This window comes from Physella acuta, unplaced genomic scaffold (genome assembly GCF_028476545.2).
Source record: "Physella acuta isolate Inbredline_101_S28 unplaced genomic scaffold, ASM2847654v3 ptg002283l, whole genome shotgun sequence".
In the NCBI taxonomy this organism is placed as follows: Eukaryota; Metazoa; Mollusca; class Gastropoda; family Physidae; genus Physella; species Physella acuta.
The window spans coordinates 1-57,500 of NW_026733781.1; the positions used below are offsets into that span (position 1 = coordinate 1).

At 38.9% G+C, this 57,500-nt stretch overlaps 4 protein-coding genes across 8 annotated transcripts in view; 2 read left to right on the forward strand and 2 right to left on the reverse strand.

Moving 5' to 3' along the window:
* Positions 1-252: 252 nt before the first annotated feature.
* Positions 253-2,271, forward strand: LOC131932794 (uncharacterized; the record flags this gene model as incomplete). Its single annotated transcript, XM_059289707.1, has 3 exons — positions 253-318; positions 1,314-1,415; positions 2,107-2,271. Coding segments are annotated over 3 exons (333 nt in total), but the record flags the coding sequence as incomplete, so codon positions are not given.
* Positions 2,272-2,854: 583 nt separating this feature from the next.
* LOC131932796 (uncharacterized) lies at positions 2,855-9,614 on the forward strand. The gene is made up of 5 exons (XM_059289709.1): positions 2,855-2,995; positions 4,519-4,664; positions 5,320-5,426; positions 8,387-8,546; positions 9,314-9,614. Exons 2-5 carry the CDS (start codon positions 4,531-4,533, stop codon positions 9,360-9,362), a joined length of 450 nt encoding a protein of 149 aa, XP_059145692.1. The 5' UTR covers positions 2,855-2,995; positions 4,519-4,530; the 3' UTR covers positions 9,363-9,614.
* An 8,178-nt stretch (positions 9,615-17,792) lies between these two features.
* LOC131932795 (uncharacterized) lies at positions 17,793-27,524 on the reverse strand. The gene is made up of 10 exons (XM_059289708.1): positions 27,482-27,524; positions 27,087-27,225; positions 26,169-26,311; positions 24,810-24,909; positions 22,879-23,003; positions 22,277-22,367; positions 20,966-21,117; positions 20,425-20,527; positions 18,506-18,651; positions 17,793-17,863 (listed from the first exon to the last, which is right to left on the reverse strand). The coding sequence occupies exons 1-10, from the start codon at positions 27,522-27,524 to the stop codon at positions 17,793-17,795; spliced, it is 1,113 nt and encodes a 370-aa protein (XP_059145691.1).
* An 8,911-nt stretch (positions 27,525-36,435) lies between these two features.
* LOC131932792 (E3 ubiquitin-protein ligase TRIM56) overlaps positions 36,436-57,500 on the reverse strand; it is a 54,425-nt gene continuing 33,360 nt past the window's right edge. For 3 of the 5 annotated variants that reach the window (XM_059289701.1, XM_059289700.1, XM_059289702.1), the window contains 6 exons: positions 46,827-46,918; positions 45,941-46,198; positions 45,137-45,277; positions 44,628-44,768; positions 43,271-44,160; positions 36,436-38,930 (listed from right to left, as the gene is read on the reverse strand). In XM_059289701.1, coding sequence (XP_059145684.1) covers positions 38,843-38,930; positions 43,271-44,160; positions 44,628-44,768; positions 45,137-45,277; positions 45,941-46,198; positions 46,827-46,918 — 1,610 coding nt within the window. In that variant the 3' untranslated portion in view covers positions 36,436-38,842. Of the gene's footprint in view, positions 38,931-40,244; positions 40,258-40,710; positions 40,756-43,270; positions 44,161-44,627; positions 44,769-45,136; positions 45,278-45,940; positions 46,199-46,826; positions 46,919-57,500 lie in introns of all 5 variants that reach the window. The other 2 variants (XM_059289703.1, XM_059289704.1) reach the window with 2 other exon arrangements.

Here is a 57,500-nt window from a genome sequence, read left to right on the forward strand (position 1 = left end):
AAAAATAAAATATATTTTTTTTTGTTTTGGTTGGATATATAGGTTATATTGTTTGTTTTATGTTGTTGTTTTTTTTTTGTTGCATAGGGTGGAATATGACGTTGGGAAGGGTGGAATTGTTTTTTTTAAGGTGGTGATATGGGTTGTCTTGTGCATATATTTGCTAAACCATTCTTACCAATATGTATGGACGACCTCTGACACATTATTGGCCTTGACCTTTTGACATGTTTAACCCTTTTGTTTCCCTAGCAACGCGCCGACGATTACATGACGGAGAAAGAAATCCAGTCCAACATGGCAGAGTACGAGCAGAAGGTGAGCTCAAGAAATCTGGCCATGTGTAGACCAGCGTTGTTTAGTGATGTGTGTTATACTCAGAGGCGTAACGACGCTTCCCGGCGCCCGGTGACAAACTTTCAATTTGGCGCCCCCCCCCCCCCCCCTCGGGAACAAATTTTCTATTTGCACACCCCCCCTCCACCCCTCAACTTTTCGATTTGCACCACCCCCCCTCAAACTGCAAAAATGCAGCTAAAATGACATTTTAATTTGTTTTTTCAACCCATTTTGACGCCTCTAAGGTCGGCGCCCGGGGACATATGTCCCCACCTGCCCCCCCCCCCCCCCCCCATGCCCCCCATCGCTACGTCTCTGGTTATAATACCACACTGACCGCATACCACCGGGTGCCCACATTAAGGGCCCTATTTGATCGTTACAAATAAAGTAGTATAGAAATACAAGTTGCTTTCAATGGAACTCGTAAGTACGTCACAACATCTCGTTCTCGTACTTGCCAGCTAGTATTTTTCAAACCAAATGTTAATATTTCTATTGAATAGGTACAATTTTTTTAAAAAAAAGTCACTTCCGCTGTTGTTATTTAGAACCGTAAACAAGGATAATGATAGACTACAATATGTAGGCTAGCTTAAAGAAAAATATAGCTTACATTTAATTGTGATTTTTTTAAAAAGAAGCTTACAGTTTGACATTATTTTTTTCGAATCCGTAACAAGTGTCATAAACGTAGCTACAATATTAAAATAATATTATTAATAGCATAGGCACTTAATTTGATTATATTATTAGTAAAAAAAAATATTATTGTTGCATTTTGGGTTCTCATGTTAACATATTATTTTAAAAATCTTGAAACGAGGCCTAGAAACAAATAGCCGGCATGAATGAGAGAATATTATTCAAATAAATTAATTGGTTCGAACATGTTTATATATCCCTGTCTAACGAGATTTACAATTTGAAGCGAGAGAGCCCGAGACTTACACGCCGTATTTTTGTGGTCTCAGATCAAACAGATGACGGCCGAACTGAACGTGAAAAACGACATCATCCGTTCCCTCTCTCTAGACATCAACTGTATGAATCAGGAGGTGAGGCCACGAGATTATGTAAGGGTTCGTGGTTTGTGGCTAGGGTTGGGTTTGGTAGGGTTTGTGGTTTTGTGGCTAGGGTTGGGTTTGTGGCTAGGGTTGGGTTTGGTAGGGTTTGAGGTTGTGGCCAGGGTTGGGTTTGTTAGGCTTTGCGGTTAGGGTTGGGTTTGTGTCTAGGGTTGGGTTTGATAGGGTTTGTGTCTAGGGTTGGGTTTGTGGCTAGGATTGGGTTTGTGGCTAGGGTTGGGTTTGGTAGGGTTTGTGGTTTGTGGCTAGGGTTGGCTTTGGTAGGGTTTGTGTCTAGGGTTGGGTTTGTGGTTAGGGTTGTGTTTGGTAGGGTTTGTGGTTTGTGGCTAGGGTTAGGTTGGGTAGGGTTTGTGGATTGTGGCTAGGGTTGGGTTTGTTAGGGTTTGTGGCTAGGGTTGGGTTTGTGGCTAGGGTTGGGTTTGTGGCTAGGGTTGGGTTTGTGGCTAGGGTATGGGTTTGTGGCTAGGGTTGGGTTTGTGGCTAGGGTTGGGTTTGGTAGGGCTTGTATCGACGTTTTGGTTTATGACAACCCTCAATTACAAACAATTGTGACAACCCACTATGACAACCCACTGTGACAACCCATTATGACACCCACTGTGACAACCCATTATGACACCCCCTGTGACAACCCACCATGCCAACCACCTGTTGTAAAGACACCTCTCGTGTGGATACCCAGGTGATCAGCTTCACCAAGCGTCACCAGTCTAAAAGTGGGCGGTGCCTCAGTCCAACACAGGTCAACGACAACTCCAACATGCAGCACAAACTGCCCCAGCAGGTTGGTCGCTTGTTGGTCCGATGTTGGTCCAACAAAGGTCGTACGATGTTGGGTCCAACATAGACCGTCCAACATAGAAGTCCATCCGATGTTGGACCAACTATCGTACGATGTTGGTCCCAACATAGATCGTATGATGTTGGTCTAACATAGACCGTCCGATGATGGTCCAGCATAGGTCGTACGAGGTTGGTCCAGCATAGGTCGTACGATGTTGGTCCAACATAGGTCTTACGATGTTGGTCCAACATAGGTTCTACGTTGTTGGTCCAACATAGATCTTCGATGTTGGTTCAAACAAAGACTGTACGATGATGGTCCAGCATAGGGTCGTGCGAGGTTGGTCCAACATAGGTCTTTCTTTAATTTAGCATTGGTCCAACGTTGGTCTTGAAGTGACCTTTTTTTCCTATTATGTCCTTGTTTTGCCCTTTATCAATCCCTTGTTTTTCGGTGTCTTGTTATTACACACACATACACTAACAATCACACAAACACACACACACTCTCACACAATCACAATCAAACACACACAATCACACTCACACACTTGCACATTCCCATAAACATACACACACACATACGCACACCACCACACCACAGGCTGCCATGACTGAAGCCTTACCCCCCCCCCCCCCCCCCCCCCAGATTTAGCTTCTTCGAGAACTCCCTGTGGACCATCAACCAGAAGCTCTCCAACATCCTGGGCGAGAGCTTCAGTGAACGGGAGCCGGAGCAGCAGCCGTCCATTGGGAGTGTAGAGTCAAAGGTCGTCCGGGTTCAACAGGTCAGCTTTTTTTTTTTGGGGGGCGGGGACTTTCAATGGGGAGACAGGCATTCATTTTCCTATGGAGAAGAGAGAGGTAATTTTCTTGGGGAAAGAGACACGTCGTTTTGTTTTTGTAAAATGCAAAGTCATTTTCCCTAGTGGTCATTTTTTTTGGAGAGAAAAACATGCCATTTCCTAGGGAAAAAGAGGTGTGTTTTTTCTTTTTATGAAAGATGCGTGTCATTTTAGTTTTGAACAAAGATGCAGTATTTTCATTGTGGAAATAGACAGCCGTTTTCCTTGAAAAAAAGGGGATAGATCTAGTAGCCACACCCATTGAGGGAAAGGGATACGAAATAAGATGTTGTTAGTGACAATAATGACAAGTTTTGAATAGAAATTAAATAAAATAGTGTCAAATTTGTGAACATTTGGACGAGTGAAAACATCTTGACTAAGATCAAGAAACTAAAAGGATGCACAGAAATGGAATGATTTAACAATGTATTTATCCGCAGGGGGGGGGGGAGTAAGATAAGGGTTATGTGTTTTTTTTTTACCTTCGTGTGCTTGAGTAAATGTGTGTTTATGATAGTTAATGAATAGTTTGTTTTGATTATCTGTGTAAAGACGTGTTTAACCCCACTGTGTAACAGAGTGTCTGTGTCTAGACGTGTGTAACAGTACTGTGTAGATGGGTTTGTTTAAGACGTGTTTGACGCTACTGCGTAGTTGATTGTGTAAAGAAGTGTTTGTTGTTGAGTTCGTCTGTGTAAAGACGTGTGTAACACTGCTCTATAGTAGATTGTGTGTAACGATGTGTGTACTGACAACCCTGTGTGCCTAAGGTTGTCTGTGTAAAACCATGATTACTGACAACCCTAGTGGTTGGGGTTGTCTGTGTAAAGCCATGTTTGCCGACAACCCTGTGTGGTTGGGGTTGTCTGTGTAAAGCCATGTTTTCCGACAACCCTGTGTGGTTGGAGTTGTCTGTGTAAAGCCATGTTTACTGACAACCCTGTGTAGTTGAGATTTTCTGTGTAAAGACGTGTGTAACACTACTGTGTAGTAGACTGTCTATGTGTAACAACGTGTGTAATGACATTGACCAATGACAACCCTGTGTAGCTGAGGCTGTCTGTGTAACGATGTGTAACGATGTGTAACGATGTGTAACGATGTGTAACGATGTGTAACGATGTGTAACGACGTGTGTAATGAAATTGACCACTGACAACCCCTGAAATTGACCACTGACAACCCCTGAAATTGACCACTGACAACCCCTGAAATTGACCACTGACAACCCCTGAAATTGACCACTGACAACCCCTGAAATTGACCACTGACAACCACTGAAATTGACCACTGACAACCCCTGAAATTGACCACTGACAACCCCTGAAATTGACCACTTACAACTACTGAAATTGACCACTGACAACCCCTGAAATTGACCACTGACAACTACTGAAATTGACCACTGACAACCCCTGAAATTGACCACTGACAACCCCTGAAATTGACCGCTGACAACCCAGGCGTTCCGTGAGATGGAAAGCAAGCTGGCCCACATGCAGAGCGACAAGGAGAAGGCCTTGACCTTGCTGTTCCACGACAAGAAGACGATGAACTTCACCCTGCTGCACGGCGTGCAGAAGTTCGTCATGCAGGAGCAGAGATACAAGTAGGTGGCGGGTGTTGGTGCAAATGGTACAGGCAGGGATGGCGTGGTTCGGTGGTAGAGCCATCAACTGCCAGCCCGAGATCCAGACTTCGTATCTCTGAAGGATGTCCCTTAGTCCACCCAGCTCTTATGAGCATTTGACTAAAGCTAGGGAAAAGTAAAGGCGGTTGAGCTTAGTGATGAGATCCAGAAACATGAACTCTACTTTATATGGATTGTTGGGTCTGTAAGCGAGACCTTACATAATAAAGTGCAGTTGTCAAGTGGTGCAAAAAGATTCATTGTGTAGCACACACCACAAACGTATGTTACTTACCTGTTACCGCAGGTATTAGGTAATAAAACGGATAACGTATGGTACCTGTCACCGCAGGTTATTCTCTGCTTTCACTTCTAACGTATGTTACCTGTTCCCGCAGGTATTCCCTGCTTATACTACTAACGTATGTTACCTGTATGTTACCTGTATGTTACCTGTATGTTACTTGTATGTTACCTGTATTTTACCTGTATGTTACCTGTATGTTACCTGTATGTTACTTGTATGTTACCTGTATGTTACCTGTATGTTACCTGTATGTTACCTGTATGTTACTTGTATGTTACCTGTATTTTACCTGTATGTTACCTGTATGTTACCTTATGTTACCTGCAGGTATTCCCTGCTCAAAGACATCGATCGCTTGTCGAGGAAGCTCAGAGGTATCAGCAGCAGGTGTCCGACGTCAGGTCTCTTCGCTCTCAGACAGTCTGCCGTCACAGGTAACTTGGTCTCAGACAGTCTGCCGTCACAGGTAACCTGGTCTTAGACAATCTGCCGTCACAGGTAACCTGGTCTTAGACAATCTGCCGTCACAGGTAACCTGGTCTTAGACAGTCTGCCGTCACAGGTAACTTGGTCTTAGACAGTCTGCCGTCACAGGTAACCTGGTCTTAGACAGTCTGCCGTCACAGGTAACCTGGTCTTAGACAATCTGCCGTCACAGGTAACCTGGTCTTAGACAGTCTCACAGGTAACTTGGTCTTAGACAGTCTGCCGTCACAGGTAACCTGGTCTTAGACAATCTGCCGTCACAGGTAGCCTGGTCTTAGACAATCTGCCGTCACAGGTAACTTGGTCTTAGACAGTCTGCCGTCACAGGTAACTTGGTCTTAGACAGTCTGCCGTCACAGGTAACTTGGTCTTAGACAGTCTGCCGTCACAGGTAACTTGGTCTTAGACAGTCTGCCGTCACAGGTAACCTGGTCTTAGACAATCTGCCGTCACAGGTAACCTGGTCTTAGACAGTCTGCCGTCACAGGTAACCTGGTCTTAGACAATCTGCCGTCACAGGTAACCTGGTCTTAGACAGTCTGCCGTCACAGGTAACCTGGTCTTAGACAATCTGCCGTCACAGGTAACCTGGTCTTAGACAGTCTGCCGTCACAGGTAACCTGGTCTTAGACAATCTGCCGTCACAGGTAACCTGGTCTTAGACAATCTGCCGTCACAGGTAACCTGGTCTTAGACAGTCTGCCGTCACAGGTAACCTGGTCTTAGACAGTCTGCCGTCACAGGTAACCTGGTCTTAGACAGTCTGCCGTCACAGGTAACCTGGTCTTAGACAGTCTCACAGGTAACTTGGTCTCAGACAGTCTGCCGTCACAGGTAACCTGGTCTTAGACAGTCTCATACGTAACTTGGTCTTAGACAGTCTGCCGTCACAGGTAACCTGGGCTTAGACAGTCTGCCGTCACAGGTAACCTGGTCTTAGAGTCTCACAGGTAACTTGGTCTCAGACAGTCTGCCGTTACAGGTAACCTGGTCTCAGACAGTCTGCCGTCACAGGTAACTTGGTCTTAGACAGTATGCCGTCACAGGTAACTTGGTCTTAGACATTCTCACAGGTAACCTGGTCTTAGACAGTCTCACAGGTAACCTGGTCTTAGACAGTCTGCCGTCACAGGTAACTTGGTCTTAGACAGTCTGCCGTTACAGGTAACCTGGTCTCAGACAGTCTGCCGTCACAGGTAACTTGGTCTTAGACAGTCTGCCGTCACAGGTAACCTGGTCATAGGCAGTCTGCCGTAACAGGTAACCTGGTCTTAGACAGTCTGCCGTCACAGGTAACTTGGTCTAAGACAGTCTGCCGTCACAGGTAACTTGGTCTTAGACAGTCTGCCATCACAGGTAACCTGGTCTTAGACAATCTGCCGTCACAGGTAACCTGGTCTTAGACAGTCTGCCGTCACAGGTAACCTGGTTTTAGACAGTCTGCCGTCACAGGTAACTTGGTCTAAGACAGTCTGCCGTCACAGGTAACTTGGTCTCAGACAGTCTCACAGGTAACTTGGTCTCTGACAGTCTGCCGTCACAGGTAACCTGGGCTTAGACAGTCTGCCGTCACAGGTAACCTGGTCTTATTGTCTCACAGGTAACTTGGTCTCAGACAGTCTGCCGTTACAGGTAACCTGGTCTCAGACAGTCTGCCGTCACAGGTAACTTGGTCTTAGACATTCTCACAGGTAACCTGGTCTTAGACAGTCTCACAGGTAACCTGGTCTTAGACAGTCTGCCGTCACAGGTAACTTGGTCTTAGACAGTCTGCCGTTACAGGTAACCTGGGCTTAGACAGTCTGCCGTCACAGGTAACCTGGTCTTAGACAGTCTGTCGTCACAGGTAACCTGGTCTCAGACAGTCTGCCGTCACAGGTAACTTAGTCTTAGACAGTCTGTCGTCACAGGTAACCTGGTCTCAGACAGTCTGCCCTCACAGGTAACCTGGTCTTAGACAGTCTGCCGTCACAGGTAACTTGGTCTCAGACAGTCTGCCGTCACAAGTAACCTGGTCATAGACAGTCTCAAAGGTAACCTGGGCTTAGACAGTCTCACAGGTAACCTGGTCTTAGTGTCTCACCGGTAACCTGGTCATAGACAGTCTCAAAGATAACCTTGTCATAGACAGTCTCACAGGTAACCTGGTCTTAGACAGTCGGACAGGTAACCTTGTCATAGACAGTCTCACAGGTAACCTGGTCATAGACAGTCTCACAGGTAACTTGGTCTTAGACAGTCTCACAGGTAACTTGGTCTTAGACAGTCTCACAGGTAACCGGGTCTTAGACAGTCTCACAGGTAACCGGGTCTTAGACAGTCTCACAGGTAACCGGGTCTTAGACACAGAGGTAAACCTGAGCCAGTGTTTCGGCGGAGGTCAAGACACACACCCGACTCAAACGATTTAAGATCCGGTTTTGTCAGTGAGAACGATAGAACTATTAAGAACGGTTAGCTGAATACGCTTATGAAAGAGACAGTCGTTTTCCCGGGGACAAACTTTCAATTTTCGATTTGCATCCCCCCTCAAACTTTCGATTTGCACCCCCCCCCCCTCAAACTTTCGATGTGCACCTCTTAAAATACTCGAATTGATTACTTAATTAAGTGCCTTGGTGTCACCCCCCTAAATGGTGTCAACCGGTGCGGTCCGCCCCTCCGCCCCCCCCCTCGCTACGCCTCTGCGTTAAGGAATACTTCCGTAGACAGTTACACAGTTTAATCCCCCCCCCCACTTCCCTCACATAGAGAGGGTGAGGTAGAAGGTAAGGTTATATAACAGGGTAACACACCGACCATAACTACGATACCGCCTGACGCCATCACCAAATGCTGAAAGCGTACAACAACAACACCAACAACAACAACAACAACAACAACAACAACTCACGTTTCCTGTGCTCAGGTAAACCCAAGCCGGAGACCATTGACTACCGTTTCCTTAGCAACCACATCTCCCTGCTGGAGGCGGATGCCGAGCACATGCAGAAGAAGATAGGATGGAAGGACGCCGAGATCAAATCTTTACAGGGGGAGGTCGTCGCCCTCAGGAAACGTTTTAATTGGTGGGTAGATACAGGCGTCATTGTACACACACGCACCTACACACATACATACACACACAGACACACATGCACAGTATATACACACACACACATACACACACATATATATATATATATATATATATATATATATATATATATATATATATATATATATATATATATATATATATATATATATTTATATTTATATTTATATATATATATATACATATATATATATATATATATATATATATATATATATATATATATATATATATATATATATATATATATATATATATATGTATATATATATATATATATATAAATATATATATATATATATATATATATGTATATATATATATATATAAATATATATATATATGTATATATATATATATATATATATATATATATATATATATATATATATATATATATATATATATATATATATATAATATATAAATTATTTTCATTTTTATTACTGATATTACTGATATTTTTATTAATGATAATGATAAATATTATTATTATTATTTATTATTATTATTATTATATTTATTATTATTATTTTTTATTTTTATTATTTATTATAATAATAATAATATTATTAATTATGATTATTATGCTGATTATTATTATTATTTTAAAAATATTATTATAAGTAGTAGTTTTATAATTTTTCGTCTTATTATTTTATTTTATTTTTTTTCTTACTTTTAGCCTTGACCTTAACCCTAGCCTCATTATTCTCATTATTTTCCTCATATAATCAGTCCACGTGATGAGGATGCGAATCAACAATTCGAAGCGCAATGCGATTAACCTGATGAATGAACCCTTCCCCGTCCTTCTCTTCAACCACCGAGAATTGGCGAGAATGTTCGAGATTTTACTTTTGAAGTCAACGACCTACACATTACAGCACATTAAACACTTATGGTCGTTCTTCAGCCATTTTATTTTTTTTAAAGCTTTATTTTATACACTTTTTTTTACAAATTTAAAATGAGCCTTTTGATAAATATTTACCAAATATTAACCAAAGTGTACTACATTTTAATTATTAAAGAAATTGTTATACAAAAAAATGACCGTTGTTTTAGTAAATGAACACATTTAAAAGTGCATTTTTTATTCCAATCCGTGTTTATTATTTTTATTATGAAAGTAACATCAAATTGGTTGCCTAAGTGTAACTTAGTCTAACTTAGCACGGTCGTTAAACATGGAAAACCACATAGAATTATGCACTGATATTTACATACTACATACACACATTGAAAACAACACACAATGACACCTCAACACTACACACCAAGACGTTCACACAGCAAACACACACGCCAAGATGCCCACATACCACACACATCATGATACCCACGCACCACACACGTAAAGACATCCACACACTACACACATTCAAAGAGACCCACACAACACATGACACCCACAAACCACACACCACAACACCAACGCCGACTCACACCCACAATCCTCCCCAACCAACACCACCATTTACCTGACGCCTTAGCCGAAAGAGTCATTTGAAGCACAAACCTAACCGGAAGTGGTCATTACACCGTAATATGTAATCTAGACTTACGCTTTACCGACGAAAAGCAATAATTCGCCCAACTACCATCATCACAGCTATTGAATTAATCTGCCCACTAATGTCCATTCCACTCATGAGTACACTTAATGCTAAGTGCCTGTGACCTAATTAGCATGTTTCGTCAATTTAGCGAATCTGAATTCCGCTTCATAAATTCCGACCAGTCGGTTTTGTTTTGTAATGCCCGCGATGTAATAATTTGATAGGTAATAGCTTTATAGACTTGAGAGAAAGTTTTCTAATATTGTACTGTTTTAAAACATGATGGTCGAGTGTCTGTACATTGTAGGGTTATACAAGCTAAATGTCATGCTAGTATATATATATATATATATATATATATATATATATATATATATATATATATATATATATATATATATATATATATGTATGTATATATATATATATATATATATATATATATATAAATGTATATATATATATATATATATATATATATATATATATATATATATATATATATATATATATATATGCTGGCTAAAAATGTCAGATTGCTGTTGTGCTGTGATGGTTAAATGACAAGTTACTTTAGGACTATAATGTTGCTGTAAAAACATAAGGCTCAAATCACATCCCTTTAAGACAGTGGTGCTATGTCAAATGTCACATCCCTTTAAGACCGTGGTGCTATGTCAAATGTCACATCACTTTAAGACCGCGATGCTATGTCAAATGTCACATCCCTTTAAGACCGTGGTGCTATGTCAAATGTCACATCACTTTAAGACCGTGATGCTATGTCAAATGTCACATCCCTTTAAGACCGTGATGCTATGTCAAATGTCACATCCCTTTAAGACCATAATGCTATGTCAAATGTCACATCCATTTAAGACCGTGGTGCTATGTCAAATGTCACATCCCTTTAAGACCGTGGTGCTATGTCAAATGTCACATCCCTTTAATACCGTGGTGCTATGTCAAATGTCACATCCCTTTAAGACCGTGGTGCTATGTCAAATGTCATATCCCTTTAAGACCGTGGTGCTATGTCAAATGTCACATCCCTTAAGACCGTGGTGCTATGTCAAATGTCACATCCCTTTAAGACCGTGGTGCTGTGTCAAATGTCACATCACTTTAAGACCGTGATGCTATGTCAAATGTCACATCCCTTTAAGACCGTGATGCTATGTCAAATGTCACATCCCTTTAAGACCGTGATGCTATGTCAAATGTCACATCCCTTTAAGACCGTGGTGCTATGTCAAATGTCACATCCCTTTAAGACCGTGGTGCTATGTCAAATGTCACATCCCTTTAAGACCGTGATGCTATGTTAAATGTCACATACCTTTAAGACCGTGATGCTATGTCAAATGTCATATCCCTTTAAGACCGTGATGCTATGTCCAATGTCACATCACTGGGGGAATGACATGTTGTGTTAAATGTCACATTACTTTGGGACGATGACATTGTTTTACTCAGAACTTTTATCAAGAATTATGTCACCACCCGTCAATCACACACCACCCTCCCCCCTCCGCCATACACAAAATACCCTCACCCGCACAACCACAAAATATCCGGACTCACACATTAACAAAATACCCACCTTACACACACAAATTCCCCCTCCCCCACACACACATAAATATGCCCTACACATATCTATTCCCAGACAAAATATAGAAAATATAGAAAATATACCTATACACACAAATACCCACACACACATAAATATGCCTCCACACACAATACCCACACACAGAAAAATTCCCACAGAACAGTTTGTCTAAAGCAGCCAGTGAACTACTACACTTGCTCAACAAGTTGTGTTCTGCTTGCACGTGGGAGGTCACGTGGTTTCTACTGGACCCCCATCAGCCTCTGGGCAGCAGTTTGCCGTACAACGCATCATTTGCTTGCTGTCGTTGTAAGAAGAAAAAAAACATTTTCTCTATAAAAGGTATGGTCATCTCGATATGCTTCATTTTATGATTTATTTTCATCAATTTTAAATGTCTTTAATTTGTTGGAACTAATAGAACAAAAATATATTTTATTAAATTCTTTCAGTTATAGAGTATATTTTTTGTTTAGTTATGCTGTTCTTTTGTTTATGTTGATGTTGTTGTTTTTGTTGTTGTTTTTGATATTGTTGTTGTTGATGTTGATGTTGTTGTTGTTTGAAGTGTTGAAAATCTGTAACAATATCGTCAATATCATCTCTATTACATGACCAGCACAGCCGTGTAAAACTCGCACGGCTGTAGCTGGTATAGATGGACAGTATGGCCTACCAGCTGTGGGGTTTGTTTCTCACCTCGGTGGTTCTGCTCGTGGTCACTAGCGTACCAGTGGTCACCAATGTCACCAGTGTACTCGGGGTCACCAATGTCACCAGTGTACGCGGGGTGACCAATATCACCAGTATACCGGTGGTCACAAATACCGGCAGCGACCAGTTTCACAAACCTACCACGATACATATGCAAATGAATGACAGCCATCTTAGTGACGTCATATCAGAGGATCACAAACTGAAAGAGCCGATGAAAGTCACACAACCACCTATAGGAGGTAACAGCACCTTTCTCTACATTGTGATCCAACCATATTAATGAAATACCACCTTATTTATAAGGTAACCATAGCATATTAAAAAATTCGCACCAATAGCTGAACATAACGAGCCTTTAGAGTTCTCTAAAGGTTTGATTCGGAGCTGTTCCAAAAGTTAATTTTTAATGCGTGACGTTTTTCATTGAAAATGGACATTATCGGGTTGACGAGAATCCTTCCATCATTATTTTTGACTTGGATAATTTTTTTTTAAATAGATTTTGCAATCTTAGCAGCCTTAAAAATAAAATTTAAAAAAAAATCAAAAACTTAAGCCTGAAAATAATTCAGAAATGTTTTTTGGATCAATGTTGTAAAAGCTGCAAATCGAGAAAACTTGAAAATATTTTTTTTTAGTTTAATGCTACATTTCTATTTAAAATTTTAAAAACAAGTTTGTAAACTGAAGTTCACTTTCGCAAAACATACATTGATTGGCTATACAGGAATTCTGTGATCGATATTCTGAAAACCCCACTTCATAGTAATTTGTTTTCAAAACTTTGCCAATAAAATTTTTAAATGAAACTATTTCTTTATATTTTCTGTAATAACAATATAGACAAACAATTGATTTTGGCCTTTTTAAATTAACCAATTACATAAAATTTTGTGTAATCTCCAACAAAAATCAGTCAGATTTTTATAACCATATTTTAATAATAACTTTGTGTATCATTTTTAAAATATTTAATGGGACTATCGAATAATTTTGAGACTGTTCTCGGTTAGTATTAGTATTTTCCGTGAGTTTCACTACACTGTTGCGACAACGGAATAAAGAAACTTTGGGGGGGGGGGGGGGGGGGGGTGGCTAGTAACAATAAATGCATCGAGTCTGTACAAAAGTGATACCAAAAACAGTCTCGTTTTTAAATCTGCTGCTATTTCATTATTAAGTAATGAATCGTGTCACTTTGAGTTCGAACTTCAACACGAGTTTCGTTCAGATATTTTTTTAGTGGGAGTGGAGGGTGGGCACTGGTTAAAGTATATATTTTCTTTATACCTTTTTTTTTTTTCGTTCCCGGAGAAACACTGATGTTAACTGGTTCTCAAGTATCCGCCTTTGTTAATAGAATAGTATTTGACTTCTGCAGCAAGTTATACGTCCAAATATCGATAATAATTCGTACCTTAATAATGGTGTTACTCATGCCCAATTAGTGTTAGAAAGATTATCGACAACTCGTCTATAACATAGCGACCACACACTCAGACCGTAAATAACACAGCGGCGGCGACTAAACGCTCTCAGAGCGTTAAAACACTTGACACCTATCGTTTTATCTCGCGAGATCAGACGAGATCTGAGGAACAACCTCGAAACATTGCTATGCCCATATAGATAGATATAGATATACAGATATATACATTCATATATATATATATATATATATATATATATATATATATATATATATATATATATATATATATATATATATATATGTTGTAAATACTCCTATGGAATTTGTGCACGCCATGTGCGGTGCGTAATCTAGAATTTCAGAAATGAAGTAGTTTATACTTTGGCGTCTATAGATTCCTGAAACATTGATGTCTGAAATATTCTAAACTTCTATATTTGCCAGATGACGTCACCTCTGTAAACCCGGCGATTAGCGCGATGACGTCAAACATACAGACTCTACAGCAGCAGTTAAAAATTTGTGAGGAGCAGGTAGTGAGTTTTTTTTGTTTTGTCTGGGTAGTTAGGAGCAGGTAGTGAGTTTCTTTTTTTGTTTTCTCTGGGTAGTTAGGAGCAGGTAGTGAGTTTTTAGTTTTATCTGGGTAGTTAGGAGCAGGTAGTGAGTTTTTTGTTTTTTCTGGGTAGTTAAGAGCAGGTAGTGGGTTTTTTGTTTTTTCTGGGTAGTTAGGAGCAGGTAGTGGTTTTTTTTGTTTTTTTCTGGGTAGTTAAGAGCAGGTAGTGGGTTTTTTGTTTTTTCTGGGTAGTTAGGAGCAGGTAGTGAGTTTTTTGTTTTGTCTGGGTAGTTAGGAGCAGGTAGTGAGTTTTTAGTTTTCTCTGGGCAGTTAGGAGCAGGTAGTGAGTTTTTAGTTTTGTCTAGGTAGTTAGGAGCAGGTAGTGAGTTTTTTGTTTTGTCTAGGTAGTTAGGATTAGGTAGTGAGTTTTTTTTGTTTTGTCTAGGTAGTTAGGATCAGGTAGTGAGTTTTTTTTTGTCTGGGTAGTTAGGAGCAGGTAGTGAGTTTTTAGTCTGGGTAGTTAGGAGCAGGTAGTGAGTTTTTTGTTTTCTCTGGGCAGTTAGGAGCAGGTAGTGAGTTTTTAGTTTTGTCTAGGTAGTTAGGAGCAGGTAGTGAGTTATTTGTTTTCTCTGGGCAGTTAGGAGCAGGTAGTGAGTTTTTAGTTTTGTCTAGGTAGTTAGGAGCAGGTAGTGAGTTTTTTGTTTTCTCTCGGTAGTAAACGTAGCATTGACATCGAGGTTTTTACCGCCTCAAGAAACAGACACCAAAACAGACTTACACCAAAACATACTTACACCAAAACAGGTTTACACCAAAACAGGTTTACACCAAAACAGGTTTACACCAAAACAGACTTACACCAAAACAGGTTTACACCAAAACAGGTTTACACCAAAACAGACTTACACCAAAACAGTTTTACACCAAAACAGTTTTGCACCAAAACAGTTTTGCACCAAAACAGAACTAGACCAAGCCAGACCTACACCAAGACAGACCTACATCGAAACAGACATACACAAAACATACTTACAACAGGACAGACCTTCGCCACAACAGACTTACACCAAACTACCGACAGACTGCCCACAACTTCCCATACCTGACCTAAATATATCTAAAAATGAAATCACTTAACACTTTTACTCAGCTAAGGATAAAGATTGGAGATAAACATCCGGGTCTTCACAGAGGCCCGGCTGTGAACGACACGGTAGACGAAGGTAACGAAAACGAGGACTACGACAAGGACGAGGAAGATGAGAAAGAGGATGATGACGTCAACGACACGACAACAACCCCGGAGAGGAACAACTTAGCAGAGGAGGACGAAGCAGACGACGACACGTCACGTTTTACACCGGAAGTTGAACACGACCACACCCCAGTGGCCGTGACTAAGGCGGCTGATGACGTCACCTCAACGCAGGTGAAAACAGGAAGTACGACAGCAGCGGCGCAGGTGTCAGAAATTAACCGGCTGTCCGCCATCTTGGCTGGGTTAAATCATTCCTTGACGGAGTGTTACAAGATCCACACAAACTGGAACAATTCGCACCTGGTGTAAATTCTTAAAATCACACCTGCTGTAAATACTAACAATTATACTTGGTGTAAATACCAAGTCATATATGGTGCTAACGAAAAAATTTAACACAAAAAGGCCTAATTGCAAGTGTAAAAAACACATTAATTTATTTCTTATTGGCTTATGGTATGGAGTGGCCTAGCGGTAGAGCGCTAGACTAACCCGACAGCCTCGAGTTCGAATCTGGGTTCAAGTAAGTAAAACGTCACTGAGTCCACCCAGCTCTGATGGGTACCCAAGTTCAGGGAGAGTAAAGGCGGCTGGGCATAATGCTCGACCACACCATTCTTTCATATGCCGAGGTTAAGAAACGTATGAACTCATCTGCCCAACGAACCGCTATTAAATACAAATATTTCATCGTTAAAATGTAAATTACAATAAACTTTTATAAATTTGTGCCAGTTTTGTTTAAGTGCTACTAAGATTAAATATCACCCCTTCTAGAATTTTAAACCATGTTAAATGACATTCGTAACCTTCCCTAGACAATGTCTAAACTCAAAACCTCTTCATTGTAACATTTTGTTTTGTCTAGGTAGTTAGGATCAGGTAGTGAGTTTTTTTTTGTCTGGGTAGTTAGGAGCAGGTAGTGAGTTTTTAGTTTTCTCTGGGCAGTTAGGAGCAGGTAGTGAGTTTTTAGTTTTGTCTAGGTAGTTAGGAGCAGGTAGTGAGTAAAAATGTTAAAGGGAAACGCTAAACACTCGGAGATACATTTGTATGCAAAACGACGAACTGTAAAAAAATTATTACGAGGTACAACAAGTAATAATTTTAGACCAAAAAACAGAGCATTTAGTGGTTCAATGATACAAAATTTATTATGGAAATGTGTCACAAAAATCATGTCAAATTATAGTGTGTCAGTCTCGTTCAGTGACGTCATCCACTTGCATTTGTCACTGACATCTTATGATGTTGTCAGGTATCTACTCCCACATAAAACATCACACACGGTGAAAAGCTGCTCACCAGTCACAACAAACAAACAGTCAGTATGATAAGTATTGAATCCATTTACATTTACATTTGTCAGTAAAAAAAACAAGATTTCACATTTCACTAATCTAACGCTAGCCAACATTGGTTGAATTCGTTGTTTATTGGTGGGTCGGCGAGAGGGTTTCTATCAGACATTTTTATCTATGGGGGGAGGGGTGCATTTATATTTCCGGGGGGGGGGGGGGGGTTTCTTTTACGTCCGGGAGGGGAGGGGGGGTGGCACTTCCTCCATCCATCCAAAATAGATGCCTGAAAGAAACTCAGCGAGCTTTCATGTGGTACAATGTAAAACCTAGACGAGGTCACGTGATACGATGTAAAAATCCATACCAAGTCACGTGATATGATGTAAGCCCTACATATCTTTAAAATCATGTCTACAAGCATTTTAGGTTAGCATATCTTTTTTTTAAAATCGTGTGTTTACATAGAAATGGTATTAATTTACAAAATAGCTGCGGCTATTGGCTGTATACATGTTATATAACAATACATTAAAATCATATATAGCATTATTAATTGTATGTATTTTCAATCTTCCAATCATACAAATTTCCAGCCATACTCATAAACAGCTCCAATCATACATAACCAAATCACAAAACAATTATCATCTAATCAAACCAACTCGCGCGCAGCATGCTAAAATTAGAAAGTGAACTCTTCAGGTGAACTCTTCCATGACGTCATCCTCCACGTTTACCAACCAATCAACAACGACGTTACATCCACGCATGATTCAGTTGCCCTAGTGTGAAATATATTGTAACACAGCTACTAAAAAGGCTAGCACCGTTACTGTAGAAGGGACCACAATATCTGGGGAAATAATTAAGATTGAAATTAAAATGAATAAAGTATATTAAACTTTAAAACAAAATATAAGGAAATAATTTTGATAGCCGGTTGAAAAATTATTTAGAATTAAAGGGGGTTCAGATTTGATGGATACCTGACTCACTGAGTCCACCCAGCTCAAATGGGTACCTGACTCACTGAGTCCACCCAGCTCAAATGGGTACCTGACTCAGTGAGTCCACCCAGCTCAAATGGGTACCTGACTCACTGAGTCCACCCAGCTCAAATGGGTACCTGACTCAGTGAGTCCACCCAGCTCAAATGGGTACCTGACTCACTGAGTCCACCCAGCTCAAATGGGTACCTGACTCACTGAGTCCACCCAGCTCAAATGGTTACCTGACTCAGGTGCGGTAAAGTAAAGGCGACTGTGCATACTATTTTTTCCTATGTCGAGGTCACTGAAACTTGTAAACTCTACTTCATCCGCCTTATTCACCACTTGGTAACCAACCTTTACGTTGTGTTTTAAACCACGTTTTAAAAATGTTATTTTAAGTAAGGGAAGTAATTATGACTAAAAGATAAAAACTAATAATTTAGAATTTCTTGGGTTGACAAACGCCAGTAAAAAAAATCCCGGGGACAATTTTGGGGACTTACTGCTGGCCGAGGCGCCGGGACATTTTTCTTGCATCACCTTCTTGACCTCCTCCTTGCCCACTGTCTTTGACCGGAAGTAATCTCTCAGGGTGGCGCATTCTCCAAAGCCGGCTCTCTCCAGACATTTCATGCCGGTCACGTAGTCTCTGGTGAGTTATATGGCAGATGTTTACATACAAATAGACACAGGACAGATGTTACATGCCGGTCACGTAGTCTCTGGTGAGTTATATGGCAGATGTTTACATACAAATAGACACAGGACAGATGTTTACATACAAATAGACACAGGACAGATGTTACATGCCGGTCACGTAGTCTCTGGTGAGTTATATGGCAGATGTTTACATACAAATAGACACAGGACAGATGTTTACATACAAATAGACACAGGACAGATGTTACATGCCGGTCACGTAGTCTCTGGTGAGTTATATGGCAGATGTTTACATACAAATAGACGCAGGACAGACATTTCATGCCGGTCACGTAGTCTCTGGTGAGTTATATGGCAGATGTTTACATACAAATAGACGCAGGACAGACATTTCATGCCGGTCACGTAGTCTCTGGTGAGTTATATGGCAGATGTTTACATACAAATAGACACAGGACAGACATTTCATGCCGGTCACGTAGTCTCTGGTGAGTTATATGGCAGATGTTTACATACAAATAGACACAGGACAGACATTTCATGCCGGTCACGTAGTCTCTGGTGAGTTATATGGCAGATGTTTACATACAAATAGACACAGGACAGATGTTTACATACCATAGACACAGGACAGATGTTTACATACAAATAGACACAGGACAGACATTTCATGCCGGTCACGTAGTCTCTGGTGAGTTATATGGCAGATGTTTACATACAAATAGACACAGGACAGACATTTCATGCCGGTCACGTAGTCTCTGGTGAGTTATATGGCAGATGTTTACATACAAATAGACACAGGACAGATGTTTACATACCATAGACACAGGACAGATGTTTACATACAAATAGACACAGGACAGACATTTCATGCCGGTCACGTAGTCTCTGGTGAGTTATATGGCAGATGTTTACATACAAATAGACACAGGACAGATGTTTACATACCATAGACACAGGACAGATGTTTACATACAAATAGACACAGGACAGATGTTTACATACAAATAGACACAAAGGCATATGTTTACATAAAAATAGACACATGGCAGATGGTTACATACCAAAAGACACAGGACGGATGTTTACATACAAATAGACACAGGACAGACGTTTACATACAAATAGACACAAAGGCATATTTTTACATAAAAATAGACACAGGACAGACGTTTACATACCAATAGACACAGGACAGATGTTTACCAACAAATAGACACAGGACATAAGTTTACATACAAATAGACACAGGACAGATGTTTATATACAAATAGACACAGGACATATGTTTACATACAAATAGACACAGGGCAGATGTTTACATACAAATAGACACAGGACAGATGTTTATATACAAATAGACACAGGACATATGTTTACATAAAAATAGACACAGGACATATGTTTACATACAAATAGACACAGGGGGCAGAAGTTTACATACCAATAGACACAGTGCATATCTTAAAGCAGATGTTTACATGCCTTATTGCGTTTAACAATACTATACGTTTATTGATCCTACTTCATATACCGCGTTTACACTTGCGACATGTATACTATACATGTATCAGGGGGAAAAACTCCCAGCAAATTAATGATTGTACGAAAACAAAAACATTTTTCCCATGGAACATGTATACTAACTTGATGAGATATTTTATTCTCATTACGTGTATAGTATACATGTCGCAAGTGTAAACGCGGTATTAGATACACCTCACTGCAGGTACAGTTTTACTTTAAGCTGGTGTCTTACTTGCATTGTTGATCAGAAGGTGTCTTAGGTTTGGCAGGCCAGGCTAGGGCGAATATCCTAAGACAGTGGTCAACCCTTGCCTCACCTATGGCGCCACATTTGTCTGGAACATTAAACAACAGATTTATTTAAGTCTTGTTATCAATCATCGGGAAGGGGGGGGGGTGTATACGGGGCTAGTTTTTTTTAAAAACTATTGCTACTCTAATCCGAACACTGTTCTTCATCATATCCATGACACTACCCATAAATTTAATCCTATCCTTGAGGTTAGTGCAAACTTGCATATCCATGACTCTAACTCTAACCCTGTCCCAGAGCTTAAGTTCAAACTTTCATCATATACCTGAGCTTAAAAAACTGTGAGTTTTATTTGCCATTTCACGATATAAAAAAACTTCCCCCGCTACCTTTACACGAGTTGTATATAAAATTATCCATTTGATTAATCTGGAAAATTTCAAATGTGTCAATTGAAACGGCTAAAAATATTTCATGACTCCTCGACTCTTGACTTTAAATAGTGACGCTAAGATCTTACCAACAGTGGCGTCATCAAGACTCCTGTTACAGTTCTGCTCATACAGGCCGAAGATATGCTGGGGATAGAGGACTTCCATCAGGGATCCGAACATAGGGCAGGCGACTGGGGCCTCGGACATTCGTATACACGTCTTGAAGTTCTCGTAGGAGCTGGGCAATAAAATAGGATCAGTTTGTTAGAGTAGGACATGGGAGATAGGCCTACTCACTATTCGTTATAAAAAAAATCTAAGGCTGACTACTCTGTTTTGGGAAATTTCTAAAAAACAATATTTGGTAGCCTCCCTTGTTTAACTGTTATAAAATTATACACAATCATCGATAATGCCTAACATTTTTTTTTAATAAGGCTTTGACTTCTCCAAAATATCGAGTAGTGAAACTTTTAAAAAAAAGTATAAATCACTAAATTCACTAAGTGGTTGAAAAGGGATTGGAATAAATAGTGACACATTTTTTAAATGGAATTTGTTTTGTTAAGAGGTTTCAGGTAGAGATCAGTGAGAGATCTTACAGGCACTTTTCTTCAGGGGGCACTGCTATTCACCCTCACCTCTCGAAGCACGTCTAGCCCCCCCCCCCCCCCCCCGAACAAAAAAGAACAGTGTCCGCACCCCCCCCCCCCCCTTAAGGAAAAATTTACACAGTCCGAACATTTACACAACCTAGAAACAATAGAACCCTTCGCCCCCCCCCCCCCCCCCCCACACACACAAACACAACACCACTAACTTACACACTCATACACACACACCAAAAACTCACACACAAAAAAACACACACAGACCAGACACTTACATACACAAACACACACATAGACCAGACACTTACACACACAAACACACACACACACAGACCAGAAACTTACACACACACACACACATACCAGAAACTTACACACACAAACACACACACACCAGAAACTTACACACACACACACACACACCAGAAACTTACACACACATACCTGAAACTTACATACACAAACACACACACACCATAAACTTACACATACAAACACACACACATACCTGAAACTTACACACACAAACACACACACACACAGACCAGAAACTTACACACACAAACACACACATACCAGAAACTTACACACACAAACACACACACACCAGAAACTTACACACACACACACACACACCAGAAACTTACAAACACATACCTGAAACTTACATACACAAACACACACACACCATAAACTTACACATACAAACACACACACATACCAGACACTTACACACACACACCAGAAGCTTACACACGCAAACACACACAGATACCAAAAACTTACACACACGCCTCCTTCAAGTCGTCAGGCAGGTCGATGACGTATTTCTTGCACGTGTCCAGCATCTCCAGGGCCTGGTCGAAATTATCACAACCTGCTCACCAGAAGGGTAACTACGTCATCACAGGGTAATGACGTCATGATGGGGGTAGTTACGTCATGATGGGGTAATTACGTCATGATTAGGTAATTACGACACTGATGGGATAGTTAAGTCATGATTTGGTAATTACGCCATGATTGGCTAATTACGTCATCGGCTATGAATAACCCCGCGAGCAGTAAGCTGCGTCAGGAGAAACTAACTACGTCATTTTCTGTTAAATACATAAACATCAATCGCGAAGTTATATGATCTGTGTCATTATAGCTAAATCTACAAAATTAAAGTTAACTACGTCATTAAAGGTAAACTACGTCATTATGGGTTAACCGTTATTAAAATTTACCATCGTCATTATAGGTTAACTACTTTATTATTATAACGTAGTTATAGTTTAACTGCGGTGTGATCTGTTAACTACTTCATTAGAGGTTAACTACGACAATGTAGGTAAACGACGTCATCGGCCGTCAACTACGTCAACAATGACGTCACCCGTTACCTCCCGTGCAGATGGTGGAGGCCGTCTTGTCCATGCCCTCGGGCAGCAGGTCGTAGAACAAGTTGCTGAACTGTGGGCACAGCTCTGACGTCTCGCTCACACACTGCAGGCTGGCGTTCAGGGAACTGCAACACGGAACATTGATGTGAGTGCTTGCTGGTTAGCCGTACCCACTGCTTTGGGTATTTGGTGGTTAGCCGTACCCACTGCTTTGGGTATTTGGTGGTTAGCCGTACCCACAGCTTGGGTATTTGGTGATTAGCCGCACCCACTGCTTTGGGTATTTGGTGGTTAGCCGTACTAACAGCTTGGGTATTTGGTGGTTAGCCGTACCCACTGCTCTGGGTACTTGGTGGTTAGCCGTACCCACAGCTTTGGAAACTAACACGGAGTATTGATGTGAGTACGTGTTAGTTAGCTGTACCAACAACTTTGTAAACTAACACGGAACTTTGTCCTGGGTACTTGTAGGTTAACCGTACCCAAATTGTTGTAAACTAACACGGAACTTTGTCCTGGGTACTTGTAGGTTAACCGTACCCAAATTGTTGTAAACTAACACGGAACTTTGTCCTGGGTACTTGTAGGTTAACCGTACCCAAATTGTTGTAAACTAACACGGAACTTTGTCCTGGGTACTTGTAGGTTAACCGTACCCAAATTGTTGTAAACTAACACGGAACTTTGTCCTGGGTACTTGTAGGTTAACCGTACCCAAATTGTTGTAAACTAACACGGAACTTTGTCCTGGGTACTTGTAGGTTAACCGTACCCAAATTGTTGTAAACTAACACGGAACTTTGTCCTGGGTACTTGTAGGTTAACCGTACCCAAATTGTTGTAAACTAACACGGAACTTTGTCCTGGGTACTTGTAGGTTAACCGTACCCAAATTGTTGTAAACTAACACGGAACTTTGTCCTGGGTACTTGTAGGTTAACCGTACCCAAATTGTTGTAAACTAACACGGAACTTTGTCCTGGGTACTTGTAGGTTAACCGTACCCAAATTGTTGTAAACTAACACGGAACTTTGTCCTGGGTACTTGTAGGTTAACCGTACCCAAATTGTTGTAAACTAACACGGAACTTTGTCCTGGGTACTTGTAGGTTAACCGTACCCAAATTGTTGTAAACTAACACGGAACTTTGTCCTGGGTACTTGTAGGTTAACCGTACCCAAATTGTTGTAAACTAACACGGAACTTTGTCCTGGGTACTTGTAGGTTAACCGTACCCAAATTGTTGTAAACTAACACGGAACTTTGTCCTGGGTACTTGTAGGTTAACCGTACCCAAATTGTTGTAAACTAACACGGAACTTTGTCCTGGGTACTTGTAGGTTAACCGTACCCAAATTGTTGTAAACTAACACGGAACTTTGTCCTGGGTACTTGTAGGTTAACCGTACCCAAATTGTTGTAAACTAACACGGAACTTTGTCCTGGGTACTTGTAGGTTAACCGTACCCAAATTGTTGTAAACTAACACGGAACTTTGTCCTGGGTACTTGTAGGTTAACCGTACCCAAATTGTTGTAAACTAACACCGGAACTTTGTCCTGGGTACTTGTAGGTTAACCGTACCCAAATTGTTGTAAACTAACACGGAACTTTGTCCTGGGTACTTGTAGGTTAACCGTACCCAAATTGTTGTAAACTAACACAAAACACTGCCCTGGGTACGTGTTGGTTAGCCGTACCCCCATCTTTGTAAACTAGTACGGACCAGACTACAGAATAGCATTGGTTTATAAAATGGGGGACAGTTAAATTGTTATATATAATGTCCTAATTTTGCAAGATATAGTATTCTCAAGATCACTAATAACAATAACATTTTACATTTATTGGGTAATTTTAAAATATCATATTTTGTGTTGTACAATACGTGTACGTTCACTGAAAGTAGACATGAAAGTGGAGCACTCACCTACAGAAGACGTTGTAGGAAGAATCATAGAGGGCGTCAAATCGGATTATGCCAGTACACTGTGTGATGTTCACAGTACGTTCTAGAAAGTTCGGGCAGGCTGTAAGGTTGACAAGGAATAGATAGAAACTATTGTATTGTTACATTATGTCATGAACACGTACACACTCACACACACACACACACATATATATATATATATGTTTAGTGACGACTATTAGGGGCAGATAATTTAGTTTGAAACGATTTTAAACGTAGGGGGGGGGTAACTAACGGGAGTTTACTTTAACGAAGGGGGGGGGGGGAGGGGGGGGTATCATCCTTAACGAGCTACTTATAGTGTTTTAAAGAAATATTTTCAGTGGCATCGTTGGTACTGTCGAATTCACAAATTATGAATTACTGAAAAGTAGAAAATAAAACAACTAAATAGCGGCGTATGATATGCCGCGGGTCGGCTCGTATATTTTAATGTTATACTTGTTTGAGAAAAATATTTTAGAAAATATTTTGGTCTAAACGCTTTTTGCTTTACTACATGTTGCACAATATTAGTGACAAAGCAAAGAAATAACTCAATAGCTAAAAAAAATCCGACACATTTAAAATAACATAGACTACCAATACCTATTAGAAAAATTAAAACTAATTTATACACATTAGTCAACACAACACCATATTAAATGCACACGCGATTAAGAGACTTAAAATTAAGAGACTTACATGATTTCGTTAAAAACCCGGCTGTTCAAACCACGACCTGAAGTAACCCTGTCCTGCCCTAATTTAACCCCAACCTCATAACTGATGCAATCGGACTAAAACTTAATAAGATTCTGCCTAGACTCCCTTTACGAGTAGCCCACACATTTTAAACACAGAATTTACAACGTGCGATGCATCACTGATGTTTGATGCCTAGTCACATAGGTGCATTGTTTCAGGTATCTCTTCGGTGTGCCCTTTCTTCCCCCCCCCCTCCCTCCGTAGCACAACCAGTGTTTCTTCCAGACCTTTTTCTCCGGGGGGGCACTTGAAATTTTTTTTTGGGGGGGGGGGGGGCGGTAGACTTTCTTCGGGGGGGCGGACACTGTTAAAAGTATATATGTTCTATATAAATTATATAAATTTCATTTCGTTCGCGGGGGGGGGCGGTAAAAAAAATTCGGGGGGGGGGGGGAAACCCCCCCCCCCCCCCCGAAGAGATGCCTGGAAGAAACTCTGAGCACAACTGCTGCGCCCTGAACCAAATAGAATGTATGTAGAAAATATATACTTTTACCCATGTCCGCCGCCCCCGCCCCCCCCCTTTCCCCGAAAGTTTCAACCCCCCCCCCCCCCCCCGGACCATGCCGTTACCTCCATCACACAGCCCGTACAAGTCCTGCATCACTTTCTCCCACCGCTGTATTATGTCGTTTGGTGCCACTTTCGGGGTTTCTGCGCAACCGGAAGTGGACTCGATGAAACACTGCGTCAAGTTATTTCCCTTGATTACATTTCTGTAACAAAATGGCAAATAATCTTTAAATAGTGAAAATTTGTCTCCGATTTTCATTTAATAAAATCATTTCTAGCTTTTCTTGTGATTGTAACGATCTTTTATTTTTAAAATGATTTGTAAAAGTAATGAAATAATTTGAATGTATCATTAATAAAATAAGTTTTATTATAATTAAAATTAATTTTATGAACAATACATCAGCTTTTTTGTGTTTAAAATGTAAAGAGTATCCCGTTCATTTAAAAAGATTTACAACTTTTCATCTACAATCAATAAAAAAATTACAGCATGCAATGCAAAACAAATCTACAGCTATCAGTAAACTTAGAGCTATTTCTACAGCTCACAACAAACAACACTCTAGATACAAAATTTACAGTTCCAAGCTACAGCTACCAACGATACAGCTCTAACCATACCAACAATTACAGCTTTTAATTAAAAAAACCCAATCTACGGCTCCCAGTATAGCCTACTTCAAATTTCACAGCTCCCCACCATACAACTTTTAAAACCTCTACTCTGCAGCTACCAACCTTACAGCTACCAACCTTACAGCTCCCTACTCTACAGCTCCCAACTCTACAGCTCCCAATATTCTCTCACGTCTATAGCTTCCAACACTAAAGTTCCCCTCTACACTCCCAACTCTACAGCTCCGAACTCTACTTCTCCCAACTCTACAGCTCCCAACACTACAGCTCCCATCTCGACAGCTCCCAGCTCTACAGCTCCCAACTCTACAGCTCCCAACTCTACAGCTCCCAACTTACAAACACAGCTGCTGCAGCTTTTCTGTCCGAGAAACTCCTGTCGTTGTCTCCAGTACACCTGTGATGACGTCCTCCATTTGAGCCACACACAGCTCGGCTTTCTTCTTCTCACATTTGGGCTGGGCTGTGACACTGTGACCTGGGGGATGACACAAACATTTAGGGGGTCAGTCTTAGGGTATCTGGAGGGGGGACTGGGGGGGGGGGGTCCTCCATCTGAGCCGAACACAGCTCCGCTCTCTTCTTGTCACATTAGGGTCAGTCTTATGTTATCTGGGGGGGGTCAGTCTTAGGGTATCTGGGGGGGGGGGGGGGACAAGGGGAGTGGGTAGTCTTATGTTAACTGGGTGGGGGAGGGACAAGAGGTGGGGGGGTCATTCATTTGAGCCACACACAGCTCGGCTCTCTTCTTGTCACATTTGGTCTGGGCTGTGCCATGGGGGAGGGGGGGGGCACGAATATGTGGGGGTCAATCTTACGTTATCTGGGGAACCAGGGGGTCGATTAATATGTGGGGTTTAGTTATGTTATCTGAGGGTTAATCTCGTGTTATTTGGGGAAATTGAGTTGGAACTTTGGGTTTTATTGGACAATCATTTTAGTTGGTCATTTTAATTGGTCGTTTTTGTTGGTCTTGTAACTATTCTTACTTTATGTTCGTTTATTTAGTTTTAGATTGGCTTAAATTTAGTTCTTTTATTTTATTATCTTACAACATATTAAATAAAGCGACTCTCTGTTTGACTAATTGGTGTAAAGACTACGCGGCTAAACATAAATGTGAAACAACAAACAATCCAAACACAGGGCAACAAACAGAAATATGTGAACAAACAATGTTAACACGGCCAGACAAATTGTTACTAAACGTAAGATGGCGAATTCAATTGTTAATCAACAAAAATGTGATTCAACGTAAGACTGAGCAAACAATATGTTAATCCCAATAAAACGTAATATGCAATAAAAAGCGTGGGGATTTATAGATATCTAAATAGTAGTTTCGCCATTCTTTTTCATGTTAAAAGCTGCAGTGGCGGAACTAGAAAAAAATTGAGCTTTTCTCTCGCTTATGTTCACAGTAAGTCTCCGGTCGGCGTGGCTTAGAGGTAGAGCGCTAGACTGCTACCCGAAAATATCGAGTTTGAATCCGGGTCTAAGTCAGTAGCACGTCCCCTTGAATGCCGAGGTCATTGTAACAGATGAACTCTACTTCATCAAACGGGAAAAGCAGCGCAATGCACGCTATACTCACGCCATTCACAAATATCAAAAAGTTGAATACTATAGTCTCTCACTCAACCTAATACCAGTCTTTTGGTTGAAAACAATTTTTTCTGTCTCATTTTTATAGTTAAAAGTATTTTTTTACAATAGAACTTATGCTTTAACTTTCAATTTTCACAGCAATACAATCCTGACAGACTTTGACAGTCTTTTCTATGATTTCCAGATTTTCCCGCAGTTTCTAGCAGTAATAATAGATGTATAAAATCTGTGATATGTCTGACACCTCTGTTTTTTGTAATGGACATATATATTATCAGTCCACCTTTCTCTCTGCAAACGTGGAACTAGCTCAAAATGTATGTTTGTCTTTGCAGAAGTCAACAACGCGGTGAATTCCAATTGGGCCTGGGCAAGGGCACCAACTCAGAAAATCTGCGTTCCTATGTTCCTGTGTGAGATATAGATTTAGTCTGAAGATGTGCTTAGCCAAGATATATGAAATATGCTTTGTTGTCAGTCGACACAGTGGTATTTTTGTTATGGTTGTTGTTGATTTATTTTAATCTGATGTTTTGCCAATATAAGCTTATTAATCTCTTGACCATCGTCTCTAGTCTTGCAAACAAGATTTCACACGATAGTTGTGCAAGTGTTTTAATCGTGAGATTTAAAAATTTTAATTAAAAAATAATAATAATTTGAATAAAAAGTTTATAATACTAATAAAAAAATAATAATTTAAAAAAAATGATAGTAAGTTAAATAAAAAGTTTATAATACTAATAAGCTTTTATTTATGCGTATAAAGGAAATCCACAAAATTGCGCACTTCGACATTACGCACCACGACATTACGCAACACGACAATACGCAACACGACAATGCGCACCACGACCTTGCGCACCACAACATTGCGCAATACCACATTGCGCAACACGACTATGCGCATCGGTTACAACCATTCCGTGCTGGAATGCTAGACTCGGTGCTTCGACCAAACAAGTTTGCTCTGATTGGCTAGTGATGGTCACATGGCCTGAGGTAATGAAACAACAGCGCCTGGTGACACGCGCGCAGGTATTCCCGCCTGTTTGGTTTAGTCGCCTGCTAGGTTTGGGCAGGACGTGCGGCATGTTGGGGCAGAGATTACCATGGTAACACGAAGTCAACAGTTGCTGCCCAGTACCGTTGGTGTGGTGGGGGGGGGGGGGGAAACAATAGGTTTGATTGTGAGGGGCTCTACTGTCACATTGACAGGGACCGTGTCACTGACATACGGTGTGACACTGACATACGGCGTGACACTAACATATGGTGTGACACAGTGGCACTAACATATGGGGTGACACTAAGATGGTGTGACAATAATATATAGTGTGACACTTAGATGTTTTGTGACACAGACATACGGTGTGACACTGGCATATGGTGTGACACTAACATATGGCGTGACACTAGTATATGGTGTGACACTGATATATGATGGGATGCTGACATTTAGTGTGACACTAACATATGGTGTGACACTAATTATGGTATTACACTAACATATGTTACGACACTGACATAAGGTTTGACACAGACATATCATGTGACACTGACATATGGTGTGACACTAACAAATGGTGTGACACTGACATAGATGTTGGACGCCAGATGTCAAACTACCATTTTTTTCTTTTAATTAGATTACAATTTCTGTCCTTCTGTCTGTCAGTGTGCGGCGATGACCGGAAAAATGCGCTGCGGAAAAATGCGTAACGGAGAACTGCGCATAAAAATGTTTTAGTTTTAATTGAGCTGTTATAGAAATAAGAAAACAATGACCAAATATACATTGTAGCTTAACAAAACAATTTTTCAAGAAAAATGACACAATTAAAGTGTATAAGTATAATTAGTTTGTATTTGCGCATTTTTATTACAAGCTTTTATTTAACTCACTTCCTCTGTCTGTCGTAAGTCTGTCTTGACGGAAACGCAGGAGTGAAAATTCGGACAGTTCTACTTGACCGACACGATTCACAGTTGGCACGTGGGTCAAGACATGAAGACAATGCAATCTGAAACTAAATTTGACTTAATTGGATGCCTAATTGATTTTTTATGAATTAATTAAAATTTGGACCGAATTAGTAGGCATGTCTAGCCAACCACACCACACGCGTCATCAATAGCTGCGCCATCACGACCACGTAATGGCTGCGTTCAAAAACCATTGCGCGCCTACTGAACGTGATATTCAGTAGGCGCGCAATGGTTTTTAGTCATGTAACTCTATTGTAGATAAAACATGTAAAGTACTGAAAAAAATTCATAAAAAACGTTTTAATAACAAGCTTTTATGTAATGATGCACTAAAAAGTAGAAAATAAATTATAGACTACTATTTAAATAACTATAAAGAAAAGCGTGGGTGTCTTCCTTAACATTAGTAAAGGTATCCAATAGATACTAAAGTGACCCACGCTTTTCTTTATAGTTATTTAAATAGTAGTCTATAATTTATTTTCTACTTTTTAGTGCATCATTACATAAAAGCTTGTTATTAAAACGTTTTTTATGAATTTTTTTTGCTCAATTTTCCTTTACGCAGTTTTCCATTTGCGAATTTGTCTGAAAACCGTTTGTGGCAAATTTAACACAATTTTGACCCATTTCTATTCCAATGATTACCTAAATCTTTCCTGATATTTTGCGAAGACAATACATGAATATCTCATTTTAACCTAATTATATGTAAAATGCGTCGTTAAAATTGATTTAAAATTTTCAAATTGAATAACAAAAGGGAAGATAACAAATCTCAACTTTTAGCGGTTGTTCAATCAATAAGCCGATGGCGGTAAACTGCTGGTTTTAAGCCATAAAACAATCACAGACTTAAATAAGGGGCAGAAAATTGTCAGATTTCAGATTGCTACTTACTGATTTTATTTGAGAGCAAATTTTTTTATTCGTGTTCGGTCTCGATGTAATTAAACATTAGCGAAATGAAATAAATAATTAATTGTTTTTAAAGATATAAATACAGACCTACTTTTTTAACTTTTACTAAACGGGTCTAGATTTAAAAAAAACAACGACATAAAACCCCTGGATAAAAAAAACCCCGCGACATAAACCCCCTGGATAATATCCCCCCGACTTAGGCTTATAGAAGGAAATACCAACGATGACAAGAACACAGAGGCGTAGCGAGGGGGGGGGGGGACGGGGACATATGTCCCCGGGCGCCGACCTTAGGGGGCGCCAAAATGGGTAGGAAAAACAAATTGAAAGCTTGTAGGGGGGTGCAAATCGAAAGTCTGATGGGGGGGGGGGTGCAAATCGAAAGTTTGTCCCCGGGCGCAGGGAAGGGTCGCGCCTCTGCAAGAACAACAAACAACATAAGAGTAAAGGAGTAAAGAGGATTAAGTCAAGTAAGTCAAGTCAAATTACTTTGTTCAAAACAATCTTCAAATCAAAAGGACTATTGAAGTTCGAAAATTAATTTTTAAACCCAGATAACAACGAAAGATACAAACAACTACAGACAGCGCAGTTATTACATTCTATTATCTTATAGTCGTTTGTACATCGAATGTCGATATCCTAATACCTTGTCACCCGGTGCGGCACTTCATGGTGTCGTGGAGTATGTGTGAGTGTGTGTATGCAGATGCGGGTGACACCATTTAGGGGGACGACACCAAGGCAAAAAATAGCAAAATATCTAGAGAAAAACTTGAGGGGGGGGGGTGCAAATCGACAGTTTGAGGGGGTGCAAATCGAAAGTTTCAGTGGGGGTGCAAATCGAAAGTTTCAGTGGGGGTGCAAATCGAAAATTTGAAAGTTTGTCCCCGGGAAGAGTCGCTACGCCTCTGGGGGGTGACACCATTAAGTGCCGCACCGTGTGACACCCGACCTCGCTACGCCACTGTGTGTATGTAGTGTCGAGATGGTCAGTGGGTACTTATAAGACTTTTAAACTATAATTGTTCATTAACTAAACCTGCAAAAAGCATTTTTCGTCTTTATATTTTGCAATTTTTCGTCATGGTGTCAACCCCTAAATGGTCCGCACCCGCCCCCCCCCCCCCCATCTCCGCCTCGCGACGCCTCTGTACCCACCCATCCCCCACTATCCCAATCTATAAAATTTTGAATCAATCAACTTTTGAATATGGTTTTCCCATCAATCTAGTATTGTGAATAAACATTTAAGTCATATTGTCTCCCGTAGTCTAAATTGTGAATAAACATTTGAGTGATACCCCCCTCTCTAGATTTGTAAGTTTTGATTAAGGTATAACGCCACAACAGCATTGGTGTGTTTCTTAGTTTAATAAATTTAGAACGAAACTTTGCAATGGGAACCTAACGGACGGGAGAGCTAATGGGTGCCAGCTCTAAAAGTCCCAAGTTCGAACCCTCGGGTAGCTGAGGCTCGCTATCTGGGAAAGGCAACCATTCCAGGAGATAAAACCCCAAAATCAAACTGCTGCCTTGTAGTTTGTTCTTGAGTGGACAAAGGCTATGGAAGAAAATCCAGAAAGAGAAACAGGTTAAATTCTGAGTCAACGGGCCATATGTCGTTTAAGACGTTGACTCGTAATACTTAATTCTGTTGGATGAAACCCTCTACAATATTACAATTAAGAACGAAGAAGAAAAAAACTATACATTGTTGCATGACCTAACATTATCTTGAATCACTGGACCCAATGTACACCCAGACTCCAACGCAACCTGTCATGAGCCTTCAGTACACAGGCAGAATTTGTTCGAGTGCCCTCCCCTTGTCATCAAACAATACATAAAGGGAGACGATTCTCGGTTGTTGTTTTATTTTTAAATGGTGGCGATTGTCCACGATGGGCGGCTGTTAAAAAAAAAAATCTAACCCGATCTAAAATAACATAACACATTGACATTATATTTCCATTAATCTGCTATTAAATTATTATAAAAATTTGCATTGATTTCATTCTCTATATTGCTTTGTCTGGTACTATAATTAGAAACCACGAACAATGATTTTATTGATATACTAAATCATTAAATAAATGTGAAATTGATCCACTTTCAGTGTGAGGGTTATTTACAAGTTGTTTATATTTGAACTATGCTTAAATACACAACATGTTAAGCACAGACACACACACACACATATGTATATGTCATATGTATATTCACATATGAATATAAAGTATATGTTGATGTAATGATTTCTATTTGAAAATAAACATATTTTTAAAAAATTACTTTAATTGAATGCCCGCACCAATTAATTAAGTGCAAGGGAGCTAAGTGCAGCAGATATTCTCATATTTTATGTTCAAAAATAGCTACTAGGTAACGTTAACCTCCGCAAGAGGCATTACGTGAAGGTATTCGTATAATGAATTTCTAACTTTTCCATAACAAAATCATTAAATCTTGCTCCATATTCCCAATCATCGAGTTAACTTTGTTTATACAAGGTTCTTGTTAAAACGACACAAATTCTTATCATCACCATCGTTTCTCGTTCGTGCCAAAGAAACAAGGGGCAGATGAATTATAGAGTTCATCTGTTTCAGTGACCTCGCATTGGAAGGGATAGTATGGTCAGCACCATGCCCATCCGCCTTAATTTTTCCTACAATGAGTTAAGTAAAGTAAAAAGTAAAGTTTCCCTTTCAAACCTGACGATCTATGGGGCAAGTGAAGTAGAGTTCACTTGTTTCTGTGACCTCGGCATATGAAGAGATAGTGTGGTCAGCACTATGCCCAGCACTATGAGTTAAGTTCCCAGTGCAAATTCTTCTAGTTGATGTTATTTTATTTCTATCATCGGTCTACAAATCAACGGCCCCCATGACCAAGCCCTTTCAGCCCACTATATTCACCGGTCCTGTATTTAGCCTTAAACTACACCAACACAACAGTACCTATGATGTTTGTTTTTATTTCACATCATTACATCCTAAAGTAAAATCCCACCATTTGTTCTCTAGATCTCCGATAATATGAGTAAAGTAAATCAACTACTTACCGAGTACAATTATCCCAAAAGTAAATATAAAAAATCTTCTCGAAAATTCCATCTCCTCACGCTTAAGTTACTCCACCACTTGTATACGTCCAATGAAGATCCTCAGTTTATACAAATTATTGATCTAACCATAGCCTTTCAGATTAAATCACAACTTGTGGCTAACAAACCTACAACTTATCAATTTTTTAAATTCCACATTAATTTTTTGCAAACTTACACAAAGATTAATTTTAAAATTACTAAAATATATTCGGTAATTAAAAGATTAAGTTATTATTTTTTCAAATCACACGTCCAGGTATATTTTTAAGACACTGGTGGACGTCCTGCTTGCAAATCCCGTGTCTCAAGACTGACCAGTCCACCTGCTGGGAGACCAACTTAACCCCAGGACGAACACGTCATTCTTGTTACACTTATCATTACAGCATTCTTCTCTTTTTCCTTCTTCTTACACAAGTAAAAACTATCTCAAATAGTCAAACTAGTAAACGGTAGGATTATCTCTAATCCCTGTACAGGGAGATTACCCTCAAGGACAAACAAAGGGAGAGCACCACCAGGGGCCGAGGCTGCCCTAAATGCGCATGCGTGACATTTCATCACGCGGCTTTGAAAAGAGGTCCGCGGTGGGACGAGGATATTACAGAGGAAGTGTTTTGTTGCCCGGCTGAATTAGCGCAACGCGCGTCCGTCTCCCACTGCGCAAACAGTTGAAATGTCACCGTGGTTTAACCGTTCAACATTCACCAAACAATCGTCCACAGATTTTTTTTAAAAACAATTGTCTTTAAAATGTCTTCTTTTAATGTCCTTTTGTTCATAATTTAAAACCAATACTAAGACAGCTTCTTTTAAGGCCCTTTTCTTCATCAGTAAATACCAATACTAAGACAGCAAAGGATTCTCGGTACATTTTTGTTGCTGTACAGAATGAATATAAAGAACATTTTTTTTTTAATTTAAGATTTAATAAACCCCATAACTGATACGGGGACGATGTGGTGCTAACCCGAAAGTCATATGAGTTCGAATCCGGGTTCAGATCAGTAGAACGTACTTGAGTCTACCCAGCTCTGATGGGTACCTAACATACTTTAGAGAAAATAAAAGCGGTCAAGCATAGTACTGACTGACCACATTATCCATTCATATGCCGAGGTCACCGAAACAGGTGAACTCTACTTCGCTTGCCCCATATACCGCCAGGTTCTGAAACGGAACTTAACATAACCGATATCCTACAATAGATTTATGTATATTTGGCTTCATATAAAAATAGCCGGCTTTGTCAACTGACTAGAGACTAGAAAAAGGGTTGAGGGGTGTCAGATGAGGGGTGTCAGGTTAGGGGTGTCAGATGAGGGGTGTCAGGTGAGGGGTGTCAGGTGAGGGGTGTCATGTGAGGGGTGTCAGGTGAGGGGCGTCAGGTGAGGGGTGTCAGGTGAGGGGTGTCATGTGAGGGGTGTCATGTGAGGGGTGTCAGGTGAGGGGTGTCATGTGAGGGGTGTCAGGTGAGGGGTGTCATGTGAGGGGTGTCATATTGTGTGTACTGAACAGTTGTGTATAAAATAAGGGACTTCACTGGGTCGGGTATCACCCACTGAGGTTCGTACCCCCCTTCCCCCCCCTCCCCCCGCGCCTAGGTCTTGTGACGTCGCTGTATAAAGTCAAGATAACTGTACGCTGTTCGCATTTCAGCGTTACATTAGGCCCTATTGACCCCCCAAAGACAAACACTACATTTTTATTTTAAGCTGAACACCCAAAGGACAACATTACCTTCTGATATCTAGACGGTTATCCATTCCACAAAATCTTAAATTAATTCAATGTTCAAAGTAAACCGTTTAAACCGTTAAATAAAGTTTACTTTTACAAGTAATTAACACGTAATCATATTCTTGCTAGATAATTATAGAAAATATTTTTAATATGAAACATATCAATTTAGTTTTAGAAGTTATTTCATTGCATTTTAAGTTTCACATAGTGAAAGAGATTTTTTGAAATTCCAGCAAAGAACAAAATGGCGGCTAAAACAACACCTACCACACGTGCACAAACAAACAAAAATAAAACAGTTGAACACAGATGTGTCTACAGTAATCGATTTTACTCAGATCAGAACTAAAGTTTACATAACTAAAGACTCAGTTGAATGACACATTTTTACAGTTTGTTCTCGTAAAAAACTTTTTCAATTTTCTTTTCTTTCAACATGTACAGCTTTTTATAAAAAAAAATTTAAAGCTTTTCCTCGTTTGTGAATAGACCATACGAGAACGAAATTTATATTCATTGCAGTTTTAAATCATAATTTCAAACTCAATTTACAAAATAATTATGATTACAATGAAATATTTCATCTAAAAATGTAAATGTAAAACATAATTATTCAAAATTTTAGTTTTAAATATTTTTTGTAAACACAATAGAAAACAATGCTTATTTTGAAGAAAAAAATCATTGTTATTCAAAAAAGAAAAGTTTGACAGTTTTATTTCACCTTGCAACAAAAATACTTTTGGAATTTTTAAAAGAATGCGATCAACTTCAACATAATGAATCAGATATGTGATAATGGTGGTGTGGGTACGCGGTATATTGGCTGAATGATGGTTATAGGTTTTTCAGTGCTGACAGCGGATAGTTGTCAGGTATACACAGGCTATGCTTTACACGAATATATAAAATATTTCTTTTAAAAAATCCAATATTCAGAATTCAGAAACCATTTCGTTATGTATACATAGGCTAACTATGCTATAAGTGAATATAAATATTGCATTTTTCTTCTTTTTTTAAAAAAAAATCTAAATTTGAAATCAGGTTTGTCAAATGGTCTTACATACGCTTTGATTTACAATAAAAAAAAATTAGTTTTAAAAAATACAAATTTTCATCATAAATTAAAAAAAAACTCAGAACACTTCGAAAAGCTTAGCCTAATGTAGGAATGCCGCTACATAGAATATTGCACGTCTTGAAAGCACTTGAAACTTCGTCATAAAAAGCAGATGCACAACTGATAATGACGTCATTCTCAGTAGTCCCATTTACAAGACAGAAAAAAATGCCATGGGCCATTAAATTTAGAGAATTTGGATACTCTATGTACATTTCGAAAATTTTAAATAATTACATCAAAACCTATCTGTTGTTTTTTTTTTTACAGAAAAATTTGCTGTTCTTTACCATGCTTAACTTTTATTAACCAAAAGGTTTAGCATTTGATTGTTTGATTTTCATTACATGGCCATTATTTTAAAAACCAAAAAAAATTAATCAAATGATTTTCAATGTAAATGTTTTAAACAAATTAAGATATGCCGTTTTGCAAATTTAGCTAGTTTAAAAATATAGGCCTCATTTTAAGAACTAGATATATAATTAGAGTGCATTCTGTTTGAACATTAAGTATACACCTCAGTTATTAAAAGAAAAAGCTCTCTTCATTGCAAACAAAATATCAGTTTTTATTCATTATCTTTGAAAAACTATTTTTAATGCATTCAAATTATATACTTATATAATCCTTGGAAGATTACGCAATAATCTTTTTGATTTCTTCAATTAGTAGTCGTCTAATGTTTTATTTGTTTAAAATATCTATCTCCTAGCATAAAACAGAGTTTTTTCCCTTACCTCGTAATCTGAATGATACAATGGGTTGAAAAAAATGGACGGAACACGCACTTTGTAACACTACTTTTTAATTTTAAAAAAGCAATGAATCGGATTGTTATATCCTTCTATGTATATTTTATAAGATGCATTTTAAGAATTGTCGTTGAGACAAGAATGCATGAATGCTATGATACATTTATTTATTACTACAGTAGATGTACCTTGGTATAAAAGCTCTTGTAGCAGACGCTAGTTAATTAATGACATATATTGTTACTAAACCAAGGATTAATCTAGACTTGCACCTGTACCTATCTCAAAGTGCTAACTAACAAAATAATACACAAGCACTAAATCCAGGGGATCTCAAATTAGGTCGGTTCTAGCTTTAAAACTATACAAAAGTAAAAGTATATATACATATTTTAATGTCCTTTTTCAAAAAGAAAAAGTGTATTGCACATTTCTATTTAAAAAGTGTAGTAAAGTTTAAATGCAAGTTTTTTTTTAAAACGCCAAGAAACAATCGTAAAATAGATCGCGCTTAAACCTCAGGTCTTCGAAAGAATAAATAATAACTGTTTTATTTTATCAATATTGCTTAATATTAAATGAATTATTTCTTATTATTTCGAAAATCTGCTTTCGAAAACATCGTAATAGGGCTGGTAAGTAGGTGACCAATCAGTTCTATGGTTTATGCAGGTTTTATTGAGCCGTAGAACTGGTTGGTGACCTACTTACCAGCCCTATTTGCGTTTGGCTCTTGAGGGTATTAACTGTTTGATATATTTGTATTATCTCAACCCCAAAGGCCTCTAATATCTACTTGCATAAAACTAGCAGCTAGCCCAACTATCTGAGAACCACTGGACTATAGGGATCTCTTGACGTAACCGGTGTCCAAGTAAGGTCTCCGGACCGACAGCCCATCCAGGTAACTCTCAATGTCGTTGTCGGACCTGCAGGAGAAAGACGGCTATAATTAGATGGATGACGTCACAGACATGACAACAGTTAGCTGATCGCGCCGAATGGAAAACTCGCGTGAAGGCGTCTCAATGCTAAGACATTTTTAACAGATTTTATAAATATGATTTTATATAAATTAAATAAATACTTGCATCTTGAGGAGTAGTTTCTAATGGAATTGTCTACTTTAAAATAGGCTTCTAGCATTGTTGAAAGGTAACATCTAAATTAAAACTTTACTACTTGGAAAAATTGTAATTGTTGCTATTTAACTAATTTTTTTTACACAAAAGGTAATTATTTTATTTAATACACTAACATTTCTGCTAGGGATTCATACCCATTAACTAACACAGGATGGGGGGCGTCCTCATTTAGTAGCAGGTTAACCTAATTATTTTTTTATTTTATTTTTTAAGTTAGAAAGCTAAAATTCAAATAACTAAGTTAGATAATTTAACTAAATAGTTAACCCCCGTTTTAAAATAACCATGCACATGTCAGAGCTAAAAATAGCATTCATCGTATAATTCTAACTCAAGCAGCCGACAAAACGAATCTTCAACCAATACATTGTGTGTAGACAACAAGCAGACGACGAGCAGACGTACACAAAAAGATGGCCGCCCACATTTCAAACAGACGATGATGACGCTGGGCAATACTCATCACATTAAGCTCAAACTCATTAAGAGATTTTAAGCTCATTTAGACTAGGAGCTGAGGTTTATGTTAAATTAAAGCCTTGATTCTACAAAGTTATAGACTTAATACAGACGCATACAATGGGTTAAAAGATTGCATATCCGTAGCTTCAACTGCATACTTCGTTAAATAAAATATATCCCATAATTATACAGAGAATAAATTATATGTAATGTTCTCTTTAAAAATAATAAAAAAATAAATTTTTGAATTATTTCACGAGAATTTTACCTCGATATTTGACAATTATTTACAATCCACTATTTAGGGAAACTCTTTAAAAAAATGTTTTTAAATATTTTAAAAATATTGTTTACAAAATGCACACCCTTGTAAATAATACAAGTATTTTCTAACATGTATTAATAAAAATGATGTAATTCAGCGATATTTAACTTCTTTTTAAAAATATTTAAAAATTTCAACTAGACACGCCTGAGTGATGCGAGCCTGAAGACAAGCACACGTTTACAGGCTTTTATCAGACAACTTTCGTGCAAGAAAACCAGATTTTTTAAATCACTCAAGCTAACACAGGAACACATTTAGCATGCAACAACTAAATGCAGTAGATGCCAAATGTGGGTGAAAATTCAAACCTTGAGTCAAATCCTAAAGGGTAAATGCAGGTAAGATTTATGTAAAAAAAAAAACAAATTAATGTTACATTAGTTTTGGAACTTATTAATTTAAAAATTATTAACTATTACCAAAAAAAAGTTAATAAAATGTGAAACCTAATAGGAGCTGACTCTATGCTAAATAAAGCATTTTTTTTTATTTGCTGGAAGAAAAAAAAATGTGTGAGCTGCGATAGAAAGAAAGCTAGTCTAGAGAAAGTAGGTCAATTAAAAATAGCATTAGTCAGCTGACTTTAAGTGCGTCCAATCACATAATGTGTTACATTCTCTTTAACTATAAGATTATGAAAATTGTTTTTATATTACTATATTACTTTTAAAAAAAAAGTTTATTGTTTTAAATTTAGATTTTGACCGATGGACGCACTTAAAGTCCACTCAAAAACGGAAGCTGCAGTGTGTATGAGCGTTGTCACGTGATTACCGTAAAATTCGTGCGAGCATCTTTCTCACGACCTAAGATTTGCCGCTGTAAAATTAAAATGGAGGTGTGATTTACATAGGCGTGCACTATCAGGGGTGTAGTGTGGTGGTAAACTTATGTGAGGTGTGAATGTTTTAGTAGGATTTTATTTTAATTGTATATTTTATACTTGTGTACTAGATTTGAATTAGTTTTCCCAAACAAAATAAAAATTGCATTTAAAAATGTAGCTTTATTTCAGATAGTGAAAATGCAACAATCTGAAATAGAACATATATTTTAGATTGATTTTTATATTATTTTCCAATATGAGGAATATATATATATATATATATATATATATATATATATATATATATTTATATATATATATCGGCAATAGTTGAGACTTTCCTTTCCGCAATGTAATTAGATACAGCGAAATTTTAAGTAACTGCGAATGATAGGCCTACTTTGTATCGACCGAATTTAAAATCCAAAGTTACTGTGTGGTGATGGTGTTGTATTTGATGTTCACCAGTTTATGGTGTGGGGTTGGGTGTTAATGGTCACCACAGAACTGGGTTGGTCAGTGGGGGTGGTTGATTAAAGATTAGTCTTGTCATCTGGTGATGGGAATGTTAAGTGGATTAGTGCCCACAAAAATCGGACCACCACAACAGCACTTCTCACGACAGCCTATCATTATCTTAATTGAATTAACTTTTTTTTTAATTTTAAAAGTTGTTAATTTTGAAAAAAAAAACACAATTAGCTTTTTTTTAAATAAAATTTGTCAGTATTTCAACTTAAAAAAAATATTTTTAAAGCAAATAAAAATCAAAATTAAAAAAGGTAAAAAAAAATTGATGAAATAAATAGTGAAATTTTGAAATGGGATATAAAAGTGAACAAACACCAGAGTGAACAAAATTACTGCTACACCGGTGTGAATGACGCATGTGTGACAACGAAACTACGTCGCGTGCAGAGTTATTTATAGAACTAATACTGACGAGAAGACTACACGTGACTACACTGGACAAACTAAAAATAGCCTTACCAACTTACGATTGGGTGATATATTTTTACAGTTCACCGAAATTTTTTCAATCTGAAAGTACCGAGGACTCGGCAACACAAAAAAATAAAAATGCGAATGTTTTTTTTTTAAATAAAAGGTTTAAAGACCTATTGTACATTTTGTAAAGTCCTGACTAAAATATAATGTGAATCAATATTGAAAGCACTAATTAGTCGAAAAAATTTGGAATTGTTTTACATATCAAGGCGGCTTCCATAATGACGGCTTAAGTAAGCAGATAAGTAATCCCTATCTTATAATATACAAGTGGTGTGAGTCGGTCTGTACAATGCACGGTAACTCAGTGTGTTAACACATTTATATAAGCTATACCAAAACTCTAATTAATTTGGTGTCACCCCTCCCCCCTACATACACAACAATTTTAGGTTGGGTCACTTTATGCTTAACTTATTATTTCAATAGTTTTAATTAACTAACCTAAAAAGATTGTTTTTTTCATAAGAAGTCAATTTTTCGCTTTGGTGTCACCCCCTTGAATTGTGACACCCGGTGCAGTCTGCAACCCAACGCCCCTGCCGTATGCAGAGTTTCTTCCAGGCATCTCTTCGGGGGGGGGGGGGGGGGGGGCAAAGCCCCCCCCCCCCCCCCCGAAAATTTTTTACCGCCCCCCCCCGAACGAAATGAAATTTATATAGTTTTTTTACCGCCCCCCCCCCGAAAATTTCAAGTGCCCCCCCCCCCCCCCGGAGAAAAAAGTCTGGAAGAAACACTGGCCGTATGACGGAAACAATAATCAAAATTCGGATTAAGATAGATGGAGTTTTAAAAAAAATATGTTTTTGGAATTTTGTTTTCAATATCTTTTTGGAACATCCATTGCTACTCAAATAAATGTATGCAGCTCATCAGTCTAATGCAACAAACGATGGTTTAATTAATTACTTTTTTAAAGTAAAAGTACTATAATGAAGTTAAAAACGTCCTTGTTAATTAGAAGTTAATTAATTATTCTTTTCTCATCCCACCCCCCGGCAAATTTAATAATAGGCATTTATAAATTCGTAATCTCGCAAACACTTATCTATAACATTCACTCTCACCACAATAATTATCAAGTAATGTTACAAATATGTTAACCGCCCCCCCCCCCCCACCCCCAACCCGCCAACGAAATAAATAACAATACTAATGGAAGCCGCCTGTTGTTGGAAGAAAAAAAGTGACTGACTCCGCGTCTAAAACCTGGGAGGTGAGGTGCTGGCGTGCTGCCGCGTCAGCCTCTCCGTGTTGGTCGCCGTGGTCGAGTACACCGACGCCTCGGTGACGAAAGGGGTCAAGGTCACGACGGGGTTCAAGGTTATCACCGCGTCGGTCACGGGCGAGACTTTCGCCGGCAGGCTGATGTGGGCGACCACATCGGCCACCCCGTCCCCGGCGTGTGTGTCTGTGTGTGTGTCTGCGTGTGTGTGGTTGTTGCCGGGCGTGGTGGTGTCGTCTATGCTACTGCTGTAAGTTAGAACCGGAAAAGCGTACCCCTCCGCCGGCTGCCGGTAGGACGTCGTCGGGCGCACCGACACCTCCAAAGCCTTCCTCTCGCGGCGACGCCTCTGTCGTCGCAAGGCCGCGGCGTCGGCGCTGCCGTCTCCGAAAGACGCTGGCGACTCCTCTCTGGGGGAGTCTGTTCCCTGGGCTTGGCTGGACATGTGACACAGGCTCCTGGTCGGGGTGTTGACGGCTTTTTCCAGCGTCGTGATGACGTCAGTTCCGGTGCCGCGGGTCTCGAGACCGAAAGACCCTCGGCTGCTGCTGGCCGAAGACTCTTCCCGATCGTACCTCTCCGGGTACTCTGTCTGTATACACCTGTTCACCAAAACGGCTTTCGCGATCGGCTTCTCCTGCATGACTTCCGTCTGTGTCTCAATGGTTCGTTTAGGAATCACCTTTTTCACCTCTTTGATTATATCTCGATCAAATCCTTTCTGCCCAAAAACCATGTTCGGTAAAGTCAGCCTCTGACTGTCCTCTATCGCTTCCCTTTCCCTCTGTAGCTCCTTCTTCTTATCAATCGGCGCGTCGGGGTCATCGAGTTTACCAAAATCAACACTCCCAGCAACGAAACAAATCTGTTTCCCCACAGTCCGTGGCAGGTCTTTGAGTTCCACATTGGCCATTGCCGAGAGCTTCTCCTGGACTTGTTTTTTCAGCAGGAGCAGCTCAATGTCCTTGCCCTTCAGCACGAGCTCCGTCAGGCTGCACGTGCTCTTCAAGCCGTCCAGGTTGTTCTGCATCTCGTTCTTACGGCTGACGTAGGTCATGAGCTCGGCGCCGTACATGTCGTGCAGCTCCTCGATGAGAAGCTTCTCTTTGTTGCGGACCTCCGCGATGAACTGGATGGCCGCGTCGCGGATTCTTTGTTCGGCGGACTGCGGAATAGAGGGGAGAGAAGCATTGAATATTAGGGAATAGAGGGGAGAAGCATTGAATACTGAGGAGTAGAGGGGAGACAAGTATTGAATGATGGAAAAAACAGGGGAATATGAGCATTTATCAAATATTTATTGCCAAATATAGGGATAAGTGTTGATCATTTCGAAAATAGAGCGAAGTTTTGTGCACAAATGTTCGGGTAACTAAAAGACCTATATCTAGAAGTTAAGCTATTAGATAAACACATCGGAACAGAAACTATTTTTTTAACATGAGACTAATAAAAGACTAGTAATATTACCTGCTTACCTTAATGACACCACTATCTTAATGACACCCTTCCTATCTTAAACTCACCCTCCCTACTTTAATGACACCCTCCCTACCTTAAATTCACCCTCTCTACCTTAATGACACCCTCCCTACCTTAATGACACCCCTACAATAAAGACACCCTCCCTACCTTAATGACACCCTCACACTTGTTCAACAAAGCCAGCTGCCTGTCGTAGATGTCGATCTTGCCCTTACAGCTGCCCAGCAGGTCCTGAATGTTCTCTTTGTACTTGCTGACTGCCTCATTGAACTGTGTTATCTCGTGGTCCTGTTAGGGGGCGTGGGGGGTAGGAGTGCAGGTAGGTAAAATATACAGTTTCAGGTTCATAGCAGATACATAATCAATTGAAGAAAAAGTGTATGGTTTCTCATACACAACCTCACACACACACTATAGATACATACGTATATATATATATATATATATATATATATATATATATATATATATATATATATATAATGGGTATATGGATATCTGAGATAGATATCAATATAGATTGGCAACAGATACATGAGCCTAGATTATATATATATATATATATATATATATATATATATATATATATATATATATATATATATATATATATATATATATATATATATATACTGGTTGTAACTGTGAGTACCCACCTTGTGCTCATTAAACGTGCACAGCACACAGATGCAAGTCTGGCACGGCTCGCAATAAAACCTGACCACCTCGTCCTGATGCTCCTTGCACTCGATGTCTTTCTCGATCTCTACGTCAAACAGGCTGTGGTTCTGTGTCACCTGGGTGGTAGAGATACAACATAGTTGTTAGACATACAACATAGATGTTGGGCGTACAACATACACGTCAGACATACAACATAGATGTCAGACATACAACATAGATGTTGGACATACAACATAGATGTTAGACATACAAAATAGATGTTAGACATACAACGTAGATGTTAGACATACAACATACACGCCAGACATACAACATACACGTCAGACAAATTGTAGTTCTGAATGTCCAAACTTGCCATGCCCTGAATATGCCCTGAATATGCCCCTACCCGTCTAGCAACTAACCTTAGTCTCCTTGTGCATGTCCACACATTGCTTACACATCAGAAATACAACATACAAGTCACACATACACGTCAAAACAAACTATGGTTCTTAATGTCCTAACTCGCCATGCCCTGAATGCCCAATGCCCTGAATATGCCACCAGCCACCCATCAACTAACCTTGGTCTCCTTGTGCATGTCGACACATTGCTTACACATCAGACATACAACATACACTTCAAACAAACTGTGGTTTTGAATGTCCTAACTCTCCGTGTCCTGAATGCCCAATGCCCTGAATGCCCAATGCCCTGAATGCCCAATGCCCTGAATGCCCAATGCCCTGAATGTACAATGCCCTGAATATGCCACCAGCCACCCATCCACTCACCTTTGTCTCCTTGTGCATGTCCACACATTGCTTACACAGCAGCTTGTTGCAGTCGATACACTTGCTGGTCGCCTCTCTATGCTTCCTGTTGACCAACTTGCAGATGTCGCAGAACGGAAACTTGCTGGGCTTCTGACGGGCCACCACCTCCCCCAGACTGGACACCAGGAAGTTGTCCGGCAGCTTCTTGACACCGCCGATGGGCAGCTGGGTACGTTTGCGGCATAGGGGGCATGTGAACTCTCTGTAGTCAGAGTACTGAAAGGTCAAAGGTTAAAGTTTGATTGTTAGAAATTAAAGGTTGTTTAGTTTTAGAACTACTTCAAAGCTAATATTGAATGAATATTTCTGATTTTGGTTATTTCTTTATTTCTAATCTTGAAGACAATACTTTGTTAATTTATTTTAAAAAATGGGATGTATATTCTTGACCTCACAGGTGTTAGTATATCATATTATATTTAAAGTGTTGTATGTCTATGTAGATATTGACATATTAAGCAATATTATCTAAACCTAAACGCAATAGTTCAATGGAATGTATATAATTTTTGCCATTGGTCTAATGTATAATATGTACAATATATCATACTTAGACAACTTATTTGTTTTAGTGATATGAAATATTTTAGACCTTTAGCTAGGCCTCTGGCTAGACACTAGGCGTCTTGAGCTTCATTCGTTTTGGCTACTAGCCGTTCAGATTCTGAAAGTCTCTACATTGATCTATCAGAACATGCATCACTGTACTCAACTTCTTAGAACATTCGTTCAGGGCATGCATGTAATGTATTCACATTCTTGTATATGCATTAGTTGAGAACATGCATATATGTTCCCTCTCTCTGTATGTGCATTCGATGAGAACATACATGTATGTACTCACCTTCTTGTAGGTGCACTCATTCAGCACGTGGTTGTCAATGCATTGCTCACAAAACGTGTGCAGACAGTCAAGGCATTTGGGCGACTTAAAACCTGGGACGGAAAAGAAAAAGAGCGTCCCGTTTTTTGTTTGAGGGTTTAAACAATTTTAAATGTCACAATTTTTTTTCTTAAAACTGTCGTCTGTCTCAGAAAGTTCATTGCCTTTTACAAAGGTCAACAGTCTACAGAGAAAGTCACTTTACTATCATGTCAAGTTCTGTTGGTAAAGTTACAGTTTGTCTTGTTGGGTAGTGTTACTTCCCATGATATATATATATATATATATATATATATATATATATATATATATATATATATATATATATATATATATATATATATATATATATAATGAGGGGGAGGGCCTTTATTTCTAGTTCCGCCACTGGGCAATTGTAGTTTTAAATTGTTTAGACTTTGAGATATGTTATGAGAAGAGTTGAGTAGATTGTAGTTTCTGTACAGTTACCCCAAGCCAGTCCACCTATTAACATATAGGCGTACTCCACCATTGCATACACTTACATTTGTTTATATGTGGGTATATAAAACCGTTAATTTAAACAAAAAAATTTGTAATTAAATTGTTTTAGTGGTGTCTCATAGATGTTAAGCATCCGCTAGAGTACAGAAGCCTGAAGCTATGGTTAAAGTTTTTGCCGTACACGTACAGGCACACGCATACGCACACCTACCCACACCTACATCAACACCTACACCAATACCTACACCTACACCAATACCTACACCTACACCTACACCTATACCCACACCCACACCCACACCCACACCCACATCTACATCTACATCTACATCTACATCTACATCTACATCTACATCTACATCTACATCTACATCTACATCTACATCTACATCTACATCTACATCTACATCTACATCTACATCTACATCTACATCTACATCTACATCTACATCTACATCTACATCTACATCTACATCTACATCTACATCTACATCTACATCTACATCTACATCTACATCTACATCTACATCTACATCTACATCTACATCTACATCTACATCTACATCTACATCTACATCTACATCTACATCTACAGCTTTAACTACTACTACATCTACATCTAAATCTACATCTACATCTACATCTACATCTACATTTACATCTACATCTACATCTACATCTACATCTACATCTACATCTACATCTACATCTACATCTACATCTACATCTACATCTACATCTACATCTACATCTACATCCAACATCTACATCTACATCTACATCTACATCTACATCTACATCTACATCTATATCTACATCTACATCTACATCTGCATCTACATCTACATCTACATCTACATCTACATCTACATCTACATCTACATCTACATCTGCATCTACATCTACATCTTCATCTAGATCTACATCTGCATTTACATCTACATCTACATCTGTATCTGCATCTACACCCACAGCCAACTCTTCACACGCATACACACACACACACATAAATTAATAGACCTTTTGAAAATCGCTGAAGGTTAACCCACATATTAATTTATCAATTGATAGGACAATGAGGTGGTGTACTGAAGATGGTGATAAGTCGTGAAACAATAAGTCGATAAAAACACATTTACAATATCAATGACTACTGACCCAAATATAGACTTATCAGTTGATATCTATATCAGTTTGTGAAATCTACATCATGGTTTAGTATTGTGTGAGCACAATTAGCGATATCGCTACATTAATTATCTTTATTGTCCATTAGTTCGCGCCATTGTCTTGTAGACCTATATATTCTCTTGTACTGGTAGATCTTGCTACAGTCAACTAGAAGAGTGTCTATTGGTAGTTAGTGTTCATCATGAGATCAATACTTTTAATAGTTTTATACTTTGTATTTGAGATACAGACAGGAGGTACTTATAAATTATAAATTATGTTTTTTTATAAACGTATTTGATTTAAAACTTGGGGTAACAAAAGTTAATACTTGGTTGCAGATTTAATTAATTAGACTTTAATTCCTAACTTTGCCTTAAAGATCAGTACGATGTATTCCACGATAGTTTTTAAAGAGATTTTAAAATAACTCGACGTATTGGGACTGAACCAACTTTATCCTGTTTCAGATGGTGCAATTCAACTCTCTGCCAACCCTGGTGTAATAGACCCGGGTGCGACGTCACTGACCGTTAGGTGTGACGTCAACATGAGCAGCCAGTCGAACATGTCCGCCATCTTGTCCATCATCGTATCCCGCGCTGCCAACGGTTCCAGCACCTACACCGACCTGGCCTCGGTGGTCACGTTTCTGGGTCAAAAGGTCAACGTCCTGTCGTCTGAGGGTCTCACGGCCAACGGTTCCGTTCAAGATACTGGTCACTCTTTTCTGGAACTACACTGGGACCAGCCAACAGAAGCGCAGGCTGGTCACTACTTGTGTACTGTTCAAGGTCCAGACGCGGTTGGGCATAACATCGACTGGATTGCTGAAACTGACGTCACAGCCACACATCCGGGTAATAACCAGCTCCTGGACAAGATCCTGCAACTGGATCTAGACTTGAAGCTGGCCAATGAAAAACAACTGGATCTAGACTTGAAGCTGGCCAATGAAAAACTGGAAAATCTAACACGTGACTTCACCAACATCACCCAGACAACGCGAGAGGAGCTTCAGGACCTACGACAGTACAACACGGAAAGAGAGAGAGACGTGCAACATTTTCTGTTTAGCCCAGGCTTCCTTCACAACAACTCGACCATCGCAGTTTCCAGAAACCGCAACAGTAACATCGGTGCCGCGGAGAATTTGTGCCAGCTTTACGGCGGTTACCTCGTGGAGATCAACGACGTCAAGGAATACACGGCCGTGGTGGCGTACCTCAACAACAACACCGACATCACCTACGTCTACATCGGAATCTACAGAGATGTCCAAACAGGAGAATTTAAATTCAGGCGCAGCGGGAAAACAGCACCGGTCTTGGTGTGGGCGGACGATGGGCTACGAGAGCATGATGACGATATATGTGTGCTGATGTCGAAGGTACGCCAGTGGAAGATGTTGGTGTCGCTTTGTGGAGACGACAACCAGGCTGTGTGTGAGTTTCCTCGTTAAACGGTCGTTACTTCCGGCAGTTGCCAAACGTAGAAATAAAGTTAAAACGCTTCGACAATACAAGTGGTATGAAAAGTTTATGTAATCATAATAAAAAATACTAAAATCTTTTTTTTAAAATATGGCAAGCGATAAAATTTTAGTTAATTTTTTTTTTAAATTAAAGCCGTTTGGAAACCATCAATTACACTCATTTTCATATTTTTGTATTTAATAAACGCCGTTGAAAAGCCGTTTAGAATTATTTTATCAATACGAATATGTTTTAAAACTGCTCTCAACTCTTCTTTGAAGTCTAACAATGAAAGTCACAAAAAATGTTTTCCATGATAAAATACACAATAGTGATCTATGATGTACATCCTAGTATTGTATTTCTATTAAATAATAAACATCACCACAACACCCTTACTCTGCTAATCCAAATTAAAAATAAGTGTTAGCTAAATTACGATTATATCACTAGTAATTATTTGTTTGAATAGTTGTAGCATTACTAAAACCGGTAGTCATTTTATACTTATTTCTCAAATGTTATAAAATATTCAATTTTGGTTGAAAAATATACGTTCTGGCAACAACCAGTTGGAACCAGCTTATCAATCCTATTGTTAACAAATGTACGTCTTATTACATAGCTATTGTTGGTTCAAAAACACACAGAAAGTAAATACTTCAATTATATTGTTGATGTATTTTTAGAAATAAAATCGAGGTCTAACCTAGCGCTTACGCTATGACTTAAAGTCTATGGTCATCCAACTAGGGGCTGTATGCAATAGAGGCCTGTCAATATATATGATTCTACCTCTTTCTTTAGTTACCTGTTTCATATAGCTTTGTCTAATGGTAATGTTTCTCTTTTGGATTATTTGTTTACTTTACTTAGTAGTAAGAATTTCCTGCAAAAGGATTTTGATTATTTTGGTCGTGATATTGTAAACAGTCAATAAATTATAAAATTGTTTTCTTAATGTTTTCTTCCTATTGATTGTTTTATTAAATGTCTTTTGTTGCCAGACGTTTGTAATTAAATTTTTGTTTTTAGTTTTGGACAAATATTAAATTAATCTTCAAGTGGATGTTGTCGCGGCGTTGATATGATTGGTGGCTAACACGTGACTAGACAAACGTTACATTTGATTGATGATAACAAAGGACGTTGATTAATTAATGAAGTCCGTGTGGTAGCTGGTATTTGTGTGTGGGCAGTTGTTACCAGGGGCCGAATGACCCTACCGCCAGTTGGGCAAGTGTCCATTTGGGAAATCGGACCTCGGCCAAACGGCATTCGAGCAAGTGTCTTTCGGGAAAACGTCCGGCTCCCGCACACAAAAGCTGTAGTGTGAAAGCCGAACCTTCAAACCACTTCCATGACTTATTGCTCCTTTTTTTACAAGCTTTTATTTTACTCACTTCCTCGTCAGTAGACAGTCTGTCTGTCGTCAGTCTAGATCGAAACGCAGGAGTGAAAATTCGGACACTTCTACTTGACCGATACGATTCACAGTTGGCACGTGGGTCAAGACATGAAGACAATGCAATCTGAAACTAAATTTGACTTAATTGGATGCGTAATTAATTTTTTTATGAATTAATTAAAATTTGGACCGAATTAATAGGCATGCTTATCCAACCACACCACACGCGTCATCACGTTCAATAGCTGCGCCATCACGTTCGACGTTTTTTTTTTATGATTTTTTTTTCAGTACTTCACATGTTTTATTTACAATAGTGTTACGTGACTAAAAACATTGTGCGTCTATTGAATGTGATGGCGCAGCTATTGAACCTGATGGCGCAGCTATTGAACGTGATGACGCATGTGGTGTGGTTGGATAGACATATATCTATCTATCTATATACTACTAAAACTCAAGTTTGTTTACATGTTTGAATATTTATTTTTTTGTTTGTCTGATTTGGTAATGTAAGGAAACTGCTCTATATGGGGGGCTGTAAAATAGTATGTAGGTAGAGAATAATTTTTGATTGCAGACAGACTGTTAATCACACATTTATTTCAAGACGTTAATTAATTTATTGATTTATTCATAGGTAGATTAACCACATTAATTTTGAAGTTTTAGAACAATGGCTAAACTTTGACTGAATAGTGACGTTTGATAACTCATTTTTTTAATTTGTTATTGGGGAGAATCTGCATTATGTGTAGAGCTGTAAAATAAGATTTTGGGTGGTAAATATTGTTCTTTCTTAAACACACTGTTAATTACAAACTAATTAAAGCCGTTAATTAATTTATTTATATATTCATAGGGAGATTAACCACATTAATTATAAAAGTTTAGAACAATGACTTTTTTTTTTACAATGTTTTCAATTATTTTTTCTTAAGGCCTATATGTGAATGATTAGGTTGACTATCAGGACCTCGCGGGGCACAGGGTAGGTGAAGTAGAGTTCACCTGTGTCTATGTTCTCAGCATATGAAGGGAAAGTGTGGTTAGAGCCATGCTCGGCCGGAATCGATTTTTTGTTTTTAAATACAAACTTGTCAGAGACTTGGCGGGGCACTGGGCAGGTGAAGTAGAGTTTAGTAAAGCTTCTAAAATATAAAAAAAACGTCTTTTTGAATGTGGGGTCTGGTTATTTTGGGATGATAAGTGCTGGACAGAAAAGAAAAAGAGCGTCCCGTTTTTTGTTTGAGGGTTTAAACAATTTTAAATGTCACAATTTTTTTTCTTAAAACTGTCGTCTGTCTCAGAAAGTTCATTGCCTTTTACAAAGGTCAACAGTCCACAGAGAAAGTCACTGTTACTCTTATGTCGAGTTCTGTTAGTACAGTTACATTTTGTCTTGTTGGGTAGTGTTACATGCCTTGATATATATATATATATATATATATATATATATATATATATATATATATATATATATATATATATATATATATATATATATATATATATATATATATATATATATATATTGAGGGGGAGGACTTTATTTCTAGTTCCGCCGCTGGGCAATTGTAGTTTAAAATTGTGTAGACTTTGAGATATGTTATAATAAAAGTTGAGTAGATTGTAGTTTCTGTACAGTTACCCCAAGCCAGTCCACCTATTAACATATAGGCCAACTCCATTGAATACACTTTTATTTGTTTGTGTGTGGGTATATAAAACCGTTAATTTAAACACAAAATATTGTAATTAAAATGTTTTAGTGGTGTCTCTTAGATGTTAAGCATCCGCTAGAGTACAGAAGCCTGAAGCTATGCCTTACACGTACAGGCACACGCATACGCACACCTACCCACACCTACATCCACACCTACACCAATACCTACACCTACACCTACACCCGCACCCACACCCACACCACACCCACACCCACACTCACATCCACATCAACATCAACATCGTTATCAACAACTACATCTACATCTACATCTACATCTACATCTACATCTACATCTACATCTACATCTACATCTACATCTACATCTACATCTACATCTACATCTACATCTACATCTACATCTACATCTACATCTACATCTACATCTACATCTACATCTACATCTACATCTACATCTACATCTACATCTACATCTACATCTACATCTACATCTACATCTACATCTACATCTACATCTACATCTACATCTACATCTACATCTACATCTACATCTACATCTACATCTACATCTACATCTACATCTACATCTACATCTACATCTACATCTACATCTACATCTACATCTACATCTACATCTACATCTACATCTACATCTACATCTACATCTACATCTACATCTACATCTACATCTACATCTACATCTACATCTACATCTACATCTACATCTACATCTACACTCACACCCACACCCACCTCTTCACACACATACAAACATACACACGCACACATAACACACGCACACATAAATTAAATACCTTATGAAAAGCGCTGACTGTTAACCCACATATCAATGTATATCAATTGATACGACAATGAAGTTGTGTACCGAAGAGGGTGATAAGTCGTGAAACAATAATTCGATAAAAAAAACGCTTACAATACAACTGACTACTGATCTAAATTTAGACTTATCAGTTGATATCTACATGTATCTGTGAAATCAACATCATTGTTTAGTATTGTGTGAGCAAACTTAGCGATATCGCTACATTAATTATCTTTATTGTCCATTAGTTCGCGCTATGGTCTTGTAGACCTATATATTCTCTTGTATAGGTAGATCGTGCTACAGTCAACTAGCAGTGTCTATTGGTAGTTCGTGTGCATCATGAGATCAATACTTTTAATAGGTTTATACTTTGTATTTGAGATACATACAGGAGGTACTTATAAATTATGTTTTTTTATACACATATTTGATTTAAAACTTGGGGTAAGAATAATAAATGCTTGGTTGCAGATTTACTCGATTTATTTTTATTTTTGTAACTTTAATTCTTAACTTTGCCTTAGCGATCAGTACAATGTATTCCACGATAAATAACTCGACGTGTTGGGACTGAATCAACTTTATCCTGTTACAGATGGTGCAGTTCAACTGTCTGCCAACCCTGGTGTCATAGACCCGGGTGTGACGTCATTGACCGTTAGGTGTGACGTCAACATGACCAGCCAGTCGAACATGTCCGCCATCTTGTCCATCATTGTATCCCGCGCTGCCAACGGTTCCAGCACCTACACCGACCTGGCCTCGGTGGTCACGTTTCAGGGTCAAAAGGTCAACGTCCTGTCGTCTGAGGGTCTCACGGCCAACGGTTCCGTTCAGAATGCTGCTCACTCTTTTCTGGAACTACACTGGAACCAGCCAACAGAAGCGCAGGCTGGTCACTACTTGTGTACAGTTCAAGGTCCAGACGCGGTTGGGCATAACATCGACTGGATTGCTGAAACTGACGTCACAGCCACACATCCGGGTAACAACCAGCTCCTGGACAAGATCCTGCAACTGGATCTAGACTTGAAGCTGGCCAATGAAAAACTGTCAAATCTAACACGTGACTTCACCAACATCACCCAGACAACGCGACAGGAGCTCCAGGACCTACGACAGTACAACACGGAAAGAGAGAGAGTCATGCAACATTTTCTGTTTAGCCCAGGCTTCCTTCACAACAACTCGACCATCGCAGTTTCCAGAAACCGCTACAGTAACGTCGGTGCCGCGGAGAATTTGTGCCAGCTATACGGCGGTTACCTCGTGGAGTTCAACGACGTCAAGGAATTCACGGCCGTGGTGGCGTACCTCAACAACAACAGCGACATCACCTACGTCTACATCGGAATCTACAGAGATGTCCAAACAGGAGAATATAAATTCAGGCGCAGCGGGAAGACAGCAAGGGTGTTGGTGTGGGCGGACGATGGGCTACGAGATGGTGATGACGATATTTGTGTGCTGATGTCAAAGATACGCCAGTGGAAGATGATGGTATCGCTTTGTGGAGACGATCGCCAGGCTGTGTGCGAGTTTCCTCGTGACGTTTAAACGCCGTCACTTCCGGCAGTTGCCAAACGTAGAAATAAAGTTAAAACACTTCGATCAATACAATAGGTATGAAAAATTTATGTAATCATACTATTTTTTAAAATCTTTAAAAGAATACGAAAAACTATAAAATTATAATTACATTATTTTTAAATTAAAGCCGTTTGGAAACCATTAATTACACTCATTTTTGTATTTAATAAACGCTGTTGAAAAGCTGTTTAGAATTATTTTATCAATACGAATATGTTTAAAACTGCTCTCAACTCCTCTTTGAAGTCTAACTGAAAGTCACAAAAAATGTTTCCCTTGATAAAATACACAATAGTGATCTATGATGTAGGCCTACAGCCTAGTATTGTATTTATATTAAATAATAAACATCACCACAACACCCTTACTCTGCTAATCCAAATTAAAAATAAAAGTGTTAGCTAAATTACGATTATATTACTAGTAATTATTTGTTTGAATATTTTCTAGCATTACTAAAACCGGAAGTCATGTTGTGTTTATTTCTCAAATGTTATAAAATATTAAATTTTGGTTGAAAAATATACTTTCTGGCAACAACCAGTTGGAACCAGCTTTTCAATCCTATTGTTACCAAATTACGTCATATTACATAGCTATCGTTGGTTCAAAAAACACATAGAAAGTAAACACTTCAATGATACTGCTGATGCATTTTAGAAATAAGATCGAGGTCTAAACTAGCGCTTACAACTCTATGACTTAAAGTCTATGGTCATCCTACTAGGTGCTGTAGGCAATAGAGGCCTATCATTACATGTGATTCTATTTCTTTCTTTTCAGTTACCAGTTTCATATACCTTTGTCTAATGATAATGTTTTTCTTTTGGATTATTTGTTTACTTTACTTAGTAGTAAGAATTTCTTGCAAAAGGATTTTGATTATTTTGGTCGTGAAACAGTCAATGAATTATAAAATTGTTTTTTTTAATGTTTTCTTCCTATTGATTGTTTTATTAAATGTCTTTTGGTGCCAGAAGTTTGTAATTAAATTTTTGTTTTTAGTTTTGGACAAATATTAAATTAATCTTCAAGTGGATGTTGTCGCGGCGTTGATGTGATTGGTGGCTAACACGTGACTAGAGAAACGTTACATTTGATTGATGATGACAAAGGACGTTGATTAATTAATGAAGTCCGTGTGGTAGCTGGTATTTGTGTGGGGCAGTTGTTACCAGGGGCCGAATGACCCTACCGCCAGTTGGGCAAGTGTCCATTTGGGAAATCGGCCCTCGGGCAAACGGCATTCGAGCAAGTGTCTTTCGGGAAAACGTCCGGCTCCCGCACACAAGAGCTGTAGTGTGAAAGACGAACCTTCAAACCACTTCCATGACTTATTGCTCCGTTTTACGAGCTTTTTATTTAACTCACTTCCTCGTCAGTCGACAGTCTGTCTGTCGTCAGTCTATATCGAAACGCAGGAGTGAAAATTCGGACACTTCTACTTGGCCGATGCGGTTCACAGTTGGCAATAGTAATTTAAATAGTAGTGTATAATTTATTTTCTACTTTTTAGTGCATTAGTACACAAAAGCTTGTTATTAAAACGTTTTTTTATGATTTGTTTTTCAGTTCTTCACATGTTTTATTTACAATAGTGTCACATGACTAAAAACCATTGCGCGTCTATTGAATGTGATGGCGCAGCTATTGAACCTGATGGCGCAGCTATTGAACGTGATGACGCGTGTGGTGTGTTTGGATAGACATCTATCTATCTATCTATATACTACTAAAACTCAAGTTTGTTTACATGTTTGAATATTTTTTTTTTGTTTGTCTGATTTGGTAATGTAAGGAAACTGCTCTATATGGGGGGCTGTAAAATAGTATGTAGGTAGAGAATAATTTTTGATTGCAGACAGACTGTTAATCACACATTTATTTCAAGACGTTAATTAATTTATTGATTTATTCATAGGTAGATTAACCACATTAATTTTGAAGTTTTAGAACAATGGCTAAACTTTGACTGAATAGTGACGTTTGA

Excerpts from the sequence above, each read along its gene's own strand:
- LOC131932796 (XM_059289709.1), top strand. The coding sequence starts at position 4,531 with ATGGAAAGCAAGCTGGCCCACATGCAGAGCGACAAGGAGAAGGCCTTG. Across the intron at positions 4,665-5,319 it reads ATGCAGGAGCAGAGATACAA|GTATTCCCTGCTCAAAGACA; the intron begins GTAGGTGGCGGG and ends TGTTACCTGCAG. Across the intron at positions 8,547-9,313 it reads CTCAGGAAACGTTTTAATTG|TCCACGTGATGAGGATGCGA; the intron begins GTGGGTAGATAC and ends TCATATAATCAG.
- LOC131932795 (XM_059289708.1), bottom strand. The coding sequence starts at position 27,524 with ATGGCACAGCCCAGACCAAATGTGACAAGAAGAGAGCCGAGCT. Across the intron at positions 23,004-24,809 it reads TCCTACAACGTCTTCTGTAG|TTCCCTGAACGCCAGCCTGC; the intron begins GTGAGTGCTCCA and ends TCCGTGTTGCAG. Across the intron at positions 22,368-22,878 it reads CTCCACCATCTGCACGGGAG|GTTGTGATAATTTCGACCAG; the intron begins GTAACGGGTGAC and ends TCTGGTGAGCAG.